Source organism: Sceloporus undulatus, chromosome 9 (assembly GCF_019175285.1).
Source record: "Sceloporus undulatus isolate JIND9_A2432 ecotype Alabama chromosome 9, SceUnd_v1.1, whole genome shotgun sequence".
NCBI lineage: Eukaryota > Metazoa > Chordata > Lepidosauria > Squamata > Phrynosomatidae > Sceloporus > Sceloporus undulatus.
The window spans coordinates 8,651,200-8,723,288 of NC_056530.1; positions in this window are offsets into that span (position 1 = coordinate 8,651,200).

A 72,089-nucleotide genomic window follows, 5' to 3' on the forward strand; every position below is an offset into this window, starting at 1 on the left:
CTTCCTAAACGATGACTTGCAGAAGTGGCATCTGTAATGGAAAAACAAATGCAGATTTCCACAATGTGTATAAGGAGCAGAAACAATTATGCTACATTTTTTTTAGCAGAGAATATATTTGGACTAACGATAGGATAATCTGTCAGTTTCATTTTCATATTTCATGGTTCTTTGTTTCATATTCCTTAAAACCACAAATTGTTTCTGTACCAAATATGCAGTTGATGAGTTTGGCCAATCTTACAAAATGAACTGAACTAAAATTCTCCCCCAAGTTTCCTAGTTAAATGAAATTAAATAGGTACAGCTGTTCCTCACATAGCGAGACCCATATTGTATCTGCCTTTTTATGTAGGTTTTAAAGAATATATAGGTTTTTTAAGGATTCCTATATAGGTTTTAAAGCCTTAGAAAAAAGAGTTGGGAACCATCATTCACCAATACAACTGAATACACAAGGATACCTTTGCCTGCCTATATTCACTGGTCCTAGTTAGATTGCATGTCACTCCAGGAGTTTAGGTGCAACATGTTTATGCTAGTATCTTGCTTTTTTCTTCACACATACTTTTACTGGATCACACTGGGTTTTCTTTGTTCTCTGGTGCCTCTTGCTCATCTCCCTTTTGCCATCTATCCTCCATGAAGCATAAGCGCTTCCTCTGGATGAGATGCTCCAACCCTCCTGATACTGTCTAGTACACTTTCTTTTCTTATCTTATTTCAAGATGAATCTGTGTTGATCCATGAACGAAACTACTTTTATATACCTTATGAAATATAGGTATATATAAGCACTGTGCCCACCCACCTTCAGATGATGTAGATGACCATGGTGGCTACTGAAGAGCTTTAGGCAAACATTTCAACTCTTCCTGAAATGCCTTTTACAAATGACTGTACTGGATTGATGTCATTTGTGCCAGTATTGGACCCCCAGATCAGTAAATGATGGTGATATAGGTGATCCCCAAAACAGGGGTGTTAAATGCACTTAGTAACATTAAGCTGAACTTGAATAACTGTTCCAGACTGCCAAAATAAAGCTGCTTCGGGTCTCTTTGGAGGTATGCTATTTAAATGATGCTTGGGTCCTAAGAGTCCAGAAGCTGCACCAAAGTTGCACTCCAGTGCTTAGGAATGGAGTGTGGCTTTGGCGCAACCTCCGGACTCTTAGGACCCATGCAACATTTAAATAGCATACCTCCAAAGAGACCCGAAGCAGCTTCATTTTGGCAGTCTGTAACAGGCCTATATTTCTATTGATGCAGCCTAGAATTGCATTGGCTTTTTCAGCTGCTGCATCACACTTTTGACTCATTCAAAGATATAGCCATGTTATTCTGTGGAATCAGTATGTAGAGAGATCTTGTATCACCTTTGAGATTACTGAAAGAAAGACGTTGCCAGCATGAGCTTTTGTAGACTTAAGTCTATTTCCTCAGATGCATTTGGTGGAGTGGAAAACAAGGACAGACATATATATGCCATTGGTATGTGAGAATGCCAATGCAAATTCAAAATCCTTTGTGTACGGAAATGAAGTGGCATGTCTAGTTTTAACTATATTTGTTTGTGAACAAAGGCATTGGGAACTAGCCTTTGTGTATGGAAAGGAAGTGGCAAACAAACAGTTTCATTTATATACCGCTTCATACTGAACTAGCAGTGCCTAAGCCAGTGGTTCTCAACCTTCCTAATGCCGCAACCCTTTCATACAGTTCCTCATGTTGTGACCCCCAACCATACAATTATTTTCATTGCTACATGCAAATGTGTGTTTTCCGATGGTCTTCGGCAACCCCTGTGAAAGGGTTGTTCGACCCCTACTGGTCTAAGCGGTTTGCAACTGTAAGCTAATTTCCCTGGGAGCTTGGGAGAGGAGAGGGGAGAGGCTGGAGCATGCAGGGCAGGTGTGTCAGCATTTGTTCTCTGCTAAAACTGCAGGACCTCAAATGCCTGGTTTAGGGGCAGGGGTGGGGCAGATGAATACTTCCTTTAATATAAATGTTATGCCAAGGGCAATTTTGTTTCCTAACAATGGCTCAGATTTCTTAGGAGGCAGAAGGCTGCCAGTCACTTACTGAAAGGCACCTTGGAATGTGATCTGGCTTCTCAAACTTATTGCCACAGGGACGTCATTGTGGGGAATGTGACGCCCTCCAAACATTCTTGGCTTGCCATTCCCATAATCCCTCTTCCTTGGCTATGTTGCCTAAATTGATAGGATTACAGACCGACAATATCTAAAAATGGCGGTCTGCAGGTGCCCATTTTAATTCCAGAGGGATGCCACAGCCACCAGACCATGTAACATCCCTCTGGATTTAAAAGAACCCAGTTTTTCTGGGTTCTTTCAGTGGCGCCAGGGTTAATCTAAATGAATATAAGTCTCCAGGACCAGATGAACTACATCCAAGGATATTAAAAGAGCTGGCAAATGTAATATCAGAGCCATTAGCAATAGTAATCGTTGAGAACTCCAGGAGAACAGGAGAAGTCCCAGCAGACTGGAGGAGGGCAAACGTTGTCCCCATCTTCAAAAAGGGGAAAAGAGAGGATCCAAACAATTATCATCCAGTTAGTCTGCCATCAATCCCAGGAAAGATTCTGGAGCAGATCATTAAGCAGAGAGTCTGTGAACATCTAGAAGGCAATGCCATAATCACAAAGAGTCAACATGGGTTTCAGAGAAAGAAGTCATGCCAGACAAATTTGATCTCTTTCTTTGATAAAATTACCATCTTGGTAGATGAAGGGAATACTGTGGATATAATATATCTTGATTTCAGTAAGGCCTTTGACAAGGTTTCCCATGACATTCTTGCAAACAAGCTTGTAAAAGGTGGGCTAGACAAGGCAACTGTTACATGGATTTGTAACTGGTTGACCGTCCGAACCCAAAGGGTCCTCAACCATGGCTCCTTTTCACCCTGAAGAGAAGTGACCAGTGGGATGTCCAGTGGGGCTCTGTCCTGGGCCCAGGGCTATTCAACATCTTTATCAATGACTTGGAGGACAGAATTGGGGGCATCAAATTTGCGGATGACACCAAATTAGGAGGAATAGCTAGTACTCCAGAGGACAGGGTCAAAATTCAAAATGACCTGAATAGACTAGAAAGATGGGCCAAAGCTAACAAAATGAAATTCAACACAGAGAAATGTAAGGTACTGCACTTAGGGAAGAAAAATGAAATGTACAAATATAAGATTATGAGGGACACTTGGCTGAAAGAGAGACTTCTATGTGTGAAAGGGATGTAGGAGTCCAAGTAGACCACAAGATGAACATGAGTCAACAGTGCGATGTGGCAACTAAAAAGGCAATGCAATTTTACACTGCATCAATAAAAGTATAGTGTTTAGATCAAGAGAAGTAATAGTGCCACTGTACTCTGCTTTGGTCAGGCCCCAAATGGAATATTGTGTCCAGTTCTGGGCACCACAATTCAAAAAGGATGTGGAGAAACTAGATGTTGAGAAACATGAAATGAGCGGAGGTAGTGCTGGGCTTCTTTTTTTACTTGCTGAAGGACAAAAAATCTCAAGGGACTGCAATGTTTTTGACTGGCCATTTCAATGTGTTGAGACATCTTTTTTTTTCATTGAGGATGAGAATATTTGCCCGTACTTTTGAATTCCATGTGAATGGCTGTCAAATATCAGAAGCCCCAGACCATATGGTCCATGGTGCGGCATTGTGGGAATTGTAGTCCAACACCTTCTGAGAACCCACAGCTTAGAAATTACTAAGGTGGAGAACAGTCTTCTGTTTGAGGGCCTCTGCAGCCTAAATACAGTGTAAAGAAAAATAATTCTAAGAAAAAGAGAGCCATACCTTCCAAATATCTGGGTTTGGTATGGACAGTCCTATTTAATCCTCTTCGTCCTCACCTACTTAGCTGCTTTCAAAAGGCACTGTTTTCTCTCTCCGCTCCTCATTCTGGTTTCCTCCTTCAGCTTCAGCTTAATTCAAATGCTACAGAATGAGTCCAAAGTAAAAAAAAGGAGTTTTAAACCAGTTAAATCAGCAGGAGAGAAGTGGGGGACTCTTGACCTTTTAGTAGGTTAATTTGTTGTTGTTGTTTTCTTTACTAAGGTTTTCTTAAACTCCTTATATTAATTCCAGTGTTTCTCTGCTTAAAATTATTTTGCAATTTCTTTCCCATTCATAACTTTTGTCTTCTTGAGCCTTGCCACACCATTTTGCTGATGCTCTTAGCTGCACATGTCCTAGTGAAACGTTGGAGAGTATGGAGACCCAACAGGGGCCTCGAACATGTCTATTGACAGCTCCTGAGCACTGAGCACACCAGCTCATGTGGTCACAACCTTTCCCATTTATAGTGTGGCTTCTATTGAAAAGATAGCCATTTTTTTCCAAGTTTGTACCTTTCAAAATTTGCACATATAAATTCCTACAGTGGACCCTTGTTATCCGCTGGGGTTTGGTTCCAAGATCCCCCGTGGATAACAAAATCCGTGGATGCTCAAGTCCCATTAAATATAATGGCATAGCAAAATGGTTGTCCCTTATAAAAATTGGAAAAATCAAGGTTTGATATTTGAAATTCATACTTTTTTTTGAACATTTTCAAACCGTGGATGCTTGAATCCGTGTATAAAAAAATCCGTGTGTAAGAAGGGCCAACTGTACATCCAATTGTGAAGTTCTCTTTTAGGGGAGATACATTTCCTGTCATTATTATTATTATTATTATTGTTGTTGTTGTTGTTATTATTATTATTATTATTATTATTATTATTATTATTTTAATGAACAACAGCTTCTTCAGAAAGTTTGAGTATCAGTCTCTGGCATCTCCAAATAAAAGAATCAGATCAATTATGGCGATTTCTGTTATCAGGACTGATTTGAAGGAAGATGCAGATTCCTAATGTGAGTCATTGTATCCTTGAAACTGGAGAAGCTGGTTTGCTGTTGTTGCGTATGGTGTTGAAGATGGCAAGGGTTTCCTGGACTTCGCAGCCTAACCAAGCACAACGTGACAAGAAACGTGCACAGTGTCAGAGAGGAAACGTAAAACTGTGGTTCCTCCAACACTTTCAGCATGAGAAGAAAGAGGTCCCGCTCCTGAAGAGTGCTTCCTGACAGAGGCAGTGTTTGTTTTCTTTTCCCCAAGATATTTCCATCTGGGGACAGGCTCTGTCATGAGGTTCGGATCTTGGGAAATCGCATCCTGGTAAGGTGTGGCGCATGCCCTTCCTTGCGCTCCATAATTTCATCTTGGGTGCGGTAGTGGAGTTTGAGAGCTCCTTTTCTTACATGAAACGTGAAAGCAACAGTGCTAATCAACACTTGGATTTATCTCATGAAAAGGCATGCGTTGGGAAAACATACTTGCACCTTGGGAACCTTGGAAGAGGACCAGCATGGTGCCGTGGTTTGAAGGTTGGACTACAGCTTTGGAGACCAGGGTTCAAATCCCCGCTCAGCCACAGAAACCCACTGGGTGACCTTGGGCAAGTCACACTTTCTCAGCCTCAGAGGAAGACAAAACCAACCCCTGTCTGAACAAATCAGAAGTGCACTTAAACCTGCAGGATAAGAGGAAAGCACAGGTTGGAATGTTACTTTAAGGTCAGACAAGATACGTTTCAGTGAAGAAAAAGATACGCACAAACTATGCATGCATTTAAAAAATCTATATCAGTCAAAATTCTTATATTTGAAAAATGTTCCCCAAATTTTCTTTAATCAATGAGAAGAGATGTACATTAGGAACCAAGCATTAAAAACACACACTTTGGGGGGGAGATAATGTACCAAAGTATGCACAGATTTTCATTCAGCAACCAGATAAAATTTGATTTGACACAGAACTGTGATGGAACAAGAACATTGGCTGGAATCAGAAATATTCATTCAAAATCCATTCTCTTTCCTAGTTGCAGCCTCTTCATCATTACTTTGGATTTCTCTTCCCCAATACCCCACTTTGTACCTTTTCTATCTTTATGATATAAAATGGTACAGAACCCTGTTGTTATTGAAACAGCACATTTAACCCAGCTAGCAGTCTGGAGCATGTTGGCAGAGGATTCCCGCGCATCATGCTGTAACAGCCATATGGAACTGAGGCCCATGGCACAGTGCCTACTTACTTAGTGGATTACTGTGTGTATTTATGTGGTGTGTTAATGTACACACACCCTTCCTGAACCTACATTTTTTTCAGGATTATGTAATCTGATCTCATAAAATCCTTCAGCCATGGAGCTCAATTTGAATCTTCAAAAGACTGACAGACCATTCACTAGACTAGACCGATTAGCAGAACATTTTTTAAAAAGGTGGCTTACATAGATTAAACCTCTGAGAATTGGATCACGGTGGTTTTCAAAACTGGCCAAGAAAAATCATACAGATTCCTTTTCTGAGAGCTTCACAGAGTGCAGCCAAGTTGTCACTGTGACAACTTTGCTAACTATGGAGTTTATCACACAGGAGGAATGTCTCTTAATTTCGAATGAAAAGAAAGTGGAGCCAGAACAAATTTCTGTGAATTTGCTACTTCAGCGAATTTACGTGAATTCGAATTGCGTTCAAACTGACTTCCCATTGCCCGAAAATAGCTTGCTATTGCCCGAAATTGTGTGTGATCGCCTCTCATGCAGTAACATGAAACCCCATGATTGCGTTCGGATTGCCATTGGATTATACTTCCAATTTCCCTTGTCTGATAACATCCATAGTTTATTATGGCGATTATCAAATGGGGGGGAAAGTTGGGAGTTTAAGGCATAATTGTGCAATTGCTCTGAAGATTTCCAGATGCATCACGTTCATCCAGGACTTCCCCGTGAATGGTTTGTTGCTGGGGCATTCTTGGATGTTCATGAGATCAGTCCTGGATAAGTGTGATATCATCTGAAAACCTTCAAAGCGGTCATGTGATTATGCCAGGAGTATGCCTGGCTCCCCCCCCCCCCCGTCTGATAATCTCCCATGTTAATGCCTTAAGGCTGATACACATGCTCAAACACAGACACAATAAGAAGCAAAGTTCAGATGCACAAGTATAACCATTAGGGATTACATCTTGTAATTTCCCGTCCTTTCATATCCTAACCCTGAATGTGCAAAACCCCTCTATACTAGAAAGAATAAAACTCTAGTCTATTAGTCTTCCGTTATCAAATTGATGTCTACAGTGCCACTTCTTATGTACTCCATCCATGCACAAGAAGGAGGGTAGCAGAAGGTTTGGGGAAATTCCACAGTTTGCCGAAGTATCAACTTTAGTGGGGGGGGGGGGGATCCTACAGAGGAAATTTTACACCAATAAGTAATGACTAGGGCAGTGATTGTGAACCTTTTAGTGATCAAGTGTCCAAATTGACCGGGCATCACCAGGTGCCAGGCGGGCAGGACTTCTGGGGGTGGGACTTCTGCCTTCCAGGGGCAGGAGTTCCAGGGGAAGCCTTAGGCTAGCAATAGCAAACCCCCCTCTGATGAAACTTGCCAAGAAAACTCCATAATACTTTCTCCTGAGGGTTACCATAAGTCACACTCTTTCAGCCTCAGAGGATGGCAATGGAAATCGCCCTCTGAGGATGCTTGCCCCATGATAGTTTCACCTTAGGGTTGCCAGAAACTGGCACTCGGAAAGTTGGGAGGGTGCTATGGGCCCATAAGTTGGAAACAACTTGGAAGCACACAACAACACCACCAACAAAAAGCATAATAAAGAACAGAAGGCACAGCACAAGAACCACAACAAAGAGAGCCAGCAGTTTGAGTGTGTGACTTTGGAGAACAGGGATCAAATCTCAGCTCAGCCGTGAAACCTACTGGGAGACCTTGCACAAGTCACACACTCTCGGCCTCAGAGGGAGGCAATAGCAAGAATCCCCTGAAGAAATCCTGCAAAGAAAACCCCATGATAGATTCACCTTAAGGTCGCCATAAGTTGGAAATGACTTGGTGGCACACAACAACAACAAGCATAATAAAACACAGAAGGCACAGCACAATAACAAGAATAAAAAGAGCAAGTGGTTTGAGCATGCAACTCAATGTGATTTTAGGCTGCATCAATAGAAGTATAGTATCTAGATCAAGGGAAGCAATAGTGCCACTCTATTCTGCCTTGGTCAGGCCTCACCTGGAATAATTCTGTGTCCAGTTCTGGGCACCACAATTCAGAAAGGACATTGAGAAACTAGAGCGTGTCCAAAGGAGGGCAACTAAAATGGTGAAGGGTCTGGAAACCATGAAGCCCTATGAGGACAGACTTAGGGAGCTGGGGATGTTTAGTCTGGAAAAGAGAAGGTTAAGAGGTGATATGAGAGCCCTGTTTAAATACTTGAAGGGATGTCATATTGAAGAGGGAGCAAGCTTGTTTTCTGCTGTTCCAGAGAATAGGACCCAATGGAGCAATGGATGCAAGCTCCAGGAAAAGAGATTTCACTTCAACATTAGGAGGAACTTCCTGAGAGTAAGGGCTGTTCGACAGTAGAACACACTCCTTCCTCGGAGTGCAGTGGAGTCTCCTTCCTTGGAGGTCTTTAAACAGAGGCTGGATGGCCATCTGTCGAGGGTGCTTTGCTTGAGATTTCCTGCATGGCAGGGGATTGGACTGGATGGCCCTTGTGGTCTCTTCCAACTCTAAGATTCTATGATTCTATGACTGTATGAATCTGGAGAATCTCAGCTCAACCATGAAATCCACTGAGAGACCTTGGGCAAGCCTCAGAGAAAGACAATGGCAAATAAATCTCGCCAAGAAATGCCCATGAATGGCCTCATTACACCTCACAAAATTACATTTCCCAGAATCCCGTAGCATAGCAAGGTGTGGGCCTTCTGGCCGGAAGGGGCAGGACTTCCAGCTGGAAGGGGTAGGGCTTCCACCCAGAAAGGCCACACACCACCCCTCCTTGCCATGGCTTGGTTTTCAGGGGAAGAACTGGGCCATGGCAAGGAGCCAGGCCAGCCATGCACCCTTCTCCCCCACCTCTCCTTTCTGTGGCTGCCACATGGCCTCAGAGATGGTTTCACATGCCAGAGAGGGCACGGGTTCCACAGGTTCACCACTATAGGTCTAGGGAAGGTTCAGGGAGTATACTAATGGCAGAGACAGCTGGCTGGAACAATGGAATTGTGCCTAGAAATGTTTTGTTGTCAGTTCTACTTGCTTGTCTAAGATGTATCTATACTTAAGGCAGAGTGGTTTGTATCACTTCACACAGAAATTTTTGATGACTCCTTTATATTTTCATGATATAAAGAACACCTTCCTTCACATAAAAATGCTAGTTCACCAGGAAGAAAGATTCAAACTCAGCTGGGTTTCGTGTTGCGTTAGTAGCTTTTGTATTTGCTTTTCACAAAGGAAATCCTTCACAAATTTAGACCACACCAAGCCTAAGAAATGGTAGTCGGTTCCTCTGAATTTTGCAATGCAGGTTTTGGCTCAAACTACTCCAAACTGCATATAGAAATTTATATTTTAGATTAAAATGTTTCAAAATGTGCATTTGGGGTTAAATGTGACAGAAAGGATCAACAAATAACTATTTACAAAACTGATGTGGATCAGGGCCTGGATTTGCTGCCTGAAACAAAGGAGAAGAAGGTGTTCTCTTGAATGAATTGAGATTTCCATAACCCATCCATCCACATGATACATTTTTTTGCTCTGCTCACTTTGCTCACTGACAACACTAATATTCATAGTACCTAATCTTCATACAAATGGCTTTCCCATAAATGCATAATGTATTTTGCTTGAATTCCTTTACTACAACAAACCTTCAATGTAGGACAGTCTTGCCACCATAGGAGCAGAGGGATGACAGTTCCTCCGTTGAAATCAAGGGTAAATTATAATTGCCTGTTTGTAGAGTGTGTTTGCTATAGCAATGATTTTCTGAACTCAGTTTGCTGCCAGTCTGTTAGATTCAAAGACACGTGATGTTATCAGACAAAGGAAATTGGAAGTATGATCCAATGGCAATCTGAACGCAGTCATGGGGTTTCATGTTTTTGTGTGATAGACTACCACACGCAATTTCGGGCAATGGGAAGTCAGTCCAAATGCAATCGTGGCATTTAACGTTATTGCATGAGAGGCGATCACATGCAATTTCAGGCAATGGGAATCTATTTTTGGGCAATGGGAAGTCAGTTTGAATGCAGTTCAAATTCATGTAAATTCTCTGAACTAGCGAATTCATGCGAATGTGTTCTGGCCCCACTTTCTTTACATCTGAAATTAAGAGTAATTCCTCCCGTGTGATAAACTCCGCTGTCTCATTTACCCTGCTTTGGTTGAACCCATTTTCTCCTGAATGCCATTCTACAATTTTAGCTGAGCTAGCCCAGAATATTTTGCTGCATGAGGGAAAATAAAGTTGTCCCCTTCAGTATTACGCACAAACGTAGTACCATGTATCTCCCACGATGGTGATGGGGAAGCATTCTTCAGTGCACCTGAAGGCAGCAAATTTGCTCAAGGGTCAGATTCACTGTTTGCCAGCTCTGATGCTCAGACAAAATAAACAACGAAGACTTACCTGATTCCTCATTTCTGGGAGCATTTTATGCATGCAGAAACTCCCCCCCCCTTTATTCTTCTTCTTCTTCTTCCAGCAAGTTTTTATCAAGGTGGCAAACTTTCATCACTGGAAATGAATTAGCCATGGAGACACATTCAGATAACAGTACAATTTCCTTTGATCAAATTGTGAAAAGGGGAAATAAGCCCAGCATCAAAGCTATGTACAGAAATGTATCCATTTTGGCGTCATGGTATATTTTGATAATCAAGGAAGCTCTCTCCTTCTCCTCCTCACCTAATCATCAGCCGTTCTGAGCTATCAGGGCAACACACATTCAGAACCAAGTCGTGCATTTACAATGTGGCTCTCACTTCTCACACAGCTCCCCCTGGAGTTTAGAAGCATTTTAAAAGGGGGTTTAATAAATCAGTTGAAAGATTTAAAGAACATTACAGAGGACAATATCGCACAGGAGGAATGTCTCCCCATTTTGAAAGAAAAGAAAGTTGGGCCAATTTGGAAATGGACATTATTACACGAATGGTTGTCAAACACACAGAAGAACACAGCGCCCATCCCAAAGCCAAAGTAGGGCAAACGCAAAAGAAGTTATCATATGAGTACGTACCCTTCCTAGTCTAGAGTTCGAATTAGCATCCCTGCACATGTGCAGTGAGGGCAGAATTGGATTGTGACCTTTTTACACTTCCAGCAGGGCTTGCCTGCGGTTCCCATGGTTTTGCCTTGTTTCATGTTATTTAGGCAATGCACTTTATTTGTGCATTCATTACCCTTCATTTCATGTTATTTAGGCAATTTGTCAATTCAAAACCAGTCGAGAGCAACCTTGTGCTTGGTTTGAGCATTGGACTATGGCTCTAGAAGGCAGGGATGGGATCCCATTAGGGGACCTGGTGCAAGTCACAGCCTTTCAGCCTCCTCAGAAAATGGCAATGGCAAACCCTATCTGAATAAACCTGCCGAGAAAACCCCAAAAGCGGGGCGGTGGTCTCCAGATGGTTGTGTGTGTGTGTGTGTGTGTGTGTGCGAGAGAGAGAGAGAGAGAGAGAGAGAGAGAGAGAGAGTGTGTCTGTGCTTTTAAACCCCAGTTATGGGGGGAATGGGGGGAGAGAAGGAGCCCCTCCATTTGGGAGAGCTTAGCTGCAGTGACTGAGGTTGGGGAGCCTGGGTCCCCTCTGGTTCTAACCTGGCCCATTGGGAGTCCCATTGAAGGCAATGGCACTGCCTCCACTGCCTCCTCACCGTGAGTCAGCGGAGGAGGAGAGGGAAAGGGGAGGGGAAGCTGGGCAGGAACCAGAGCTGGCGACTAAGGCTACATCCACACTGGAGAAATAACCCAGTGTGGCACCACTTTAACCTTTTGTGGCTCAAGGCTATGGAATTCTGGAAGTTGGAGTGGGTTGTGGGCCCAGAGCGATGCCTCTGAGGGGAGCAAAACAGACCCCCATTCCCCAGGCTGCCCCACTCCATCATTCCCCAAAGGAGGAGGAATGGGGGAAGAAGAAGAACTCTTTGGGGCTAATAAAAAGGGGAGTTCTCTCTTTTTGAAGCCCCCCGGCCCTAGAAGAATGAAGGCAAAAAGGTCCCTGAGGGGCACAAGGGGCCAGGAGCAGGGCAAGCCCCAAGCCCACCATTTTGGGCCTCATGGAGAGCCACTCTTTCCTGTCAAAAAAACAGCTGCTTTTCCTCCCGGCTGAAGCCAGGAAGACCTAGGAGCCCCGGAAGCCAAAGCAAAATGGAGGATTATGAGAATTGATACCGGGGGGGGGGGGGAATACCAAGGCCACAGCAGACATACATATCACACCAAAGAACACCGCACTGAATGTGGAGTAGCCTGGGAATATGATTTGTGAATTCCCTAGTTCACTGAATTTACTTAAGTGTGGATTGCTGTGAATTGCGTTCGGAGTGCGTTCGGAATGCCAGCAAATGCGTCTGCTATCCTTTCGTGCAATAATGTGATTACCTATGATTCCATTCGGGATGCCACTGGATTATACTTCCAATTTCCATCGTGTGATAATGGCTAGAGAATGGAAGACTAGGCAAGTTTTCCCCCTTCCTAGTGTTTTTCTGCACACAGTGAGATGGTTTATATTTTCCCTCATGAGTTAATGTATGCATTTCCCCAACAACAGACTAAAACGGTACCGTCTTAGAAGGGCTTTCCCTGTGGCATTTCCAGAAGCAACCAAAGACATACTGCTGCCAGAGGTTAAATAAATAAATAAATAAAAGAGGCCCCTTCCCATTCCATATAGAAAAGCTGGCTGGATTAGGAAGGGAAAGAAAGTTTGCCACTGTTCCTTTCCTAGCAAAATAATGGCTTTTCTGACTCTCATGAAAGGTCACTAGGAAGAACTGTGCAATGGCAAATTCTTCATTCTACAAAATTTCTCAGAAAACGATTCTATACAGAAATGCATCTCTAGACTGGACTAGTAGAGGACTCCTCCACCAATGTCCATGAGAAAACATCTAGCACTCTTCCAGAAGGCAGGAGGCTCTGCTGGTGGCAGGACAAGCCAAGGGACACACCGCTCCAAGCCCTTTGCTTCTGTTTCCCAAGAATCTGCCTCCTAAACCAACCCCAAGGGTCTAGTTATGGGGGAAGGGGCAAAATGGGGCCAAAATGAGGAGGATTATAGCCCCATTACATTTTCTTCAGCTGTCAAATTTCTAGGATTGCAGTACATTTTATTTTAATATTTTGAAATACAATTTAAGCATTCAAAGAAAGGGGGAGGACAACGTTGCCCAGGGAATATGAACATTGCAAATCTAAGGGTCCTAGCTGTGAATAATTTTCAGTATCCCAGTCTGCAATCATAGCAGTTTGGGGACTGGAGAAAAAAACCATTGAAGGGGGCAGAATTTATATTTGAGGGGCAATGCCTTCATTTTGCCCCCCTCCCCGTAGTTACACCCTGAGTCAACTATCTCAGTCTGCCTAATAAGTACAGTAGGCCCTCAATATCCACAGTGGATCCATCCGGACCCCCCCCCCCCCCATGGATACCAAAATCCATAGAAGCTCAAGTCCCATTGCCCTTAGTGGTGGTGCGGCCATACAGCCACACACCACTATTAGGGGCAATGGGACAAAAGTCCCTCACCCCCTCCACCCCTCCCTGCCACCTCCTTGCCTGCTTCCTCCAATGCTCCTGCCCCAGCTTGACTTTGGAGCAGAGTCTGCCACCCAGTTGGCCAGTGCCAGGGCCGGGGCTGGTACCAGGGCCGAGGCTAGCAATCAGGACACAACTTCTGGGCTCCAAAACCTAAGCCCCAGCTCCCTCTGGTCAATGGGGTTCCAAGGGAGTCATAAGCAAGGAAGGAGGGGGAGGGAGGGAAGGAAGGAAGGAAGGAAGGTGGGAAGGTGGGAAGGTGGGAAGGAGGGGGGACTTTTGTCCCCAATGGTGGTACAGTTGTCATTAGGAACAATATGGGCTTGCCATATGCAGATGCTCAAATCCACGGATGGCAAATCCATGTATAAGGAGGGCCCACTGTAATGACCTGAGAACCAGTGTAAAGCCAAACAGGTGTGAGCAGTCTATGGGCCGATGGAAGTTGATGCATCTTTATTATTTTTGTTACAATGCTGAGGCCCCCCAACTTGGGTTAAGATGGCATCTCACATGAGCAGACAAATATTTATTATTAAGGGTGCCTCTGAATTTAGGAGATTTTCAGACTGAGTAAAAAAATCCAGGAGTAAAAGGCTTATTCCCAGCAAAGTCGTGCGATCGTGATGAAGATTTTCAGACACATTGCGCTTCTCCAGGACTTATCTCATGAAGATCCAAGAATGCCCCAGCAACAAGCCATTCACGGGGAAGTCCCAGGAATGGTTTGTTGCTGGAGCATTCCTGGATTTTCATGGATTAAGTCCTGGATAAGCACGATGTCATCTGAAAATCTTCAGTGTGATTGAGAAATTATCCTGGGAGCATGCCTTTTTCTTCCCCCTTTCGCCCCTTTCTGATAATCTCCATTGATGAGAACAAAAATTCAGCCCCAATTCTTCACTAAGGTTTCCTTCTTTCAGCAGTCACATTTAGGATAGGGAGCATAAGGAGGAGATATGTTGCTGCTGCTGCTTCCCCCTATTATTATTATTATTGTTGTTGTTGTTGTTGTTGTTGTTGTAGTTTATTTATATAGCACTCTACGTTGTACAGGGCACTTTATATAGTCATCAAACAAGATGCAGATAAAAACCTGCCTACATTGTACAATCTAAAATCAGGAAAACAACAAAATTATAAAATAATGACTTAACATTAAAATAACTCTAAAACAGTAGGCTTTAAAAACAATACACACGACTACATACTTATTCAGTGGTCAAAATCAAGCTGTAAACTGAAAAGCTTCCCTAAACAAAGTCGTCTTTAGTTTGGACTTAAACGTAACTAAGGAACTGATAGCCTGCAAATGTTTGGGAAGAAGGCTCCAGAATGGAGGAGTGGCAGGAGAGAAGGGGAGAATCTGAGCTGGGGAAGAGGAAACGCTTGGCTGGGTCAGGAGCCCTGAACCTCTGGAACGTAAAGCATGAGCATCATAGTAGGAGGAAACAAGAGCTGATAAATGGGGGCGGGAGGGGGAAACCATACAGGGCTTTAAAGGTTAAAAGAAGGAGGAATTAAAAGCAATAGGCAACCAATGAAGATGGAGTCATAACGGTGAGTTGAAAAAATAATCCTGGCAGCAGAATGTTGGACAGAAATCAAGGGACCAAGATGGGAGAGAGGGAGCCCTAGTTGGCTTATACATGGGTCAACGTAAGTACTGTACTTTAACTTGTAAAAAGGGAACCATCCCTTGGTGAAAGGCAAAAATGTAATCTGTCCTGAAAGCACTGCTCTCTCCTCCATCCAGCCTTTAGTGGGAGCACAAACTTATTTCTGCTGGAATTTTTAAGTTCTTTGGCATCATTTTCCTTTGCTCCATCATATAGGTACTTTGTCACATGCCGCTAAATTTTACCCTTGACTTATACATTGGTTGTATCAAAATCCATCACTTTAGTCCAGCCAGTGTAGGGATTTTAAGATAGGTGTAATAGGATCAAGTTTAGAACTCCCTGTAACCAATCTAGCTGCCATATTTTGGACCAGTTGCAGCTTCCGAACGAGACATGAGGCTTGTCCCATGTAGAGCGCATTGCAGAAATCGAGATGAGAGGTTACCAGTGAACGTACAACCATTTCTAGGTTTTCCCGTTCCAGGAAGGGTTGTAGCTGGCATATCAGCCAAAGCTGATAACAGGCACTCCTGGCTGTCACACCCACCTGGGATGACAGCTGAAGCATCGAGTCCAGGAGTACCCCTAAGCTAGGGGAAGTGTGACTCCATCCAGAACTGCAGAGCTTATCACCATTCCCAGATTGGGATTGCCTTTAGCGAGTACCTCCGTTTTATTTGAAGTCAGTTTAAGTATATTTTCCCTCATCCAATCCATTACAGTCAGTCATTCAGAAGGGAGATGCCATCTTTGGTCACTGAAGCAGTCCGAGACATGGAGAAGCAAATTTGGGTGTCATCAGCGTACTACCCCACCCCATGTCTCCGGATGATCTCACCCAGTGGCTTCATGTAAATGTTGAATAGCATTGGAGACAGTATCGCACCTTGAGGGGCGCCCGATTTGAGCTCCCTTTTGTCTCCCCGGTTGCCTTGGGAGCAGCAACCAAGCAGCTGTCTGAGCAGCGACTGAGAAACCTCTCACCCATGCAGACCTTGTGGCAGAGGCTGCCATGAGTGAAAGGCTTCTCAGTCACTATTCAGCCACATGCTCAGTTGCTGCTCCCTTTGCACCTGATCACTATGGGTTGAGCAGTGCCAACCTTGTAGCAAAGGCTTGGTGTGGGTGAGAAGCTTCCTGCTCACTGCTTGACTGGCTGTTGCTGCTCCCAAGGTGACTGGGTGCAAAAGGAGCAGCTTCTCCCCAGCAAGGAAGAACTCTCAGGAGTTTATCAGACAAGGGAAATTGGAAGTATAATCCAATGGCAATCCGAACGCAATCATAGGGTTTCACGTTATTGCATGAGAGGTGATCACACGCAATTTCGGGCAATGGAAAGTCAGTTCAAATGTAATTTGAATTCATGTGAATGCGTTCTGGCCTCACTTTCTTTTTATTTGAAATTAAGAGAAATTCTTCCTGTGTGATAAACTCTTCAGTCTGAAAGAGCCAAGAGAGGTGAAGGAGCAGTGCAGCTCCAGTCTACCAGACAAACTCACAAGACAGAGTTCCAAATGTGAAAAATTCCTTTCTGATGCCACTTCACCCCCGCTGCCATGTGCTCTAACTCCTCATCCCCACCATAGTCCTGAAGGCTGCTGGCTCCCCCTTTTTCCTTGCACACCAATACTTTGACTGAAGTTCCCCCTCTGCCCTGCTTTCCCTCACTGTCCCCTGAATCTTTCTACTGCTCTGAAGCAGGCAGGACCATCCACTTTGGGGATTACTGTCCTAAATCCTCAGGGAGAGCTGCTGATTCTGCTGCCACAATCCCTTGTGCTGGCAAGAAATGCCATTAAACTACTTTAAGGGTGTGTGTGAACTGTGCTATTGCCATTGTTCATGGTGAGCCCCTGTTGAGAAAACTGCTAAGAGAAGAACCCCTCCCTGTGGAGAAATTCATTGAAAGGTTGTTATCCCTTTCCCCGCAATTTCTTTGCCCACAAAATGTGTGTCTAATTTCAAGAGACCATTTGTTCTCCAGTTCAGATTTATTGTACAGTGTTGCTGCATTGCCTATCCTCTGGCAAAAGAGTTACATGCTGATACAGTCTGCCTTCTGTGCAAAAGAGCCCATTCCTTTCCTCCTCCACTTGATTCCCATTTTCCAAGCATTTCCAAATGTCTCTTGGTGATTCACATTTAGATTGGAGCAGGGAGGGGAACATGTTCTCGGGAAACAGTTCACCAACCCCCCCCCCCCCAAAGCAACCCCCCCCAGTCCTGGAATGTGCTGCAAAGTTCTTTTCCTCCCCTCTATCCTCCGCTCCACTCCTTGGCTTGGATCCTGCCCAACATTTCTCGGCAAGCTGGGCTGAGTGGCTGCCTTCCCAGTAGCACACACTGGATAGTTGTTTGCATGAGCCTCCCTTGGAGCAGGAGCAGGAATTGAGAGTTTAAAAAAATAGCCAAAAAAACAACCCTCGAATCTGCATGGCTAGCATGCGCTGGACAGGCCATCTGCTTGCGCTCAGTGTCCAAGTCGAATTTGCTGGATGGCTTTGAAGGTCACCAAGCAGAAATTCAGAAATCATATGTATTTTCACACAAATACCACCTAGATGAGAGGAGTAGGAGTAAGCCAGAAGTACGCACCACTCCCATATGGTTATTAAGCATGTACATTAACACACACTTTATGTATTATGCATATATACACACATATTCAGTACATGAACTCCATCTGAGGAACATCCAATATATACAACACCCGCCACAAGAAAGAACACAGTAAAAATGCTCTCCATATTATATATAAGCAAAAGCTGGCAGACAGAGGCACCCATATAGGATAAATATTCTGGCATCTTAGCTCTAGGGACCAATCCAAAGATAATCACAAAGAGGGCTGTGTGTGTGTGTGTTGTTCTGACAAAAGTGTCAAGGCGGACATAGATCAGCTGCAGTTGTGCATCTTTGCTCAGAATCAGCCCATGTGCAGGATCATGCTCATTTCTGCATGTTCAGAATGTCTTTATGCATTCAGAATCAAAGAAGCATGCCTACTCTCCACAGTTTCCTTTGCAGTGAATAGGAATTGGTAAGAAATTTTCTGTTGTTATCTGGAGGCAAACCTCACAAATGTGCATCTCCTGAACTATACATGCATTTTTTTAACTATACAAGAACTTTGTATAAATTTGAAATATACATTTGAAACTTTGAAATATACATTGATATTTGCACTTTACCAAAATTTTGCAATGAATTTATAAATCAGCTGTAAGGAGAACATTAAGAGAAAGACTACCACAGAAAAAGTCGATTCCATTGAACACTATATAGTTATGTTGGTATGCTACTATTTTAACTATAATAACTCCTTCTTACAACATTCTGGGATTTGTTGTTTGATTTTGTTTGAGACTCTGTGCAAACTATATACACTGTGTACAAACAGCTTAACTAATTGAGCAGCAGTAGGAAGGGATGAAATAACCCTGCTTTGAGAACATGTCAGTTACCACCCAAATCACAGTCTTTTTATGGCTTTCTGGTAGATCTACAATAAAGTCCATGCTGTTTTCCACCGAGGACCTTGATGGAGTGGCCAAAGGCTATAGAAGTCCTCAGGGCTTCCCCCCAGACCTTTTAGAGGCAGCACACACAGGGCAGCTTTTGCTATGGGCCTCCGCATCGTGCCTCAACTTGGACCAACAAGAGCATCATCTGATTAAATGTAGGGTTTTTACATAACCAAAGTGTTCTGCAGTCTTTGAATCATGACACTGGTTCAACACTTGCACATTTGTGAGGTTTGTAACCACTGCGCCACCGGGGCTCCTTCAGTGGCCAGTCAATGAGCAGGTTGTGGAATTTGAGCCAGTCCAATTCCAAGACAAATGCATGTGCTACAAACTGTAAAATTCTCCACATCTCCTCACTTTGAGCCAGTTTGGCTCAGTGCAAAACCGTACCAGTGGCCAAATCAGTGGCCAAATGGAAAAATAGAAATAAGTCCAAATATACCAAATAAATCCAAATAAGTTCAAGGTCCAAATCAAAAGAGAAAAAGCAGTGTATATCTGTGCCCCCAAAAAGGTAAGAATAATAACATAGTTATTCAATTAGATTTCTTTCTTCCTTTTTTTATCTCTATAAAGAACCAACCAAATATAATCTGTTTATCCAAAAACTTCTAAGAGTCCGAATAAATCGAAAATTAATTATTCCTAAAGTTCCAACAAAAAATCTGGCAGAATTAACTGAATGCCTCAAAATGTCCAGATATTCATAATAAACCCACAGCCCAAAACAAACAAACAAACAAACAAACAAACAAATAATCTGCTGTTCCATTGTCCCATCAATTCCAGTTCTTATCTATTTTGTATTCCTTAATTCATCTCGTTTTACATGGTCCTTATATAACACTCTCTTATTCTTTCTTGTTCTGGAAAAATTTTCACTTTCTACTTTCTACTCCAAACCTCAAAACTCTGCCATGAATTTCACTTTCATGCAGTCCCACAACTTCATTACTTAACAAAAAGAATTGAAACTTTCTCACCCTTCCATGGAGTTTTATATGTAGAGGGTCTTTCTTTTCCATACAACAATTTCCTGCTTACTTCGGCAGTATTTCCTTTTATTCCCTTTCAAAAGCAGAAATGGCAGAGCTGCACAGTCTCACCTCCGAAGGTGGCTGGGGTTTGGCCTTTATTTCCTGATGCCATCCATTCCATTCTCCTCTTGGAGATTCGGTGCTAATCACTGGATCTGAGACCCCTTTATCAGGGGTCAATTTCCAAACCAATCTCTACTTTTTATGTTGGTTTGAACACTGTGTTTGGTGTCACTTGCCATCCATTTCTGTGGTTTGCAACTGTCACTGTCATTTCACCGGAACTCCCCTTTGTATAACTTTTCTGTGTATTGTTCTCAATGTCTTCTTATTTCTTAGTGGTCTTGAGTGGCAGATCCTGGAATGACTAGGATGCCCCCCCAAATTCCTCCAAATGATCATCCTGCTACACGAAGACCTGCAAGGTCAAGTCAGATATGGCAACACTCTCTCGGAGCCCTTTCTAATAACTAAGTGTGAAACAAGATTGTGTTCTCGCTCCAACTCTATTTACAGTCTTCTTCAGCATGATGCTCCAAAGGGCTATGGTAGACCTCAAAGAAGAAGACGGCATTTATATACGCTACCGTACCGATGGTACCCTGTTTAACTTAAGCCGTCTGAGGGCTCGCACGAAGACTCTAAACTATCTAGTCCGTGAGCTGCTTTTTGCTGGCGATGCTGCCCTCGTTGCCCATACGGAAGCAGCTCTGCAGCGCCTAACATCCTGCTTTGCTACAGCTGCAGAGCTCTTTGGGCTGGAAGTCAATCTGAAGAAAACGGAAGTTCTCTACCATCCTCACCTCAGGAAGAACACTACCATCCCCACATCACTGTAGGCACATCTGTGCTTAAGTCCGTTCAATAGTTCACCTACCTGGGAAGCATCATCTCCTCAGATGCCAAGGTTGATAGAGATCAATCACAGACTAGCAAAGGCATATAGTGCATTCGCAAGGCTTCAGAAAAGAGTCTGGAGTAACAAACACCTGAGGCAAAGCACAAAAATTGGTGTGTATAGAGCCATTGTACTGTCTATTCTCCTTTATGGGTCTGAAACATGGGTCACCTATCGCCAACACCTATGACTCCTGGAACGCTTTCATCAGCACTGTTTACACACTGGACTGACTATGTGACGAATGTTGCTGTCCTTGAGCAAGCAGGGATCACCAGCATTGAGGCCATGCTATTGAGGATGCAGTTGCGCTGAGCAGGACACGTTTCTAGGATGAAGGACCATCGCCTCCCAAAAATAGTATTCTATGGTGAACTCACCACGGGTCAAGAGCGTAAGAGGGGCGCCCCAAAGAAGAGATACAAGGTCTCCCTGAAACAACACCTCAGGCTCGGCCAAATTGATCACCAGCAACGGTCCGCCCTGGCCTCGCATCAGGAGGCATGGAGACGCACTATCCACAATGCTGCAGCCTTTTTCAAAAGCTCACGCCAAACGAGTCTTGAAGAGAAATGACAACGCAGAAAGAACCACAACCCGGAAACATCACCCAAGGAGACTTTCTGCTGTGCTTTCTGCAACCGGACTTATTTATCTCAGATCGGACTTTTTAGTCATCAACGCGCTTATAGAAAGCATGGGACGAGTCCTTCCTGAATCTTTGTTCATGAAGTAAAGCCAGAGAGAGAGAGAGAGGGTCTTGAACTATGTTCTTTTTATTGTCATATAGTATCCTGGACCTTGTTTTGAAATTCCCTTTGATTTCTCGGACTTTGTGGAAAAGGCTCTCATTCTTCCTTTTTTGTTGTTGTCTTCTATTTCTCTGCATTGGCCATTGTAGCAGTTGTCTTTATCTTTTGCACTAGTCATTGTCCAGTTTCATTCATGGCTTTGATTTTGTCCCTATCTCCCTTTTGTTTTGCTTCTCATCTTTCTATTACTGCTTTAAGTGTTTTATCTGTCATCCATTGTTTCTTCTCTCTTTTTTTGACCATATGTTTTGTCACTCTTATAGGAACAAAAATGTTTCCTATATTGTGTCTTGTTGCATAAAAGTTGTGCCATCTGCTCTCTACTCATTGTCCCCCTGTTTCAGCTCCCTGAGTGTCTCTGTATACCAAGAAGTTAATAATGGGTTGGAAAGCTATGTTTGGGAGCAACTGTGTCAATATCCCTGGTTAGATTTTGATTCCGCTTACTTTCCAGCACTCCAACAGAACTGTTGGTGATACCAGCTATAAAATCCTCTATGGCATCTTGAAATCTCAAGGGATGCATTAGCCTTTGAGGGTGGACCATTTTAATAGGTCTTCCATCCCTTCATTTTAGCTGTGATACCAGCCCTGGCCAGAAAATAATCTCCCCATGACAACAAGGAGGCACTAGGTACCTCTGCCCACGGATCCATATGGTGTTTTGAGCTGGAAGCCACATCAAAGGTGTGACTAGTAGGTCCTGAAACCAATTGGGATAGTCCCACATTTGTCATGGGTACCATAAGCCCATGAGCTACACCTGACAAACTGCTCTTCAATGGTATGTTGAAGTCCCCCAGAAACAAAGTTTTGGGTGACTCTAACAATAGTCCTGATACCAGTTTCATGAGTTTGGCTAAGAAGTCTGAAAGGCAGTGGGGTTCACTAAGAGAATTTTCAGCCTATCTCTGGTTTTCAGATTCATATATACACTTCCAATGTGGCTCAGCTCCCTAGTAAGTACTCTGGTCAGGTTAAGATGGTTTTTATATTCCACAGATACTCCTCCACCACTGCCATTGCCCACTATCTCTCATCTGCTCACTAACACTGTACATGGTTGGAAGAGCATGAACCCATGTTGGACCACTATCTTCCCCTAGCTAAGTTTCTGTGAAGCATGACAGAACAGCCGCCTCATCCTTGAAGAGATCACAGATAATGTGTGATTTATTTTTAACTTACCTGGCATTACATAACACCAAGGCAAGGTTTTGTGGGTGGCCTGCCTCACTCTCCAAATTCCCAAGACTGGCAGGGTGACTGGAAAGTGAGATAGATCTCTCCCTCTCCTTCTTAGAATCATAGAGTTGGAAGAGACCACTAGGGCCATCCAGTCCAACCCCATTCTGCCATGCAGGAACTCTCAACCAAAGCATCCCCATTGACAGATGTCCATCTAGCCTCTGTTTGAAGACCGCAATGGAAGGAGACCCCACTACACTGCGAGGGAGTGTGTTCCACTGTCGAATAGCCCTTACTGTCAGGATGTTCCTCCTAATGTTGAGCTGGAATCTCTTTTCCTGGAGCTTGCATCCATTGCTCTGGGTCCTAGTCTCTGGAGCAGCCGAAAAAAAGCTTGCTCCCTCCTCAATATGACATCCCTTCAAGTATTTAAACAGGGCTATCATATCACCTCTTAACCTTCTTTTCTCCAGGTTAAACATACCCAGCTCCCTGAGTTGTTCCTCATAGGGCTTTATGGTTTCCAGAACCTTCACCATTTTAGTCGCCCTCCTTTGGACACATGGCTCCAGCTTCTCAACATCCTTTTTGAATTGTGATTCCCAGAACTGGACATAGTATTATTCCAGGTGGGGCCTGGCCAAAGCAGAATAGAGTGGCACTATTACTTCCCTTGATCTAGACACTATACTTTTACTGATGCAGCCTAAAACTGCATTGGCTATTTTAGCTGCCGCATCGCACTGTTGACTCATGTTCAACTTGTGTTCTACTTGGACTCCTAGATCCTTTTCACATGTAGTTTCATTCAGCCAGGCATCCAATATCTGTGTATTTCATTTTTTCCTCCCTAAGTGCAGTACCTTCTATGAGAGCATGTGCCCCTGCTATGACAGTATACCTCCCTCTGCCCTGTATTGCCTCCCCAATATCCCTATTGATTTTATTGCAAAACCAGACAATGACAAGGCAATACAACTCATAATAAATGGGTGTGGTTTCCAATCAGTGGGCTGGTTAGCTGGTTAGTCCGGCACAGCCATACTTGTACTAGGGGGATGCCTCCCCAGACTTTCCCCTGCCACTCTCACTACCAGCTGGCCATCAGTCCCATAACAGTTCTTATCCACTCAAATGACTGTCCCAAATGGGCAATCCAAGGTAAGCCCAATAGCTGGAGACTTGAGCCTAGTCCTGCAGTGAGTAGCCGTTTCTCCTTTAACTTGCAAGCAACAGCTCTCCAAGAGTGGTGACAAAAGCAGAGGTGGAATTACTGCCTCTTTTTATTATCTTGGTTCCCTCCAGCTACACAGGCAACCCCTTTTATCCCCTGTCAAGGCAGAAGGCCAGGTGGAGGCTATCTGAGATAGCTTCATACCTGGAGGCTTGGTTCTGGTCTTGCAAGTGAGCAGTTGTTTCTCCCAGAACAAGCAGGTAGCATCTCTGCAAGATGAGGAAATTCCTGCTTATGCTTGGTATGATGGTATTAAAATAATGATTATAGTAAAAAAAATACCTTTTGCCAGATTTATTTATTTATTGCATTGCTATACCCTTTCTTACCTTATTTAAGGTTTGTGAACCGTTTAAAATTATAGTGTGGTTCTAGACTCAGTCCAAAGTGCTAACTTTAACTTCTAAAGCCGTTCCCAATATTACAGAGACACAATATTGCAGGTGTGCCTCTTCTCGTATATTCTTCCTTGCATCCTGAAATGATCAGCTGAAAGGCTGCCCTAAGTGTGAGAGAACTGTGGCAGCCCAGAATTCTTGTGAGGACTCTCTTCTCGCAAGACTTGGCACAGGACCTCTATGGGACTACCTCCTATATCTCAGGTAGTTGCAACTGACCTTTTTTCTGTTTTGAAAATGTGGCAACCCTAATGGGAAATGTAACATTATAATTTCTGTAGTTCATTATGATTTTTTTTAAAACGAATCAGATACTACCTCACTGCAGAAACCGACATTATTTGTTCCTGATTGCTATCCCATCTCAGCATTTCTAACTATGGGCTACTCTGGGCACAAAAACACCCTACTGTGCTTTGAAGAAAGGTCTGATGAAAACTGGTATGTTTCCATTCTCTTTAAATTAAGAGATTGCAGAAAGCCTGATGTGAAGCCAAGGCTGGCGAGATAAAGTTGCTCGATCAGTTGCAGGTGGGCCTGCAGCCTTCACTCCATACCCAAGTTGGAGTGCAACTTGTCAGAAGGCAATTCAGCCTCTGCCATCAGCTGTGGTTCATCTGATCCCCCAGATTGCCATAGATTTAGCCAGCACCTCCACTGTGGCATATGATGCACATTATCTGCACAAGAAAATCTCTGCTGGGCCATTTGCATTAAGTGAGCATTCCAAAGAAGCAATCTTATTTGACAATCTGCATTAGCTCTGTACAAGCCGTTGTTCATGCAGGATTTGCATGTGACTTGGTCCTGCTCTCACAGCTGTGTGTTACTTAGCAACCTAAACAGCAAACTTTTTTTGAACTGGAATTTAAGAAAAGGAATGGCTGGGTTCTTTATAATGTGATCACATCCAAGATATTCAAGGCCACAACAGGGAATGTCTGGGAGGCAGCAAAGATTCCTCGGGAGACCATAAAAATTAAAAAGAATCACAAAACAAAAGTTCATTTGGTGGTTGAAGTGTGACCAGCTTCCCTTGGAAGTGAGTCTGCTTTCTTGATTTAGAATGTGCAAATTGGAACTACAGTAAAATGTTGCAGCATGTGGAAACCATGTTCGCTGCTCTTCTCAGGCAGCTTTGCCCTCTTTCGGGATATTTCATTCCATTCAGCCTCCCACCCAATTTTCCACAATGCATGCTCAGTCTTCACAGGGGGGTGGGAATATTCACCCAGGTTTCCTTTCCTGCTTTTGTCCATGTTTCTACTAAAAAAAAAAGTGCTCCGAGCAGTTAATAGTTGCTCGTTGGGAAATAAATATCAGTTTTTTTAAAAAAAGAGCAGTTAACAGTTGCTATGAGTCAATACTATAGGCCTGTTACAGACTGCCAAAATAAAGCTGCTTCAGGTCTCTTTGGAGGTATGCTGTTTAAATGATGCATGCACCCTAAGAATCCAGAAGCTGCACCAAAGCTTCACTCCAGTGCTTAGGGATGGAGTGTGGCTTTGGCGCGACCTCCGGACTCTTAGGAGTCATTTAAATGCGTCATTTAAATAGCATACCTCCAAAGAGACCCGAAGCAGCTTTATTTTGGCAGTCTGTAACAGGCATAGTATAGTAAATTTTGAAGTGCAGACATTCACCATGATAGTCCCTAAAGCTAAACACTCAAACAGAATCCCAAAACAGATGTCTGTGTGGATCCATGTCAACCAACCCGTTCTAGTAGTTTTTCATTTCCTCCAAGAGCAGATCTTTTGTAAAAAGTTAATAATATGTAGCCACCCAAAACATTTTGTATTGCAGCTGACACTTGCACTTTGCATTGCAACTTACAGAGCTCATAAGAAAGTAAGGTCCAAAACACATTGCAGAAATAATCCAGTTTGAGACCATTTTAACTGCCCTGGCTCAATGCAAGGGAATTCTGAGAATGGTAGTTTTGTGAAACATTTATTAGCCTTCTCTGTCAGAGAGCTCTGGTGCCACAACAAACTACAGTTCCCAGGATTCCCTAGCCTGAGACAGGACAATTAAAGTGGTCTTAAACTGGTTATTTCTGCAGTTCTAAGTTTGATTCTAGGGCCCAAGACAGACGGTCAGGAAGTGCCGTCCTCAGGCCAAAATTAGGGTTCGGGAGCGCACAGCAATCCCACGCTCCTGAACCCTGATATGGAGCAGAGCTGCCATCATGGCAGCTTCCGGTCCTCATGGAGGTTGCCATGATGATGCAAGTTCAGCGCTGCATCTGCACATTGGGGGTGCTTGCATTCGACATGACACAGTGTGCCAATGGTGCACTAATGGCGGTGCCCATGCATGCCCCAAAGAACCCACTTTTAGCGGGGGTTTTTTGGAGCAGAGGGAGCCTGTGCAGTTTGGTTGCTGCGGGCTCCCTCCAGAGGAAAAATGGGAGGCCCCAAACCACCTCTTTGGGGTGGTCTGTCAAGCCCCTAAGATTACTAGGAAATTCCATTTACTCATAAGCAATTCTGAGAATTGCAGCTACTTTGAGAAGGAACAAATGAGCCTTGGGAGCATGGCAGATGACTTCGTTGATCTTGATAATCAAAATGTCCTTGTTCTGTGACCATGGCTCCATTACACCACTGGTTGGAAAGATCTGAAGCAGACAGAAGAAAGGGATCCTGTGGATGGCATTCAAATTCACCATGAGCATGGGATATTCTGTCAAGTTATGGAGCTGTTTTACCATTTCTTCCCTCCTCTTATCTTTAGTGGTTTTCATGCTGCCTCCCTCATCACCTCTGCTATGGTTTGCATCAATATAGTGAAAGGCTCACTGTGGAGGATATCACACAACTGAAATTGGAAGTATAATCCAGTGTCATCCTGAACGCAAACATGCGTATTCACATTATTGCACGAAACGTTACCACACGCGATCGCTGGCAGTCCAAACACACTCCGAACGCAATCATGCATCATAGAATCATAGAGTTGGAAGAGACCACAAGGGCCATCCAGTCCAACCCCTGCCATGCAGGAAATCCAAATCAAAGCATTCCCGACAGATGGCCATCTAACCTCTGCTTAAAGACCTCCAAGGAAAGAGACTCCACTACACTCTGAGGGAGTTTGTTCCACTGTCGGACAGCCCTTACTGTCAGGAAGTTCCTCCTAATGTTGAGCTGGAATCTCTGTTCCCGGAGCTTGCATCCATTGTTCCGGGTCCTGTTCTCTGGAGCAGCAGAAAACAAGCTTGCCCCCTCCTCAGTATGACATCCCTGCAAGTATTTAAACAGGACTATCATATCACCCCTTAACCTTCTCTTCTCCAGGCTAAACATCCCCTGGAGAAACTATCTTTAACTATCTGAAGAGATTTATAGAAGATAGAGCCAGTTTATTTTTTGCTGCTCCAGAGACTAGGACACAACCCAATGGATCCAAATTATGAGAAAAGGTTCCACTTAAAGATTGGGAAAAACTTCTTTTCTTAACAGTGGGCTAGACTGCTTTGGAAAGCTGGACTTTCCTTCTTTGGAGGTCCTCAAACAGAGTTTGGATGGACATCTCTCAGGGGTGCTTTGATTCTGTATCCCTGCATATCGGGGCTGGAACAGATGGCCTTTCTGGCCCCTTCCAATTCTAACATTTTATTATTCTATCTGTAATGCAGTCTTCCTTTTATCCTACTGCCTTCCACCAAGCATTTTCCTGTGAGTAATATCATCCTATGGTGAATGGTAGCCTCAGTTTAGACATTTTTGGCTTCTAGTGAGATGCTGATATATATTATAGAACAGTTGCATCTCTTTTTCTTTTCTTTTTTGTCTAGAATAATCTGAACTAAAAAAAATACCACCAGCAGCCCCTTTTGGTCTTTAAATGAGTAGACAGTAGACTAGACAGTTGCACAGTAAATAAATCCAGCATGCACCAAGTGGAGTAGATACTCCAGCAGTGCTTAATGGGGGAAAGGGCCATGGGCCTGAGAGTATGGGTGGGATAAACATGCCCCTCTTTTCATCTTTCAGACAACAATGCTAGATGAACATTGAAGGATATAGTGTAACAATCTCACAGACATGAATGGAAACAGTGGTTTTAACTGCCTGCACAAAAGCCCGAAATAGCTCTGTGTGTGTTTTGCTGGTTCTACAAAAGTGAAGTGTTCCAAGAGATTGTCTTGGCCTGACTATTCCTAGTTTTGCTTGAGTGAGAGCAAAAGTCAATCAATATAAAGCTGCTTTATTGACTTTCAAAGGGTCTAGGAGGATTATCGGGATTATCAGCAGAGCATTCCCCTTGGTTGCTACAAGGTCTGCCCATTACTCAGGCCAGCTACTTGGAGAGGTTCATTGATGGGAATCCTGCCCTTTGTATACTACAAGCATTTACATGGCATCTTGGCTACTGGATGCCAGAGCCATCTGTTTGGCTGGATTGAGGTCTCCTTCCCCTCCCTCTCAGAGCCTTGGCAGCTTGCTCTGCAGCCAAAGTGCCAGATAGAATGAAGCAGGCTGCGCCATGCTCTCTCCCTATTTCCACCTTAATAAGAATTTTTTTAAAAGGACTGAATGAAAATGTATATTCAAATATATGTTTTAACATATAATGTCGCAGGATACACTGATGAATACATTTTATCAAAATTCTTTGATCATGGGCTGCGATTCCATGAGGGGGGACTTCTGGCAAGCGATGGGTTGCATCACACACCAGTTTTTGCCAACAGTCTCAAGAATTTGGTGACGAGGACTTTAAACTGAGTTTCGTGGAAGAGGGAGACAATGGTGGGATACAGACCACCCAAAAAAGGCGGTCTTCTTGTGGCGCCTTTGTGACCCCGCAAGGTGCCAATGGCACACTTGCGGCGTCAGAAAGGCGCCGGGACGTGCGGACGCTATGCGTCTGTTGTGTCAAAATGGCAGCGCCTGTGTGTACAGGGCGCTGCCATTTTTATGCCCCCGTCATGTGCTAGGGGTGAGGCCAGTATGGATGCTACATCCTCAGCCAACCCCTAGCACATAACGGGGGCGGCACAAAGGCCCATTTAAATCTAGGCCAATATTAAGGAAGGCAAAAGGTCTGGAGAAAATAGTCAAACTGACATAGAGGAAACAAGACAAATAGTGCAAGGACCCAACAGTGAGAGGCAAAAAAACTTGCACAGGCAGCAAGAAAAGAGGACCCATGGTCTGCAATGTCTCTACACTAATGCACAGAGCATGGGAAATAAGCAAGATGAACTCGAACTCCTAGTACAACAAAGCAAATATGATATAATAGGCATCACTGAAACCTGGTGGGATGAGTCTCATGATTGGAATGTGGAAATAGAGGGGTATAACCTTATTAAGAGAAATAGGCCAAATAAGAAAGGAGGAGGAATAGCACTATATGTCAGAGATATTTACACCAGTGAAGAGATCCAGGACATCAATCATGGAAGCCAGGTGGGGAGCATCTGGATAAAAATTAAATGTGAGGGAAACAACAAGGATGTTATTGTGGGAGTCTACTACAGACCCCCAAGTCAGACTGAGGAATTGGATCATGCCTTTCTAGAACAGATGACCACACACTCAGAAAGGAGAGATGTAGTAGTGATGGGTGACTTCAACTATATTTGCTGCAAGCCAAATCCTCAAGGTCTAGCAAATTCCTCACTTGCCTCGAAGACCATTTCATTGTCCAAAAGGTGGAAGAGGAAACAAGGGGGTCAGCTATTTTAGATCTGATCCTAACCAACAAGGATAACTTGGTTAATGAGGTGCAAGCGGTGGGAGCCTTAGGTGGAAGTGACCATGTTCTCCTGGAGTTTGTTATACAGTTCTTTTTGCTCCGCAAGGAAAACTGTCCTCTGCGGCTTCCTTGCAGAGCAAACCAGGGCGCTGGCAGACCGGCTCTTTTTGGGTGGTCTATACCGGGCCTTTATTTTGTTATTTGTATCTCATTATCTTTAAGCCGTGTAAAGTGCAAGGATGGAACAAGTTCCCACTGCTTGAGCAAGTTGGCAAGGAAAACTGACTGTAAACCCTGGTATGAGCTGGCCCTCCATTAGAGCTCAGAGTTTTGTAGCAAGACGCCCGTTGTGAGTCACTGGGTGGGACGCTTTCCGTCATGATTCCATCGCCTTTGCTCCATGCTACTTGTGCTACAGAGGGCATCAAAGCCCATTTCGTATGTGTGTGTTTTCAACCACAAGGGATCAAAGCTAAGAAATATCCTGGACTCTTGATACCCACCCTGGTATCGTGTGGATGGATGATGAGAGATCTGGGCAGTTCTGTCCTGCTTTATGATAATAGCAAAAAGACTTCAGTCAGGGAGTGGTTCCCATCACTTAGCCAGACGATGTTGTTTATACATCACTGGGGATGAGATGTGGGTCTAGCAATAGAGATCCCTATCCAGGCCACCTAGCATGCCTCAAACAACCCTTTCTTTCCAAGAGACCCAGAATACTAACAGCTGGAGGAGGCCACTGTCTGCCCATGACAAGGAAGATGGGGTCTCCTTCTTTGGGAGTTTTTAAATGGAGGCTGGATGGCCATCTCTTGGGAGTGCTTCAGTTGTGTATTCCTGCACGAAAGGGGGTTGGACTGGATGGCCCTTGTGGTCTCTTCAAACTCTGTGATTCTAACTACCATGTGAAGCTGTTGCCCCCCTCTGCCTAATGGTAGGACTGGCCTTATTATTCTGGAGCCCTCAGGTGCTCCTATTCCAGATTCATGAGAGGGAAAAACAGCCAACTCTTTAGATTGGTATGCAGAGCATGGCAGTGTTAGCATCGCCATAGGGCATGAGTGGGCATGTGAATGGTAGATGGTCCCTATAAAAATGGTGTGGATTAAGAGAGAATATTTAACACAATGACCTTCTTTGGCAGAAAGGATGGATTGCTTTTTAAGTTCTTTCAGTCAGTAAGGAGAGAAAAAGAGTAATAAGAACAAGAGTAAGAGAAGGAAGAGAAAGTTGCAGAGAATACAAATAAATTCTTAGGAGCCAGGACACAGCTACCAATCCCTGATCATAGAGCATACTGGCTGGGGCTGTTGGCATTTCATAAAATCATAGAGTTGGAAGAGACCATAAGGGCCATCCAGTCCAACCCCATTCTGCCATGCAGGAAATCTAAATCAAAGCATTCCCCTTGACAGATGTCCAGCCTTTGTTTAAAGACCTCCGAGGAAGGAGACTCCACCAAAATCTCTGAGGGGCCGGCAAAGAGGGGGAGGCCTCCAGCGCTGGCAGCCCTCGCCGGCTCTTTCCCGGTCTGGCCCCCAGAGGGTGGAAGCTCCACCCCCGGCACGCGGCCCCCCCCCCCCCGGGGGGGGGAAGCCCCCCCCCCCCGCCTCCCCCCCCCCCCCCCCCCCCAGTCGTCTGAGGGACAGCAACCCGGCCCCCGGCTCAAAAAGGTTGCCTACCCCTGACCTAGAGATCCCTAGAGAGGTGTCCTCTCAGGTAAAAACATGATGTGTTTTTTTATTTGCGGTTTTTCCATATTCACGGGGGTCTTGTTCCCCTAACCCTAGCGAATATGGAGGGACAACTGTCTTATTGCTACCCCCTTTGATTTAGAACTTCCAAATGCTTTCTCGTAATTCTTTGCCCAGTTCAGTTTCAGTTCATTTGCAACCCTAGCATGTCGCCATGATGCCGCAAAGGGCCCATCTGTACAGGGCCATGATATGGAAAACTACACATTCAACACACGATATGTCTACTTTGACCCCATAGAGAAAGAAGACCGAAAGATTTGGTTTGCTTAGCCTAGTAGAGGGCTTGTGAGAAATAAAGTGGAGAAATCTATAAATACTAAAGCATGAAATTTCCTTTTTTTAAAAAGGAAGAAAAATTAAGTCTTTGTCTTGTATGGTTAACGTTTCTATTATTCTGACAGAGGTAAGCAAAATCACTACAAGGCAACCCAAAATACTTGAAGCCAGTGTTCCCTAAGCTAGTGCTCTCCCAATGGGTTAGGCTACAAATCACCCCCAGTGAGCATGACTGTCACTCGAGATTGGAGTTGTAGTCCAGAATAACTGTTAGATGTGCCAACTTGTAGAAGAAAATTACTCCACACTTTGTGTTTTAAAAAATTCATGGGCCATTTCAATAACAGTAAATGTTTTAAGGAGTTTGTTCAATAGGCCTTTAACATATCCCCTCTCTCTCTTTCTCTTTGTCTGTCTATCTGACTCTCTCTCTCCCCCTCTTTCACACACACACACGGCAAGTCAAGTTCCACACACACACCTGTCTTTTGACTACCTTAAAACATCAAATACCACTCTTGAAACGTCGTGGAATCAGCTACTGTTGTTTTTTAAACTATAAGTTGGTTGCCCAATGGCTCATTTTTCACTTTTTCTATTGTAACCTGTAGTCTGAGGGACTGACCTTACTATGAGTAGAAATAATAAATTGTTGCCATCATTATCATCATCCTCCTTTTGAATCTGAAGACAATTCCCTCTGAAAGTCTCTTCAAAGATATCCCCTTTGATCTCAACCACTAACAGTCCTCAGTTAGAGCACTGGTTTTACACGTCAAAGGTCCCAGCTTTGATCCCTGGCATTTGGAAGAAGGGCTGGGGAGATGACCAGTCTGAAACATTGCCTTAGAGTCCAATAATGGCCCACCTTATTCACCTATTGACAGGAATGAGACGGGCCGCTGGTCTAATGCAGCATAAGACAGTCCCTTCTGTTGTATTCCCAGTTATCAGCTGCTGATGTGGGAAATACATGACCCAGTTTCATGGCTCATTAGCAAGTCAAGTTCCTCATGAGAAGCCGGTTTGGGGATTCTTGATCTTAACCTTGATTAATTTCAAAGGATTACACAATTCCCCTGCATTTCCTTACGCACTGGTGCCACCTCCATCTATCCTTGCCAGGCATTATGAAATCCAATGCAGGAAGATATTAATGGCAATGATGCCCAGTGGTATTTGGATTGGCAGCATAGAGCTGCATGCCTCAGGGAGAGTGGAAGGGTTGCATGGTGTTACAGGATGATTCTTCCTTAGCTAGCACTCATGGGTCCCATAACCAATGGACCCACATTCACACTGGGAAAAGGGAAAAGGAACCTGCTAACATTCTGGCAGCAGTCAGATCAGATCATTGTTTCATTCTGGCAAATGCAGGTGAATTTCCTTGTAATGGGCAAGGTTGTGGGAAGGACAGAAAAGCTGTTCACTTAGCAAGGGGGTTCTTAAAAGGCCACTTGTGACAGTGGAAAGAACTCCTCCATGCAGAAATACAAGGGAAAGGGAGCTATGCTAAGGCCGGGTGAGGCGGGGAGAAAAGGAGGGAGAGAAACCTGGCACAGCTGCAACAGTATTGCCTTAGTGTTGCCTTAAGTTGCAAATGTCTTGAAGGCACATAACAAGAACAATGCAGAAGCCTGATATTCCATACCTTCCTTTTTCCATTGATCCATAGAATAAATGTCAGGCTAACCAGGCTTGTCTTATTATCTTTTACAGTATTCGTTTTTATTTCCACCCAGACTAGGACAGCCACCTATGCATCATTGACAACAACAAAAAACACAAGAGGGTACATATCTACACAAAAATTACACGTGATAATTTATATTTATAGGTGAAGATTTAGAAAAACAAAGTAATTTAAATAAAAATGCAATGCCTCTCACTAAAGTGGGAAATATGTTAACCAGATGACAGTCTGCTGTCCAGGACCTGATGGGCGACTTCAAGCCATCGGTGTTCTTGGTATGGTACTTTATCTTTAAACCAAACATGGGCCACATAGCCCTTCTCATGGAAGGGACCTTGGTTGATGTTAAACTGGCATTGGTGAACTCTGGCCCTGGCCCCAGAGGGAGAGGAGAGCAAACCCAGCTCCACTAGGCCCAGCCCAGGGGCAGAAGGAAGGCCCTTCCTCCATTTGAACTGCCAAGGCCCTGGCTTTGGAAGGAGGAAAGAACTGCTCGACCTGACCCTCTTCCCACTACCATTGCCATGTCTTTTTAGATTGTAAGCCCGAGGGCAGGGAGATGTCTAATTAACAATTGGTAAGCAGCTCTGGGTACAAATACAACAACAGTAATACCAACCACAACAACTCCATGAATGAGAGTCCTTTAATAGCTCTGCAGACTCAGGAGCATGAGTTCCTTTGCTGGGTTTATCCATCTGTAATGCTGTTTTCCTCTTTTTCTACCACTTCCCAGTTTACTGAGCATAATTTTTTTTAATGAGTCATGTAATTTCAGGATATGTCCAAAGTACATTAGTTTCAATTTAGTTATTTTGGTTTGTTCAGGCTTGATTTACCCTCAAACACATTTGTTTGTCTCTTTGGCAATCCTTTTCCCATCTTGTCTAGTTCTTTCATCGCTGCCCTTCCCATTCCTAGTCTTCTTCTGGTTTCTTGATTTCAGTCTCCCTTTTCAGATCAATTGATTTTCTTCCCATTAGATTTCTTCACTGACCAGCTTTCATGACCAGACATGGAAGCTGGAAATACTATAGCATGGATGATCCTGACTTTGACATTCAGCAGTATATCTTTACACTTCAGGATCTTGCCTAGCTCTTTCATAGCTGTCTACTGGAATGGGACTGAAATAAACTGATCTGATCTTCAAAGCTGCCCTTCCAGGTTCTATTGTTTTTCTAATGTCCTGACTATGGTTTCCAATGGGAGTAACGACTGAGGCATGCTATAGAAATTATTTAATTACAGTCAGCCCTCTTTATCCATGGATCCATGGCTTGAAAATATATCCCAGTATCCCAAACCCAATGCTGTTCAACATTTACATGAAACTGCTGGGAGAGATCATCTGGAGACATGGGGCGCGGTGTTATCAGTATGCTGATGACACCCAAATATATTTCTCTATGTCTCTGACTGCTGCAGTGACTAAGAATGGCATCTCTCCTCTGAATGGCTGTCTTAATATGGTAATGGACTGGATGAGAGAAAACAAACTCAAATTGAATCCAGTTAAGATGGAGGTACTAGTAATAGGAACTCCCAATCTGGGAATGGAGTTATGTCAGCCAGTTCTGGATGGGGTCATACTTCCCCTGAAAGACTCTGTCCACAGTTTGTGAGTTCTCCAGGGTTCATCACTTCATCTGATGGCTCAGTGGACGCAACAGTCAGGAGCACTTGCTATCAGCTTCGGCTGATGTGCCAACTGCGCCCTTTCCTGGAGCAGGGAGACCTTGAAACAGTAGCACATGTGCTGGTAACCTCTTGGCTCGACTTTTGTAATGTGCTCTACCTTTGTGTCAAGTTTGGAAACTTCAACTGGTACAGAATATGGCAGCCAGGCTGGTTACTGTCACATCTAGATTTGCCCACATTACACCAGTTTTAAAATCCCTTCACTGGCTGCCTGTTAGTTTCCGGACAAGATGCAAAGTGTTGGTTTTAATCTTTAAAGCCCTACATGGCCTGGGTCCTGACTTCTTGCGGGAACACCTTCTCCCATTTCATCCTCCCTGCACTCTTCGTTCTGTTGGAAGAATCTGCTTCAACCAAAGAGGACTAGACTTTCGGCAGTGACCCAGCGCACCTTTTTCAGCAGTTGCTCCTAGACTCTGGAATGACCTCTGGATGTGATCCGTCAGATCATCACCTTGGAAGCCTTTAAGAAGGCTATTAAGATGGATATCTTCCAGCAGCAGGCTTTTCCAGACTAGGTCCACCTCTATTTTCCTGCCTCCCCCCCTCCACTTCTCTCCTCTTTTCTCCATCCCTTTTTCCATCCTATCTGGTCCCCGCTATATATTTCTTTTTTACAAATCTTCTACTGATTCTAACTGTGATTTTATACTACTGTTTTAATATCTGTCTGGTTTAATCTCTTTTTAGTGTTACTATGGCCTGTTACAGACTGCCAAAATAAAGCTGCTTTGGGTCTCTTTGGAGGTATGCTATTTAAATGATGCATGGGTCCTAAGAATCTGGAAGCTGCACCAAAAGCTGCACTCTGGTGCTTAGGAATGGAGTGTGGCTTTGGCGCGACCTCTGGACTCTTAGGACCTATGCATCATTTAAATAGCATACCTCCAAAGAGACCTGAAGCAGCTTTATTTTGGCAGTCTGTAACAGGCCCAAGTTTCTATACTGGGGGGGGTAGGGATAGGGGTTTTAGAATTTTAACTGTATCTTGTTTTATTGTTGTAATCCGCTTGGATTCCAAGTGATTAAGCAGAATAAATAAATAAATAAATAAATAAATAAAATTATATTATATTATATTATATTATATTATATAAGGGACATGATTTTACCATTTTTTTTAATGTTATAAGCTGCCCTGAGTCCCAGCCCTGGGAGAAGGGTGGGATATAAATAAATATAATAATAATAATAATAATAATAATAAGCCACTGTATTGAATGAAACTTGAGCACCGACAGATTTTGGTATCCACAGGGGTGAGGACTAGAACCAAACCGCATTGGATACCAAGGACCCACTGTATTTAAAGGGTTATTCACACTGTGAAAAATCCAGGATGAATCCAGGTTGAATGTCCATGGTTCACATGTATACCAAATGTACCTGTTTTAGGTTTTATTTGGGGGGGGGGGGGGGCTGCTAAAAAAAACCCCACTTAATCCAGGATAATCAATATCGGGTTTTTTCCCAAGTTTTTAAAAGAGACCCACATCGTCAGTAGTGAATAACCAATGTGCATAGACCCAAATAGACCTGGAATAAAACACTGCATGCCTTGAACATGTTCGAAATGCATTTACATCATCGAGTCCATCTTTATGCTTTATGCTTGCATGTGTGAGCAACTGAACATACAGAGATGCACATCCATGCGGTTCCATAGTGCGAATAACAAACCTGGAATGTGTGGATGAGATTATTTGCACTAAAAAGAAAGAAGATGTCTGAATGACATCTAAATGTCTTCGTTGTCCTGTGACAGTCCTCCAAATAGAGGACTGTTGTCTGCAACTGTTGCCTGGGGCAGGGACGTAGCTAGGATTTTAGGAAGGGGGGGGGCCGACCCCCCATGCCCCCCCCCCCCGGCTACATCCCTGCCTGGGGCATTCCTTGCAAAAAGAGGACCCTGGTTTTCTGTGTCCACTTTGCTTGGGTAAGAGCTTAACATTTTAAAAGTGGGAGCCATTTCTTTGGTCACTGGGAGGAGGAGGAGACAGAGCAATCAAATGGAGTTTGTCTCTATCTTTCAGGGGAAAACATGGGGAAGAAAAGAAAAAGAGAAAAGAATCGGTCCAATGAGGGTGAACTATAAAATATGGGAGAAGTGGAGTAAAAATCTGGGTATAAAAAATAGGAAGTGGTTACCAATTGAATATTTAAACAAAAGTAACAATGAAGATCTTGGAAAGATAATTTAAAAATTAAATAATAAGGGATTTAAAATAATTGGAGATTTGTATGATTTAACAGGGACACAAATTCAGGAAGAAAAATTAATTATTTTAATAGGTAACAATATTGGATTCAAATAAAAGGGATAATAAAATTACTAGATGAAACACAATTAAATATAGATGGCCAAAATGAATTATTAGAAGAAATAATTAAAAAAGATTAGAAGGGGGTAAAGGACTAATAGGAAAAATTTATAAGAATATGTTAATAACCCAATTTAGAATGACAGAGGGATTGACAATGAACTGGGGAAAAGATTTATTGATTGATATAGATAAAATTAAAATTTGGCTAAAGAAATTGTTAAAATTAAAAACACAAATGTAAAAGAACAACAAATGAAAATGATTGGAAAATGGTATAGGACACCACACCAATTAGCATTTATGAATGACAAATTTCAACCCAAATGTTGGCATGGATGTGGAGTTAAAGGGATATATATATTCATATGTGGTGGGAATGCCCATTTGTACAAGAATTTTGGACTGAGGTTAAGCAACAGATAAATACAATTATAGGGACAGAAATACAATTAAGTAAAGGAAATTGCTTGACTCTCAATTTAGGGGAATTAGGATTGAATAATAATCAAAAATATGTAACAAAACAATTTCTAAAAGCTGCACATGCAGTGATTGCTTACGGATGGAAAAACAAATCAAAATGGAACAAGGCTTACTTGTTTAAATATATAAAAGAATATATACTATTTGACTTCCTTAGGGAAAGAAGATTAAAATAGATAGGGAAAGCAATAAAGAACCATGGGAAGACAAATGGGAAATAGTAATTAAGAACATGAAAGGTAAAATGGGGTATGAAGAAGTTAATAATATAATCAATAATATTTTCCATATCTCCGAAACCGATTGTTAATTTGATTGGATTGTCAATTTCTCTATGCTGTTTTCTTATTTGGGTGGGGGGTGAGGGGAGAAAATTATAATATGAATCATGATTGTATAATATGTATTATACATGGTGTAATAAAAAAATTTAAAAATTAAAAATAAAATAAAATAAAATAAAGGAGGAGGAGGAGGAGGAGGAGATAGAAGACTCAGTCTACAGAACTGCTGGCAGAGGCGGACACCTTACAACGCACGGATTTTTCTTTTCACATTCATTTTTATGTCTTATAGTCAAGGAGGGATTGGAGTACAGAGGAGAATGTCACCTGGCCACAGTGTTGGAGGACATCTTCTTCCATTTTACACTTTTCTGTTCACTGCTCCCTTAAGGGGCTTGTGGGGACTTGCCTTTGGAACTAGCTAGTAGCCAGGAGCTCTGTACATAACTATAGCCCCAGTTGGTTGAACTCGCTAACAGAGTTTGGGGCGGCCTGTATCCATCCCTTTCCCCGCCGGATCGGGGCTTCAGCTGCCACAGCGGCAGCCTCTGAGGCCCCAATCCACCGCTTTCCAGGCCGCAGGGAAGCAGCATGAAGCCCCAAGGACACCCGACGTGTAGAGGCTGCACCAGCAACGCAAATCATGGAAGGAGCTCCAAAATGGAGCACCTTCTGGGGCCGCCAAAAGAGCGCCCCAGGCGCCCTTGCGCGATGCGAGGACGTCACTTCCGCGCCGCCCCATTTGGAGGCGGCACGGTGGTGACGTCCCCATGGCGGCGCCCGTGTGCATAGGGCGCTGCCATTTTGTATGGACTCAGTCTGTACTAGGGTTGGACCGCCCCTTTCTAACCCTAATATGCCCCTTCCTAACTCTAACACACACTATAGACGCATCTGTAACACGCCAGAGTTTGGGGACAAAGGCCAGGCCCACAGGGGTTCTTTACACTGGCGTTTAACAGGGGAAGCCCACAGTCTTGTTCAGCACTTCCTTACGACTTCTCAGTATGGACACAGAAGGACCTGCTGCAGTCACCTGCAACCCTTGTGGGATGTTTGTCTTCTTGATTGAGATTGCCTGCATGGCAGAATGGGGTTGTACTGGATGGCCTTTGCTGTCTCTTCCAACCCTAGGATTCTAAACGTATGGCTACACTACCTCAGGCTTTTCTATTTAACTTGCAACAGAATTTAATCTGACTGGCTACAAAGGAAAGAAGGTGGGCTCCTTGCGTTATTAAAAACATTAATAAACTAATAAAAAGATTTCTTTGTCTCTCATCCTTATGTACGCTGCAAAGATTTCACTGTTCTGCTGTTGCCTTCCTTTTTCTTTGCATGAGGGAACAACAATGCCAAAGCATTTAGCATGGCTGAAGGCAAAGTACTGGCCTTGCAGGCTATCTCTCTTTTTTTAGGGTCAAAATAAATCTCCCAAAGACAGATATGAGAGAGAGAGAGAGAGAGATTTGTTCTAACTTTTCCACAGTTTTCTATTTTGTAGCATATTCCTTCCTTTCACCTCCTGAGATCCTGAATGACAAAATAACTGGCAAACAGAGTGAATGCACGAAGGGTAATTCTTCTTGACAGAATGGCTATGGAAATCACAATCCTTCCTTCTCTCCTTCGCTGGGCATTTTGTTTTCACACCCCTATTTTTTGACCAAAATATCACTTTGTCACTCTTCCCTTTTTACTATTGCAACCTGCCAAAATCTTGTTTCTGCCTGTTGTGCCCAAAGCTGCCAACTCCTTAACTATTACTAGCCATTACTGTTGTGCTTTTTAACTCACTTTGGTTGAATCTACACAAGGGCTGTATCCCAGTTCCACTGCATAGTATCTGTGCCACACATAACTACTCTGGGGGTGGGAATTCCCACAAGGCCTATGCATATTCGCATATTTGCTTAACCAAATAGCTATGGTTTTTCCTGCATTCTGATTGCTTACCTGCACTTCTATAAGGTGAAGCTGGTAGGAGAGGAATGTTGTGTATCCGAATAGGGCTGGATCAAGGTAAGAATGGATGATTTAGCCTCTGTAGAGCCAGGCTCAACCACAGTGCAGCAAAAGGGCTGGGTGAGTCCTCGGCAACCCAGGCTGTTAGGGATTCATTGAGTCTTCAGTACTTCTGAAGCAGTGTGTTATTAAGTGGACTACAACAGTTTCCTTTCTTCACAGCCACATTCATCTTGCTACTAACAGACTGGAAGGAAAACTTTAGAACCCTAAACAACCTGAAACACACTAAGGATACCCAGCTCCCTAAGTTGCTCCTCGCAGGGCACGGTTTCCAGGCCTTTTAGCGCTTTGGTTGCCCACTTCTGGACATACTCCAGCTTGTCAATATCCTTTCTGAATTGTGGTGCCCAGAACTGGACACAGTATTCCAGGTGAAATCTGACCAAACAGAAAAAAGTAGCACTATTGCTTCTCATGACTTAAACCCTACACTCCTATTGACACAGCCTAGGATCATATTGGATTTTAGACTGCTGACTTAGGTTTAGCTTGCAGTCTACTAAGATGCCTATTAGATTTCTATTGCATGTACTGTTGTCAACCCAAGTGGTCACCCACACTATATTCCACTTTTTCTGCCTAAGCAGGTTGCATTCTATTGAGTGGCAAATGCCCTGATTCAGTCTTTGCCATTTCCAGGTAGAGCTGGAAAAGAACTCCCAACTGAAATCCTAGAAAGCTTCTGCCAGGCAGTGAATGTTTTCCAACCTTGGGTCCCCAGATGTTGGACTGTTAGTTTCTCATATAAACCAATGAATATTACAGACCTGCTGTAACCTGTTGTACTGAGTTCAAAGAAATCTTCTTCTGGGTTCTTTCTGTGGCGCCATTGTGACGCCACAGTGCGCCAATGGTACACTCGCGACATCACAATGGGGGCCTGACGTGCAGACACTAAGCGTCTGTCGCATCAGAATGGCGGCACCCATGTGTACAGGGCGCCGCCATTTTGATGCCCTCGTCATGTGCTAGAGGCGAGGCACGTATGGGCAGTGCACCCTCAGCCAGCCCTTGGCACGTGATGAGGGCGCACTATAGGCCCGTCTGTCCAGGGTCTAAGTTTGGGATGGTCTAACAAAATAAATGCTATGTGGAAAATACATTTTGGAAGAGTCTGGGGGAAACCCTAATTTATTTTTCATTAACACAGAATGTGGCACATCATCTGAAAAAGTTTGATAAGCTGAGTTTTTTTAAAAAATTACCTTTTTTGCTGTAACTATATAAATGAAATCAAGTTACTGTCACTGTATCACAAGTAAATGACTGGATAATTCACCAAATTAGGAAGGGGTGCCTTGGATAGTCTGACCTAAAAGAGGAATAACTATGTAGTATACATTCAATTCACTTGGGAGGGCTGGGGCACTCCAGTTAGTTTTCATTCACAAACAGATGAGTGTCTGGCAGCTGATTTAAAAAGGCATGGTTTTTTGTGGGTTTTTCGGGCTCTGTGGCCATGTTCTAGAAGAGTTTCTTCCTGACATTTCACCAGCATCTGTTTCTCTGAAGATGCCAGCCACAGATGCTGGCAAAACGTCAGGAAGAAACTCTTCTAGAACATGGCCACAGAGCCAAAAACAACCCCCACAAAAAGCTATGGATGAAAGCCTTCGACTTCACATTAAAAAGGTATGCTCTCCCAGGGACAACTGAAATTGAGACACAATGTGAGGAACACTTGATAACCCAAAGGGACAAGTACTCTTCCTCCAGAGCAGCTGAATCTGAAGTATTTATTAACAACTGCATAATGATTTTCCTGATCAATGTTGGGCTCTGCAGTTAGTATTAATAATAAGGAATAAAAATAAGGAATAACTTCAAAAACAATGGAGATGCACATATCAATGAAAGCTCACATCTATATTTGTCTTTCTTTCCTCCATCCATCACACTGTGTCCACTTTGTACTTAGTTCAGTCAGGTTAGTTGGTTTGCTTGTTTGTTGGCAGATCAAGATATGACTCTTGTTTTTTCAAAGTGCACATGTTTAATGTGCATGCATAGTTTGAATAAATTCCACCACTAACGAAAAGTATGTTTAAGTAGTGTTTTCTGTACATTGAGGATGTGTGAGATTTCCTGCATACCTACAGCCAGCCATCAATGTAAAGACTGCAGAGCACAAATTGTCTCTGCCCTGTAGATGGTCCAGAAAGTGTAGACTGAGGCAAATCTCACTTTGGACTGAAACTGGATTCCTGACACATCTCTAAAAACAATTATACCCTGCTATAGAGCCAGTGTGATATATATTGATTTGAATGTTAGACTAGGACTCTAGCAGACCAGAGTTTGAATCTCCCTTTGGCCATGGAAACCCACTGGGTGAGACTGAGCAGGTCACACACTCTCAGCCTGAAAGGAAGGCAAGGACAAAGTCTGCCAAGAAAACCCTCTGATAGCTTCACCTGAGAGTTGCCATGAATTGAAAATGATTTGAAAGCACACAAAAATGTCAGACCTACTATAACGTATACATCTGGGATAGGGTTGGATGGTGTCCAGGTGTTGTTGGACTGCAAGTCCCATGAGGTCTAGACTACATAGCCGATGGCTAGCAATGATGGAGCTGAAGTCCATCAACGTCTGGAGGGTCACACACTCTCTATCCTGCCCAAGAACATCGAGTCTTTTGCTTACATTCCCCAGCAATTGGGAAGAGAAGGAAGCTCCATTGGGCAGGTGCTTTGGATCATATCCTCCTAGGCAGCAATCTTCCTGAGTAGACGATCCTTCCTTTTATTTTAATTGCACTGTTTGTCTAGGGATAGAAAATGCTTCTGGAGGAACGCCCTGCCCTTCGTCTTCAGCCTTCTGACCAGGGCTGCCCTGTCCAAATCCTTGGCAAGCAATCTGGGAACACTGGAGGGCTAGCCATAAGCCAGGGAATGTGCCCATTCCTCCCAGCTGCCAGAGTTCAAGGGTGTGAGTCCTAGCTGCCTATTGAATTACTTTAAGGAGGGTGTGTTACTTTAGATATAATAACCAAGGCTGGGCATTTCCATCACATCACCCCTTCCACCCTCAAAATCCCCAGCGGTCTTATAAAAAGTACATGGACAACATTACATATGAGGAGCAGCCCTCCAGAGAGTGGGAGGAGGGCAGTTTGATGCGCGGGCAGCCCGGCAGAAAGGGTGGGTTGGACACTGAGACCTAAAAAGGGGTAAGCAAAGCTGGCAAGGAGTTTCTGAAGAATGTACTCAGTGTGGCAATTAAAGCTGTATGCTGCTAGCCATGTTGGCTCATGGTTATAGTAAAAAACAAACAGCTTTCCAAGGCCTAGTGTGGGCAAAAAGCAATATTTCCAAGACAATGGGTCTAGTTTTTAGATGATGCACATGTTTCCTAGAACTTTTGCCTCTCAAAAAGAAGTGTTTTCTTCAATGTCTATGAGAGAAGGATGAGGAGTTTCTCTTTTAAGACGGCCTTTCCCAGCTACAGTTTTTATATACACCTGTTTATACACCTGATTAATTAATTAGGGACACTTTAAAGACAATTAATTGATTTTATTTTTAAATCAACTTATTTTACCAATCAGAAGTAATTGTTAAGAAAAGGGAAATATTACAACTCTTCAAGCAAGAACAGTGCAGCTGGGTGAAACGTATGCCATTCCTAAACAAGGCACCAACATTTCATTCCCATCCATGCCCAGTGCCATCTGCAGTTTGAGCGATTACCTGACGAAGGGCAGTGCTCTCTTATAAAGCATCTCCTATTGAAAAAGATGTCCCATCCAAAGCCATTTAAAAAAAAATAAAGGACCCCCAAGAAGAGAGAGCAGCAAGGGCATTGAAATCACCCATCAACAGTTATTTATTAATTTATGCAAGTATTTATATCCTGCCTTAGACACAAAGATTCAGGGCAGCCTACAACAAAATGAATTTCAAAAGCTCCAACAAACACCTGGACAGTAGATGAAGAACAGGTGCCCAGCTCCCATTGCGACAGCCTTCCCAGCAATGTACTGAATCTCTGCTCAAACCATAGAGATGATTGTCCAAATCTGCATCTACAAATAAAAATAAAAACCAGCACATGCAATATTTATGTGCTCTTTTAGCCACTTTTGGGGTAGCTTCCTTTTGAACATTGCCTTTTTATTTTCTTTTTTTCTTTTGTCAATGCATAATTGGCCATTGGATCTGAAATCCATTTGGGGATATTTTTGTGTGTTATGTGGCACCTGTGTGCCAAAGGCCACAACAAACAACACTTTGATGTTCATCATCTCTTAGAGTCTCTCTCCCTCACCTTTGTGCACTTATTCCACTCCAAACTCTTTCTTCCTTGTGGGTTGTCTCATCCTAGAGTCCATCATATTAAGCTTGATTGATTGGTGAACTGGCTCAACTTATGCTGCTATTTACATTTATTCACTTATTTATTATTTACTATATTTATTCAGATGCCCAGGAATAGCCATTCTTTGGGCAACATACAGATAAAATTGAAACAAGATAAAAATCACAAAATTGACATCTGCATTGGGAAAGCAATGCTCAACCAATTATCTGGCTTTACTTCGTGAACGAATATTCAGGAAGGACTCATGATCCCATGCTTTCTACAAGCGCATTGATGACTAAAAAGGCCAATCCAAGATAAACAAGTCCGGTTTTTGCTGGTCAATGACCGAATAAACCTTTACATACATACAAGTCCGGTTGCAGAAAGCACAGCAGAAAGTCTCCTTGGGTGATGTTTCCGGGTTGTGGCTCTTTCTGTGTTGCCGTTTCTCTTTGAGGCTCGTTCGAAAAAGGCTGCAGCATCGTGGATAGTGCATCTCCATGCCTCCCGATGCGAGGCCAGGGCGGACCATTGTTGGTGATTGATTTGGCCAAGCCTGAGATGTCCTTGTATCTCTTCTTTGGGGCGCCCCTCTTACGCTCTTGACCCGTGGCGAGTTCACAGTAGAATACTATTTTGGGGAGGCGATGGTCCTTCATCCTAGAAACGTGTCCTGCCCATCACAGTTGCGTCCTCAATAGCATGGCCTCAATGCTGGTGATCCCTTCTTGCTCAAGGACAGCAACATTTGTATCAAGCTAAATACTATACCAGGCAGCAATTATAAACCTTTAAAATGCAACTGAATAAAACAAGCCCCTTACAAGATAGCAGAATAGGAATTAGGCAGCAATTTTAAAAGCCTGTGAAAAGTGTTCTGACATGCACTAAAAAGACATTAAAGCAGGTTACATCAGTCTGGAGCAGGTAACATCTACTCAACACTGAGTCCAATTGTGATGAAATGAAGGACAATCCCTGGCAAATGGACATAAGATTGCAGTCTAAATCTTTAACCGTTTTTACATGAAACAAACAACACTTATAAAGAAAAGGCCATGGCCATTGTAGCAGAGGCATTATTTCTAAAACTTTACACAGTCTAGATCCAGCATTTTGCGAGGATCATCTGAGCATTCATTGATTAATATCCAACTGTACATATCAAAGGCCTGTTACAGACTGCCAAAATAAAGCTGCTTCGGGTCTCTTTGGAGGTATGCTATTTAAACGATGCATGGGTCCTAAGAGTCCAGAAGTTGCGCCAAAGCCACACTCCATTCCTAAGCGCTGGAGTGCAGCTTCGGTGCAGCTTCCGGATTCTTCGGATGCATGCATCATTTAAACAGCATACCTCCAAAGAGAACCGAAGCAGCTTTATTTTGGCAGTCTGTAACAGGCCAAAGTTTTCCTACCACCCTACAGCTGATTTTTGGGGAACAGAGATAGTGATATGAGGAAAGAGGATCACCAGCTGTGGAGTAAACCATGGTAGTATACCAATAGATCCCAGCTGCTAGCATTAAATGGAAAGGTTGCATGGCCCTCTTTCCTTCACTGTCCTTACTTAAAACACATGAGGGCCAGGATTTTAAAAAGGAGCTTTCACCCTTGCTATGCCTGAGGCTACAAAGCAAACCCCAATCTCCTTGACCCACTTAGTCTTTGATCATCAACTCTGAGCTGCTAGTAATGATAGACTGTCACAATATCACCGCAAGCAGAAGCAGGAAGAGAAGTGTTCCCTGACTTTGCTGAGGCAGGTAGATTAGTATCAGGGCTGGATCCACAATTACATTAAGTACATTGAAGGGCATCTGCCAATCCATGGCAGCAGCTACAGTTTAGGTATCCAGCAGCTCTCCAGATTGGAGCCTGATTTACTTCCTGTACTCAAAATACGTTGCTAGATCAATTCGTCACATCCTGCACAAAAAACAGGGGGGATAGTCCACTTGCACATTAAGGCTTGTGCAGGCAAATTTCAAAGAGGAGGAAGTGCTCTAATCTGTCTCTTGTTGAACATTTAGTCCCATATTATTTTGTTTTGCCGAAGTGGCACTGGCAAACCAGTTTCCCCAGGTTTTCGTAATATTACAGCAGGTATCAGCAAAAGCCCAAAGCAAAATCCTCAGAAGTGCAATCTGTGAAGATGGATTGAAGAATGGTGCTCTAGCACTGTTGGATGGTATGCGCGATACCTCTGGGGATACCCATGTTCACCACAACTGCATTGCCATTGCTCTTTTAATTCCTAAAACAGTGCAGATGAACAATGTTGTTATGACTGTATGTCTGCGTACATAGTAAGAATATGCCTACCTTTATGCAACATCCCCCCCAACCACAATGTCATGTATCTGTGCAGAATTTGTTCAGAAAAGTGCAAATTCTAGGCAAAAGCTGGGCAACGGGAGGATTCGACTCTTTTTTTCTTCTCAACTGAGCTTCCCAAGTGTCAGGAAATCCCCAGTTTTTTGTTTTAAACAGTCTTTATTGAATTATATCATAAAATTTACAATAAAAATTTATTATCATCAAGGTCAAAATTTGTCTTCCTTCCATTGTATTGTTCTTGACCCTTTTCGTGGCTTCCTTCTGTTCCTGTATTCGTGAAGGATAGACATTGTAACATAAATGTCCCTCGATAACTGTTTTGTATTTAACTTCATTGTAACACATAAAATGAATGTAATAAAACATTATATCATACTTTATCTTATTGGTCAAAAGAGTATATTAAAGTATCGTTCACTGTTTTTGGAGGTTCCAAGTTTTATTTCTTCTCACTGATGTTCCTTCATGCTCTAATCCAATCCTAAATCTTCCTTCTCATCTCCTTTATTTATTCAACAGCTCAAGCGGGAGGACCGAGTTCACTTTTAAAATATGTAAAATGGGTATGCATATTTTCAGATAAATATTTTTAAATGCCTTAGATCAATCTTCTATAGGATTTGAGCCTAAATCCCATTCCCCCCCAATAATGCATACTCCCTTCTCAATCCTTTTTTTCCCCCCTTTTTGGTCATGTTTTGATTTTTAAGAGAGAATGATAATTTATCTGTCTCTCTATATTATTCATTCACCTTTTGTATCTGCTCTTCTATTGTGGGAACTTCTTCTGGTTTCCCATTTTTGGCTCTCAGGATTCTGGCTGCTGCAACAAAATATAATACTATTCACCAATGTTTTTTTTTCCTCTTCTGCTTTTAATACTGAGGTCATATTCAGTAAATAAAGTTTTGGATCCATTGGCAATTTTATTTTTAACATATCCTGAATAATACAGTGAATCTACAGTGCGCCCTTTTTTTATGCAGGGGATCCATTCCACCACCACCCCACGTAAAAAAAGCGCATATGCTCAAGCCCCATTGAAAGTAATGGGGCTTGTGTATGCAGTGCGGCGCAGCGGCATGCACGTGCCACGGGCGCACACCCCATTCGTCTACATGGAATGTGCCATCCCTTGCACCCTGCGCACTCCCTCGTGGCTTTCAGTGTATGCTGAAAGCTGCATATAGTACATTCGTGTATGACGCGGGTGCACTGTATTTCCAAAAATTTTGAATCTTGGAGCATCTCCATCGCATGCGGAACAGGGACCCGTTTTCGTTTTACATCTCCGGCATTTAGTTTATACATTTCCTTTCATGTCCACGGAGTGTAGTGCCACCTATTCATTGTTTTCCAATGATTTCCCTTCAGATCCTGTGCCACTGTAAATTCATTTGCCTTTATCCCGGCATTTTGCCAGTCTTCTAAAGATACTTCGCAGCCTATATCCGAAGCCCGTTTTATCATGTATTCTTTTATGATTTCTTGTTCTAAATCCCTGCTTAATAACAAATTATAGAATTTGGAAATGTTTGTTTTTCTCTGGTGGCCAGAATAATTTATCTAAATCGTTTTGTTTTGCTTCTGTGTCTAATGTTTTGTATCCTCTGTAGATCTTTGTTTAACTTGGCAATAACTGAACCATTGTATATTATAGCCCTCGTTGTTTAAGTTTTCTCTTGATTTTAAATCCGTATTCCCCACATGGTCAGATTTAAGCAGATTTTCATATGTTAGCCGTTTTGGGTTTTCTACGCATCTTCCAAAAAGGCAATGTCCAGCTACTGATCCAAGTAGTCCTTCATTTTCTCCTGTAGATCTACTGAATTGTTGTTCTCTTTATACATACTACCATAATAATCTTTAAATGCCTTTCTAATTTTCTCTTGATTTGTAATAATTTTGCTTTCTAGTATAATTTTACTAACTGAGCTTCTTTCTTTCTTTCTTTTCCAATTTTTTCACAAGCCATTGGCCCGTTTTATTACCATTTTCAAAAAATGTTTGTTTTGTTATTTTTAAATCTCTCACTATTTCCTCACTAATTTCAACCTGGGTTTGTCTTTGTAGGAGCTTAACTTCATTCACTAACTTTGAGTTTAAAGGGTTTTCTTTCCATTTTCCTTCTTTGTCCTTAAGTTTTTCTAATAACTTTTTTCTTTCTCTTTTTTTCTTTTTAATCTCGTTAGCTCTTTTCATTAACAAGCCTCTAACAATTAATTTGCTTGCATCCCAGATTGTCTTTATATTGACATCCGAGTGCAGTTCTCTTTAAAAGAATAGTTAATTTCTGCCTTCATTTTACATACAAAGCTTTCATTTTTGCATATGTCATTCTGCAATCTCCATGTGAATTTACCTTTATGGTCTAAGGATGTTGTTAATTCAATTAAACTGTGGTCCGATAAGGTCCTTGGGTCAGTTTCCATTTTATTAACCTTTGTTGCAAGTACGTTTGATACTAAAAATAGATCTATCCTGAACCATGGTTTGTGTGCTTCTGGGAAAAAAGTAAAGCCTGGTTCATAACAGTATTTATGAGTCCATAAATCTATCAAGTCATGCTCACAGATCGTTTCTGCACAGCTCTTTGGTAACTTAGCCTGGTCCTTTTTCACTTTCTTCCCTGATTTCCTATCTCTTTTTGGGGAGATCACTCCATTGAAATCTCCTGTTATCACTAAGTTTTCCTTATCATATGCCATTAATTCTTCATTTAGTTTATTGAAAAAAAAGTCCTTTTTTCTCCAATGGGCCATAGATATTAACTAAAACTATAACAGATTTACCTGTGGCAATTTCCAAAGTCAAATACCTTCCATCAGAGTCTTTTTTAACCTCTTTTACTGAAAAAAATTTATTCACAAAGACTGCTATTCCCATTTTTGCCATTGAAGCTCCAGGAAGGGGCGCAGCTGACGCATCAGCCGAAGATGGAAACAAGTGCTCCTGACCATGGCATCCACCTGAGAAGTTAGATGGAGAGATGAGTCCAAGAGCACCTCCAGGCTGCAAACAGAGTCCTTCAGGGGAAGTGTGACCCCGTCCAGAACTGGCTGGCATAACTCCATCCCTGGATTGGGAGTCCCTATTGCTAGTACCTCCGTTGTAGCCGGATTCAACTTGAGTTTGTTTTCCCTCATCTAGTCCGTTACCAAATTAAGGCAGGCATTCAGAGGAGAGATGTCTTCCTTAGTCACTGCCTCAGTCTGAGACATAGAGAAATACATTTGGTGTCATCAGCGTACTGATAACACCGCGCCCCATGTTTCTGGATGATTTCTCTCAGCAGCTTCATGTAAATGTTGAATAGCATTGGAGACAGAATCGCGCCTTGAGGGACGCCCAACCTGAGCTCCCTTTTGGCCAAACAACTGTCCCCAAGTGACAACATCTGGAACCTACTTGAGAGATAGGACCGGAACCACTGCAAAGCAGAGCCTCCGATTCCCAATTCTCTTAGGAGTTCCAGAAGGATACCATGGTGAATGGTATCAAATGCTGCTGAGAGGTCCAAGAGCACCATCAGAGTCACACCTCCCCTGTCAATGCCCAGACGGAGATCATCGGCTAAGGCGACCAAGACCGTCTCACCTCCATAGCCTGCCCTAAAACCGGTTTGTAATGGATCTAGAAAATCTGTTTCTTCCAAGACTTCTTGGAGTTGAATGGCGACTGCTCTCTCAAATACCTTGCCTAAGAATGGTAACAATTAAACAGGGCTATAGTTGTTTCTGTCCAGGGGGTCAAGGGAAGGCTTCTTTAAGAGTGGTTTAACCACTGCCTCCTTGAGACAGGGAGTGAGGTAGCCTTCCCTAAAGGGTGTATAGATTATATTCTTCAATAAGAACCTGATGGTATCACCACCACCCCTTTCATGGCCAGCCAAGACAGACAAGGATCGAGAGAGCAAGTCGTCTTTTTCACTCAACCAAGAAGCTTGTCTACATCCTCAGTACTGACGAACTCAAATTGATCCAGAATAACAGTATAGGCGGAGGCACTGGATAACTCTCCTAACGACTCACTTTTAAAGCCGGCATCCAAGTTGGCTCTTATCTAAGAGATTTTGTCTGTGAAGTGCTTATGAAAAGCGTCACAGCAGACTTTTGTAGGTTCTAACCAAAGGTTCAGGCTGGGGGATAATTGAGTTAAATCCCTAACCACCCTGAATAGCGCTGCCAAACGAGACTTCGCAGACGCAATAGATGCAGAATAGAAAGGCTTATTTCCATTTGTTCTGAAAAAAACAAAAATGTGCAGACAGTTCCTGGTTCCTGTCATACAAGCAATTAATTGCTATAATTATTTCCATCCCATCTTAGCTTCTAGCCTCCCCCAAGCATGGAACACATGCTCCTGGCCTGCCTATCATCTTGGCTTTCATCCTCTCTCCAGTGTGTGTAACTCACTGATTATGACTTGGCGCATGTGTCTGAGAATGAGAGAGAGTCTGGACACTTGAGGGAGCAGCCATGCGTAAGGCTGACACGTCCAACTACAGCAGAGCAGCTGCGCTGGGCAAAGCTATCATCCAAGAGTGGCGAACTGGAGAATTATTCTCAAAGCAGAGAGACCACAGCTCTCAGGCTGACAGCAACGGCCATGGGCTTTGAAAGAGGAGAAAGAACTGCCACGTTGGGCTCAGAGGTAGAGTATGACAAGGCTGGTGGCAGTGCCTTTGGTGAGCCAGCAAGAGCCACTCATTACTGTCACCACGCATTCCATATATCTGTGAAGTCTGGACAGCTGCTTTTAAAAGTATTAGTTACAGTTCCAAGGTTCAAACGGTACTTGCTTACCATTACCTTTGTGAAAAAAACAAAATCAAAAACTATAGATAGGCTATACTTTTATTAGGAGTAATTAAAATTTGATAAATGTGTGCAAGTTTCCATATTCTCCAAGAGCCTTTATCAGGCTAGCTGTGGCATGGGCAAAGCAAGGCTCCTAAGGCTGTTTTAGTGGCCCTCAACCCTTCCAAACCCATTGTGTGGCCCTTATTCTGGCCCCCAAGGCAAAGTCTTTTGGTCACTTCTCCTTTCATCTTTTGGGGGGGGGTCATTTTTGAGAGTAAATACCTCCCAGTCGGTGCCATTCCCCCAAACCCACTGTACTTGCCCACCTTTGATTTAGGGAGAATTAAAAATGGGAAAGAGAAGCAGGAAAATCAAAACATTTAGACAAACATTCAGGTTTCTGTCCTTGAAATAAAACACAGTAGTTCCTGAAAGCAGCAGAGAGCAAAAGTTACATAGGGCCCAAAGAGACAGGCCAAAATAAAGATGCTTTGAGCCACTTTGGAGGTATGCTGTTTAAATAATGCATACATCCTAAGGACTGAAGCACAGCTATGGCGCAGCTTCCGGCCTCTTAAGATGCATGTGTCATTTAAACAGCATACCTCCAAAGTGACGCAAAGTAGCTTTATTTTGGCCTGTCTGTATGGGTCCATAATCTCTGAATTAGTCTCTGGGCTTGATACTAGTCCTGTTTCCTTGGATTTGTGGTTAACAGATGGGTATGCAGAATGCTCAGCCAAAGAGCTCTGGGGCCTTCCCAGACTTCCAGATCCAGAATTCCATAGGACATTGGTATAGGAGGCTTCTACCATGGGACTACAGCAGGATAGTAGCATTATTGTGAGATACTTAATGGCACAACATTTTCATCCTGTTACTGGTGTGCATTTCATCCGTTTCAGAAATGCACCTTGTCATTGACTGGGAAAGCCCACCAATGATTCCATATAGCACTGGTATTCAGGCAGCCCCTTTGGAGATGATTGCACAAAGCTTCCCTCCTGATATAGCTGTGGCTTTTTAACAACTCAAAACAGCAACAATTCTTTTCACATTACCACACAATTGCAAATTTCATAACAGGCTGACAATACTTCTTATTGCACTACCATTCCATTTACTCGTCAGCTTCTAAGTTTAATTAAGTAAGTAGTCTTGTCTACACTGGGGTTGAGGTGTGCTAAGTGAAACCTGTTTAAATCCCCTTTCTCTTGCCAAAAGACAAATGATTGCCTCTGTACAGGTAAGTAGTCTTGCCTTAATGGGGGAGCAGTTGTGCGTGTGCAGAGAAACCTGTTTAAATCCCCTTCTCTCTGCATTACCTAAAATAACCTATTGCCCATAACAGGTTAACTGCTTAATTGACACCATTCATGGGATTTTCCCATTAGAATCATAGAATCATAGAGTTGGAAGAGACCACAGGGGCCATCCAGTCCAACCCAAATCAAAGCATCCCCGACAGATGGCCATCCAGCCTCTGCTTAAAGACCTCCAAGGAGGGAGGTTCGACTACACTCCGAGAGAGTTTGTTCCACTGTCGAACAGCCCTTACTGTCATTCATTAAAAGCAGCAGCAGCAGAAGCACTGATTGACTCCCAGATATTGACTAGCCATGAGTTGTGCATTACAACTGCAGTCCCACTTCTTTACCACTATTTAAGAACAGTGTGATTATTTCCTATGGCACATGGCATGAGGGGTGGGATTCACCTCCTCTTCCCCTCTCTCCCCTCCCTCCTCGCTGTTTCCAAGCAGTGCATCATGTGCTCTTCCTGATCATGTAGTCTAAGGCTGTGGAGGTTCTGCTCAATCACTGACGTGCTTGCAGACAGAGGTAGCAGCCATTAGCTCTATAGACCTGCTGGCCCAATATTTCAAGCTCGGTCTCTGAAGGCCATTGGTGTGCATTGTACACAGTCATATTTGAACAGGAGCTTTGCTAAGAGGCAAGGCCAATAGCCATTTTGTGTGGGAGTTTTGACCTCTGTTTCAGTGCCTACTGAATTACTGAATGTGGATAAGTGGGGAGCTGCTGCAGACACCCGCAACAAATGTGGTATGCTTTTCTTCTTGCCTAAGTTGGTTGTCCTGTTGAAAGACAAGCTGAAGCTCATTTATCCACTCTTCTGCATATATAAGATATTTTAAAACAGTGGAGCCAACTGGCCTGGATGATGAGCACACAAGGGATGTCTCTGAGGCAGTGGTATCACTGGGGGGGTGTGGTGGTGTAGCCCACACTGGATGACACCCCAGAAGGGAAGTGACACTGGTCAGCCTCTTTGCACCATGCCCCATGTGTGTCCCTTTCCCTGTGTGTGCCACTCTGTCCCGTGCTTCATCCCCTGTGCTCTTCCCCCACACTCCATCCCTCATGTGCCTTCCTCACACACGCTCTGTCCTCCATGTGCCATGAGAGGGAGTACACATGGTTCCCAAAGCCCCATTCCATAAACCCCACTGGAAGCCCTACTCCCCACACTGGGAGATATCCAGGGCAGGGACACAACTGCTCTGAGGAAGAGGTCAGTTCCCATACAAAGAGGTAGACATTAGGAAGAATGCAACACATAGAAATAGAAAGACCCGTGATCATTCTGTGAGTTTGGCACTACAGAATCTATTTGACGATGGCCGGTTACACACCGGCACTTGGGACATCCGCAGGACGTCCCATTTTTAAAAGGCGTCTCTTCTCGCGCCCTGGGTCTAATACCGACTCTGTCCGTACATATGGCGCCGGGTATTCCACACGGCCGGCGCCCCCACTTTATGTCGAATGCGCCCCTGGCGCCTCACGACGTCACAGAGGCGCTGCAGAAAGAAGCTCCATTTTGGAGCTTCTTTTTTGCTCCGCAAGGGAGCCGCGCGGTGTGGCTGCGACGGCTCCCTTACGGAGCAAACGGCAGCGGCGGCGGCAAACCGCCTCAAAGCGGTGGTCTATAACCCGCCCTTGTTTCCCTGACCAGAGATGTTAAGGAACAGCAAGAAGAGCAGTCACAAAGATGTGCATGAGACCCTGGTTAAAGCACATGGAATGGCTTCTGCCAGTCCTTGGATGAAGAGTTTGGTTATGGTAGTGGGCTCACTACTCACTAGTGGTTTGCACGCCTGGCAAAGTATCTTGTAAGATGTGCTGTCTTCCTGGGGCAAAAATCTATGATGTAACAGAGAGGCTGATGAGATTCAAGGATGTTTACACCTGTGCAGAGATCCAGGACTTAAAACCTGGAAGCTTAAAAGGGAGAGCAACAACAAGATGTTATTGTGGGAGTCTACTATGGACCACCAAGCCAGACTGAAGAACAGATGACCACACACTCAGAAAGGAAATTCCTCACTTGCCTGGAAAACAATTTCATTGCCCAAAAGCTGGAAGAGGCAGCAAGGGGATTAGCTTTTTTAGATCTGATCCTAACCAACAAGGATGACCTCTTAATGGGGAACAAGTGGTGGGATCATTGGGTGGGAGTGATCATGTTTTCAGGAGTTTGTTATACAGCAGAAAGAGGAAAACAAGATGGCCGGTGTTTTGATGCCAGTGTGTACTGGCCCTTCTTTAACCTAAGTGTATTCATGTCTCCAGGGCCAGGTGAACTATATCCAAGAGTATTAAAGAACTGGCAGAAGTAATCTCAGAGCCACTGGCAATATTCTTTGAGAATTCCTGGAGAATAGGACAAGTTCCAACAGACTGGAGGAGGGCAAATGTTGTCCCCATTTTCCACAAGGGGGAAAAATAGAAAACCTGTTACTCAAAAGTTGCGAGAGAAGCCCAGGTTGCATACAGGCTGCATACTGTCCAGCAATGGCTGAATTTAATAATATCTACCTTAAGAAAGTTACATCCCAGATATATCCCAGCACTGAAGCGAATGCAGTAATCTCCAAGGTCGACTCAAAGGTAGCTGACAAAAAACACTTGAACAATAAAAATGAAATGCACAGATATAGCATAGATGACACCTGGCTTGACAGCAGTGCATGTGACAGGTGTCTAGAAGTCTAAGTGGGCCACAAGCTGAATTATATCAGTTATAGCTAGACACACATAATCTAGAAAGAAGTATAAATATATTTCAGTCCAGCCCTACTGTTAGAATCCTGAAGTATTCCACCAGATGTATTCTAACTGTGGATGATGGGGGGATGGGTTGCGCTTCGCATAGCTTGTAGAGATGGTGATATGTAGTGCTAGGCTGGACCAGGGGTGAGTTATCTAGTGTCCTTGAGAGGCTGGCCTGCAGAGACTTGGAATGCAGTTTCGTTTCTCAGGGGATACGGATGGAGGATGGGAACTAGTGCTGGGAAGGAGGGGTCCTGCTGCTTTGCTGGGGGTGGAGTACTTTGGCTCCCTTAGGGGGACTTATGCATTGCTTTTGCTGGGAGGGGTCAGTCTCAGCTTAGAAGCTGGGTGATGAGACATGTCTGATCTTGGAGTCTTCAATAAAGTTCAGTTGTTTCAATAAACAAGCTGACTGGTTGATTGTCCAGGATTCTAGTCCCACACTCTGACACCTACTATAATACAGAGTGAGGCAGTTGCCTAGAATGGCCAGTGGTGGGTGGATGGAATGAAGAACAAAGCTCAGTGGTCAGCGTCACGTTGGGAGTTTATCACATGGGAGGAATTTCTCTTAATTTCGAATGAAAAGAAAGTGGGGCCAGAATGCATTCACGTGAATTTGCTAGTTCAGCAAATTTACATGAATTCGAACTGCATTTGAACTGACTTCCCCTTGCCCGAAATTGCATGTGGTAGTCTATCACGCAATAACATGAAACCCCATGATTGCGTTCAGATTGCCATTGGATTATACTTCCAATTTCCCTTGTCTGATAAACTCCGTTGAGCCTTCGAGTGTAGTAGTGAACAAGCTGCCTTTGGGTGCAGTGGAAGAAGGTGTCCCATTAGCAGTGTGGAACAGAGATTCAGCTGCCTGTGTGCATGATCTTCTACAGAGAATCAGAGGTTCCTATATACTTTCTGTAGGATTCTAAGAGTTTTGGTCAAAAAAGAGACACCAACTTATTGCTCACCAGAAACAGGAAAATGTCTTCAGAAGGCTTTCAACTTTGAAGTTCTGCATTAGCTGAAGAGGTACCCCCTTCCCCAGCGTTTCCTAGGGGTTCACCCAGACACCTTTCTGGTCCACCACCTACCCACATTTCCGAACATGTTTCATTGCTTCTGCTCTGAGTTTGTTTGCTGACAAACGACCTCCGCCTGTTAGTACTGGACAGCCATCATTTCTCTTTATCAGGTGTAATAGTCTCCAATTGAGTTTCTGAACTTGTTGAAAATAATGATTGGATTACTTTATCTTGAGGAGTCATAAGGCCAATCCATTGGCATTTGATCAAGTCAAAAAAGCATTGGATCCAGAAAGCTGTCAGCAAGGGATAAGATCCCAGATAGTGCCCATAAATTAGGTGTGCTTGTTATGTCTAAGTAACTGTAATTCAGATAGACTGGTAAGACCCTATTACTTCGGACTGGCTGACTGAAGGGAGGTGAGGAATCTGAAATATGGATGATGAGAAATTATCTTGCAAGCAGCATGTTCACTTTATTGAGAACTGGAGTCAGATGGTCATAAATCTTTCAAAGAGCATTTCAGGTACTTTTACGACTGCCGCCTGCAATTTATTGTATGTTTTCAGGAAAAGGGGATAATTTAAAATGACACTGTCAGGGGCACTTTATTGCTTGTATTTATTTTTTAATCTCCTTTGTTTGGAAAGTGCTCCTTGGCAGCAGATAACATACCCCTGAGTTGCTGAACTGGACAAATTCTGAAGTTTTATTTCTTCCTGGCATTTTTGTGGCAGGTCCAGAGATAGCATGGCTCAGGAATTAGCATCTCAAATTCCCTACAGTATGAAGAAGGGGGGGGGGTGTCCATTTTCTAGGGATGAATTGCCTTTTGGTTTCATTATTCCATTTGTTTCCACCAGAACAACCTTAGTTAATTTTGTTACACAGCTGTATGAATTATGGCTCATTCATTCTTCAGATGTAATTTATTTCATAAGAACCGTTTTGGCTTATTTTGACGATGCTGATGCAGATCAGGGCTGTCATATTATTTATCCACGATGCCAGGGATCAAGACTAAGGAACTCTTTCAGTCCAATGACTCAATCCAGTTTCAGAGCAACAGGCAGGGCTGGTGGCAAAGGTAGAAGGACAGAAGCAAAATATCATCATATTCCACATTTAAACCCCCTTTTATTAACTATGGACCTAAACAGACTGGCACTTTGTAGCGGCCTGGTGCCAAAAGTAGGGCTAGATAGGGCTGGGTGGCCACATGTGCCCAGCCCTACTTTTGCGGCCCATGCACCATAATGGCGCATGCCCATCCACACAGGGCATGCCATGATGACGCATGGGCATCAGAGCACCCAAACGGCACTGGCCAGAAGGGCGCATGAGCTTTCAGCAACCTCTTTTTGCTCCTGAGAGGGAACGGATCATTGCCACGCCATGTGGTTGCTGCGGCAAAGATCTGGGGCAAATATAGGGAACCTAGAAAGGCGAGATTCAGCCCCAAGATCTAAGGTTCACCTTGTTTGACTCTGACATCGTATTGTTCGGGAAACACTAAGCCTTTGACTTACAACTGACAAATTTCTTTTAAGAGCAAGGTCTCCAGCTCTTACCATAACTCACTGGTAGACAGGAATGGCCTTACAGTTGGACATAGTGAACTGCTCAGGCAACGGAGGCTACGGAGCAGCAGCAAGTGGAGGACTGGCACCTGAGCCGTCTCAACGAGGGTGATGCCCTTCAGGACAGTGATCTGTTGTTAATGCTGAAGTAAGGCTTGACAGCTAGTTTTGTCCTCTTTTATATGTGAAATTATGAAATAAGGAGAGGCCCTTTCTACTTTGCATCAGAGATAAAAATGTCTGGTCTGGTCCTAATGGTAAAGCACAGTGGTTTTCCTGCCCCAGATGTCTCCTGGTGTGTGTGAAAGAGCTTCCAGGGATTGGGGTTTCCAGGTGCTGAGCTTCTGGGACAGCGCATGCTTCCTCTCCCCATGCCAGCCCATCCTTTTCTTGATAAGGAAAAGAACAGGAGAGCATGTGGGGGACGGGGCACGTACAAGGAAGGCACACAGGGGGCAGAGGGTGGAGGATGGAGTTGTGCATGCAGGGGACTGAGCAGCACATGGGGATGGAGCAGCATGCACACATGGGGGATAGAGTGTGGAGGATGGTGCAGGGGGACTGACTGGATGTAACCCCCTTCTGGGATGTCACCTGGTGTGGGCTGCACCACTGCACTCCCCTAGTGATGCAACTGGTAAATCGCATGCTTTGAATGCAGAAGATTCTGGTCTCAAGCCATGGTATCACAAGTTTAGAAGGTTCAAGGGGCAGAGATACTAATGAATTACTACCAGTCAGGAGAATATGTTCAAAGCTAGATGAAAAACTAATCTGAGCAAGTAAGGCAACTCACTGCACTTACATTCCCTATAATATGTAAGCATAGGTCATATGCAGCTCAGTGTATCTGTAACTTTAACATAAACAATAGACAAATGAATCCATTCTCTTAGAATAATAGAGTTCAAAGAGACCACAAGGGTCATCTAGTCCAACCCCCTGCCATGCAGGAACTCACAATCAAAGTATATATGACAGATGCTCATCTAGCCTCTGTTTACAGATCTCCAAAGAAGGGAGCCTGTGATCTTGGCAGAACTGAGGGGAAGCCTTCCCAAAAAGACTTTACTGTTCAAGCAGGTTGATATGGGGAGATGCATTCCTTCAAATAATCTAATAATAGTGCTTTATAAGTTCTTTGAATTGCGCCTGGAAATCAACCAGTAGCCAGAAAAGCTGTTTCAACAACAAAGTTATATGCTCACTAGAACTGGCTCCAGTCAGCATACTGACCCCCACTTTTTGAACCCGCTGAAGTTTCCAGTCAGTTTCCAAAGGCAGCCCCATTTAGAGTGTGTTACAGTAGTTCAAACAGGGTGTAATCTAGGCATGGATTACTGTAGCCAGATCTGGCATCTCAAGGAATGGAAACTGCTGGCACACTAGTTTTAGATGTGGAAATGCGCTACTGGCCACCACTGAAACCTAGGCACCGAGGCTCAGAGTTGAGTCCAGGAGAAGACCCAAGTCACAAGCCTGAGATTTCAGGGGGAGCGTTCCCATCCAGCCCAGGGAACATCTGAGGGGTCTTTGTTTTCTTCTTGTGAGCCAGAATGTAAAATGACCACTTGAGACACGTCAGCTGGATGGCACTGGGCAGACACTGTGGGAACAGAGAAGCATAATTTCTCCGCTAGCACCATCACTCATGAGCTCTAGCCCATGTTCAGTCAGAATCACTCTGAGTCTTCTGCTATCGTCGCTCTCGCTTCTGTCCCACTTGTTTCATGGCCCCTGGCTCCCCGTGATCCAGGGGCTCCTTTGGCTCCACTTCATGGGAGGGCATTTAGTGGCACTTTTTTTTCACTGCCCTGGCCATTTCTCTATTCCAGAAATCAGTCCAAGCTTGGACAGGATCACCTGCCAAGGCAAAGCCCATCTGCTGCTCAGGGGTTCAGGCAGAGGCAAAAAAAGGAAAATAATAGTTTAAAATGGTGTTCAATGGCTCTCCTCACACATGAATGAGGAGCAGAGGGGAGGTTGCAATCCACTGGGGTAAAGGCTATGCGAATGGAAGAAAATGGCGCTGGCGATGCAGAAAGAGAACAAAGAGGGTGACACCCCCAGGCCAGCCCCTTGAGCGCTGCTCCTCCCATCTCCAGGTTCCCGAATCAGACATCCTTGTCATTCCCATTCGAATACCACAAATTGGACCTCGGGAGCAAAATTAATCCACGTTAAAACCTACAGTTGTTTTAAACTGGTTTATAGGCATATAATCCGGATTATACAATAAAACCCGAATCAGATTCGAAACTGAATGGGAACGATTCCGGGGCAATGCGGATCGGATCCGGGGTTAAATGGGAACGATGTCCCCTTGATTCGCATCCTAATCGGCGTTTTAGGCCAGTGGGAACGCCACCTGTATCAGGAATGGGAGTTTATTCTTGTCCTCGACTTCCAATGGAAAAATACCCTAGGCAAATCCTATCCCCCACCTCAAAATTATTTTTCATTCACTTCTGTGCAGTTTACATGGCTTCTGGATTTTGCTATTTTTTAAGGGCTTCTACCTAGCAATGCCTGATTTCTTTTCATGCCTTGCATACATTGCCATTGGGAAACTGGAGCTCACAGTGGGCTCCGCAATTAGTGGTAGCAAAGGAAATATAAGGCAGAAACAAGTATTACTAATATGCTGACACATTAAACAATGAGTCACGCTTCCATAAGGAGCCCGACTCAAGTTATAACCCTAAATAAACAAGCTGTGAGAAACAGTTTACAAACTCTAAATGTGTTACTTATTTAGCTGCCATGGAGAAGCTGCGATGTGAACCCTGAGTTGTATTTAAACATCTAAAGCAAATATGCAGCATTGTGTTTTGCTAGATCTCAAGTTGGAGGCCCATTAGAGTCTGCCTCAGTGCTATACAAAAACAGCTAAAAATGATTTCCCCCAAAACTTACAGAACAAATAAATAAATAAGTCAAATAGCAGAAAAACTATATCCTGTCCAACCTGCTGTCTCCCAGATATGTTTGACTACGACTGGCATCAGTCCGAGGACCCATTCTCACTGGGGGAATAACCCGCTTGAGGTTCAGGGTCTACCACGGGGGAAATCCTAATCCCAAAAGGCCCCTCATCCCCATTATGGAAAGGGAGCCTGTTTGGAATCGGGGGGGGGGGGGTTTGTTGGCATGCTTGTCGTTCCCATTGAGGAAGACAAGCAGCCACCCCTTTCCTTCTCCCTCTCCCCCTTCCTGCCTTACCAGCTATCCAGGGGGGCAGAGGCTGCAGAGGGACCTGATGGGTCTCCCTTTCCACTGCCACCCTTGCATCGCTGCCTCCTCCTCCTCCGCCTTCCCTCCTTTCCTCCACCACCCTCCCTGCCCATCTGGGTGATGGTAGCTGGGGCCCGGCGGCGGCAGCCCTCTCCTCCAGTCCTCCAGTGGGCCTCCTCCATCTTCATACTGCTCCCTGATGCCCGGCCTCCTTCTCATTCTCTGCCCCAGCAGACCTACAGTCTGGGGCGAAAGGAGAGAGGCAGCAGGCCTGGATGATGCAGGATGCAGGATGGAGAATGGAGGACACGCACACATGCATGCGTGCATTCCTCCACACTCCCGGCCTGCCTTTGGGCCCCCGTAAAGCTCCCCACAAAGGAGGGCAGAGAGGCAGGCCGGGGGTATGGAGGCATGCACGCACACATGCGCATTCTCCGTTCTCCGTCCTGCATCCTCCAGGCCTGCTCTCTCTCTCCTTCCGCCCTGGCCTCCTTCTACTGTAGGCCTGCCAGGGCAGAGACCGAGAAGGAATCTGGGCAGCAGGGACCGGCATGGGGTTGGAGGAAAAGGAGGAGGAACGGAGGAGAGAGCTGCTGCCACCGCCACCAAACCCCAATGGGAACTAGGGTCATATACCTCAAATCCTGCTGTGATTTCTTTCGTAGTGGGAATGAGGCCTTGGTCAGCAGAACTAATTGTCCAGTATATCTGGACATCACCAGATTAGGGGAGGCCATAATCTGCAGCTATTTACTCAGAGGTAAGTCCCACTATGTTCCATGGGGCCTGCTGCCTAGGTAAAGTGTGTTAATTGGATGGCAACCTCCATAGTTTCAAACTATGTCCCAGCTCACTCCAATAGACTATTTTCAATATACCTTTGCATAAAATGACATATGCTAGCACTCATGCACAAGCCCAAATGTGGCAGGCAAATGCTATCAGTGAAAGAAATAAAGTTTGTCCATCAGACCATAGTTGGGAAAACTGTCATCAGGTGACCTGTTTGTCAGTTTACTATCTAGGTGCTATTTGTGAATGAGGAATGCCAAGGGCCCTGCTGTCCTCCTTTATTAGGATTCTCCTTTTTCAATACTGATTTGAATTGGACTGCTTTTCCAACAAAACAAAAAACTTCAAACAGAGGACACTCTTTTAACAACCCTTCATATAGAGGACTATCGTACTAGCAGCAATAAAACCACTGTCTATAAACTATGCTTAGTTGATTTGATCCTCATTCTCTGTGTTATTAAAACGTATGTACTTTACTACAGTTTACAGTGTAGTTACTTTCAAGCAGATTAGCCAGTTAATTAGTTACAACTTGTCAGCAAGCCAAGCTTTCTGCCTACTGGGTGGCAATCCATGATGCTGATGTTACAGTAACATTGTAAAGCCGAATGGCATAAAGAGTATCTACCTACTTGCATAATTTGGCATATAAACCTTGCAATTGCAGCTGATGCCCATCTAACTTTCATCTTTGCAATGTCACTTTGGCTTGTAACACGCATCACACAGTAACCTGACACGTATTTGCTACTGAACATGTATAGCGTATAATACAACTTGACCATTGTTGTTGTCGTTGTTGCTGCTGCTGTGTGCTATCACATCATTGCTGACTTAATGGCGCTGCAAGAAGAACCCGCTTTTTGCAGGTTCTTTTTGGTCCGCAGGGAAGTCCCGCAGTCCAGAGCCTGCGGATTCCCCACGGAACAAAGTTGGGCCTTGCAGACTTCATCGCGCCTCCCCATATGGACAGGCGCACACAATGATGACGTCCAGGGTGCGTGTTAGGGTTGCTGGGTGTGTAAACGCTCAGCCCCCGTATAGCCCTAGTTCGGGCTGAGGCCGGAATAAAGTGCCCATCTGTCCAGGCCCAGAGTTAACACTAAGAAAGAGACCTCACCAACTAAAATAAGTAACACAAGTGCCATAAACAACAACTGCTTCGTTTACATTTTTTTCAAGTAACATTTTGTTTGAACATCTAATCAATAAAGTTCGGTTCTTATTTTAATAAAAGCTTGGCAGCATTTTGAATTTCATGCACGTTATCAATACCAAGCCTTTTGAAACGGGGTTTTTAAAAGGGTCTGGTTTAATTTGGGGACAGCAGTGGGGAAGAAGGCCCAGGGTGCTGTCATCCAGGAAAAAAAGTATTGTAGTTACCTAAGAGGTGTGCATCACAGCTTCCAAGTCAACAACAGCCCTGCACAGGTCTTGGCTTTCTTGAACATCTGAGTAACATGGTTTTTCTATATACAGATAAAATCAAAGAGAAGGGGCACACATTCCTCAGAAGGGCATGCTTTACTATTGGAGATATCACTAAAAAGGCTCTGCTCCTTATGGATATCAACCTATCATTAAAATAAGATTTTAGAGCATAGCATTATTAACAAAAAAAAATTTGAAAGAAGAAATTTATTTTCTTTTTCTTTTTCTTTATTTTATTGACAATAAACAATACAAATGAGTAATACAACCAGATAATAAAAGAAGAATATATAAAAGAAGTAAATAGACAAAACTAAAACAAAACAAAACAAAACAAAACAAAAAACAGCAGCACATTTTTCTATTCAAATATGACTGCACCATATCCTTTAAACTGCATTTTATATTGAAAAATACAAAACGCAAAGTATATATTGATGTGATGATGGGAAATACTACAATATCTTGCTATTGTGGATGAAGTAAAAACATTGGTTTTTAATATTAAAACAATTGTTTGTTCAATTATTCCAAAGTGAGCCACTGCCACAGTCGCCAGCAGTCCAAAGGACCAGACCGCGGCTGCTTTGGGGGCTTGTGTTATTTGAACACCACTCCCCCACAGTGGCCAGAAGCCACTTTATTTGGCCCATGTGTTTCGGGCCAAAGTGTTAGGATTTATTGATTTATTTATTCTAAGCAGGAACAATGTGGTTATCTCCCACCATCCTTAAGCTCCTCTCTTCCCTCTGACATGAACTACACTCTGACAGTATCTTAGGCTGGGAAGGTGGGTTTTTCCACCACCGAGATCTTATTCTGAACTACCTCAGTCTTCATGCAAAATATTTTGGATGAGTTTCTCCTGAACTGACAGTTAAGATCCATCAGCTTTACAAAAGACCTGTCCTTGGTTAACATAAGAATAGCTAGAAAAGGTATGTTATATGGATTAACACAGCTGCATGCATTTGTGGATGGGCCTATGGTGATTGTCACAATGAATGCCTGAACTTCCACTTATTGCTGCAAAGAACTTCTATAGCACTGCTCACTATAATTGGAGGGCCCTGGAAGGTAGCAGACTAAGCCAGGGCATCTACAGACAACGGGAAAAAATGATTTGGAGGAATATATGATCCAGAATATCTTTTCCCCCCAGTGGACACTTGATTAAAATTGGAGAAGCAGTCTACATTTTCAATCTGCATTTACTGAATGCCCTGATTAATCCCACTGATTCATGGATAGGGGTATTTAGGCATAATTATCACAAAAGGAGGGAGATTGTCTAGGTGTATTTCCATAAATGATATTAATTAAAGTATGCAAATTTCCTGTCACTTGATCACTCCAGAGTTTTTATCTAGGGACTCTGACTGCTTGCACATAAAGCTGGAAAGTGCCATTTTAGCAAGTAAGAAACATTTATTTCCTGCAAAATGATAAACTTTTTTTATTACGTGTTTAAATGATGCAGCTTTTATTCATTGATAATGCTGTTGTATGGAAATTAAAAATGTTACTGAGAGAATGCAACTACACTCCTTCCTCCATTTTCACGGACTTCAAGTCTGTGGCCTTGGTCCTGGGAAATCTATGGCGCCTTACAGACGGGCCGTCGTTGCGCCAGGAATACGCGCGAGGGGCGGCGCGTCCCGATACGCCTTGCCCCTCGTGCGTATTCCGTACGGCAAGATGGCGGCGTCCTATACAGACGGGTGCGGCCATCTTGACGTAACAGACACGCAGTGTCCGGATGTCTAAACCCGGAAGAGCCGTCGCGAGTGCGTGCTTTGGCACTTGTGGCGGCTGTTCCGGGTTGCCGGAAGGAGTGCGATTTCTGCACTCCTTTTTGCAGCGCCAAGGAGTCGCACAGTTTGGCTGCTGTGCCTCCTCCGCACTGCAACCGGCAGCGGCCCAATACTGCCCCTTTTGGGCGGTCTGTAACGGGCCTAAGTATCCTATCAACCATGAGCTCTCTATCCAGCTTGGGAGGGAGTGAAAAAGACCCATCCTTAAGATGAAGAGCCCTTCCTCCATGGCTTCTGGCTCCATCCGGCCTGGGAGCAAGTGAAAAGACGGGCCCAATGCCATCAGGCTATTCCTTAAGAAGAAGAGCCCTCCCTGCAGTCCATCTGCCTCAGAGGGAGAGAAGAACCACTAGGCCTCATCCCCTTTCCCGCCACCATTCCCTTCTCCTTTTCTGTCATGTCTTTTTAGATTGTAAACCTGAGGGCAGGGAACCGTCTAATTAAAAATAATAATTGTAAGCCGCTCTGAGAGCCTTTAGGGCTGAAGAGCGGGGTATAAATACCATAATAAATATATAAATTAATGATGTTGCAGTGTTTTAGGCACTGAATTCGGATGCCAGTGGACCAGGGTTCAAATCCCCACTCAGTCATGGAAGCCCACTGGGTGACCTTGCGCAAATGAAGGCAATGGCAAACTTCCTCTGAATAAATCTTGCCAAGAAAACCCCATAATAGGGTTGCCATGAATCAGTTGGGTGTTGGAGCAGGAAACAATGGCTTGAATCTTTGAAACCCCACTAGGTCAGTAGTTCTCAAACTGTGCGGCCGGAGCTCAAGTGGGGGGCAGAGACTTGGAGGTCCTGATCCCTCGTCCTCCTTTTCCGCTTCCCAAATCTTTTCTGTCCTGAAGGGTAAGAGAAAGGTAAAGAGGGCATTTGGAGCTTGAGGGAGGAGGAGAAGAAGAGAGCGATTTCCTTATAAAATGTGAATATACATGAATGTGTGAACAAAAATATGAACACTAAACAAACAAACATTTTTATTCTTATACTACGTCAAGGGGGAGGGTATGAGATCCACATGAAAATGTAAAGGGGTTCACCAGGGTAAAAAGTGTGAGACCCATTGCACTAGGTGACCTGGACAAGCCACAGTCTCTTACCCTCTGAGAAAGGAAATGGCAAATTCTTTCTGAAAAATCTTGGCAAGAAAACTCTAGGATAGAGTTGACATCAGTCAGGGTTGACTTTAAGATACATAACAAAAATTTACATGTATACCTATAAATGAAAAAGCAATTGAACAGAAGTTCCATGCATCTTGCCAGACTGGGAGACTGTGACATGGGCCAATATCCTATTGGTTCTGCCAGCATACCTACACCAACAGCAGGGCTGAAGGCAAAAGCCGCTATCGCCGCCAGTGAAGAAAAGAAGAAACAGATGGCAGCAACAGTGACAGGAGGAGAAGGCTGCCAGCTCCAAGCTGCCAATTCCTAGAATCCCTGGCTTTGGGTGAGTGGGGGGGGGGGGACACATCAGAGCCAAGGTGCTGAGAAGGGGGCCTTGGACATCTGCCTGTGCCACAAGCCAAGCAATTATCCAGGCTCTTAGGATTGCCCCTGGAAACCACCACACCACACCTCAACGCCAGGCATCTGAGGAACTTGCAGCTTGGACTATGCAGTTTTCTTTTGCTATGCTGCTGCTGCTGCCGCCACCACTTTCCTCTCCCTGTGTGAGACTGCAAAAAGTTAGACCGCTAACCTAAGAGGCCACTTACACCAGAGAGTACTTACTGCCTGAACAGGATGCCAGCCAAGATGTGCCTTGTGCCTGCTGCTGAGTCAGCTCTTCAGGTGCTAATACTCTGGGATGCTCCCATCACTATGTGCTAAAATTATCAGACAACATTGCACAACATCACCATAATCCTGTCTTTATTGCCCGAATAAAGAGAAATTCTATGGCCACTTTTTATTCACGGGAATACACACACAACGTGTTATGAATCCTGTGCAAATAATCTACAAGGCACCAAGGTGTACTTGTGACAGTGGTGTACTGTGGTCTGTGTCACACAGTGCAGTGTGGCGGAAGAGGGGGAGGTAGTGGTCTGCCCCTCCCTCCCTCCCTCTGCCACACTTGCCTGCTCCCTGCTTCCTGCCCGCCACCTGCCCAGATGACTGCGGGAAGAAGAGGGGCCTTCCAAACAGCTACGCCAGACCCAAAACAGAAGGCACTGTCCCACAGCACGACTACTGCTATGGGGTGATGCTGCAGCCTCCAGACAGCCTGTTTAGTGCTTGCCATGGCTTCTGGGCAAGTGAGAAAGGGAGGTGACACCCTTTCATGCTTGCCTTGGAGTTGCGCTAACCATCCCACTAGGTGTACTCTCCCTTCTGGGGTGTCACTACTGGGGTCTGCTCCCCCTCGCAACCCCTAGTGACACCCCTGACTGGTGATGCTAATCCATTCTGAGATATTTTGTATCTTTAACAGTGTTTGTGTATGTGTATGTTTTTGCACATTGACACAAAAATACTGTGTTCAGATTAGATTTGCTCACAAGTAAGCACTATAGCATTGTGGCCTCAAAGTCTGATATAGTTTTTAAAGTTTGTACCATTTGTTGTTGAGAGATTACCCCATCCAATTTCTTTGACTTTGGACCAAAATAGATGGCCACGAAGGGGAGGCTTGAAGCCACCCGCACTGAAGGTGCCTCCGGACTGTGGCAAACACACACCACTATCCTGAAGGCATCCTCTGCTGCTGGCCCAAATAGGAGTGGGAAAGATCTGCTCCATTTGGGGCCAGTTTTGGAATGCCTTATGCATCCCTGGTGCAACCTCCAGTGGCTTCTGGGTGCTCCGGTGGGTGCATCGTCAAAACACCACACCCCTGTAGCGGCTTGAAGCTGCACCCCATCTGATCAGCTGTTTTTCCCCAGGGTGGCTTTTGGGCATCTTGGGGGCATGTGTTCTCAAAATGCCATGCCTCCAAGCCACCCAGAAGCTGGCTTTTCCAGCTGGTCTGTTGGGGCCCTTTCTGTTCTTATTGCTTTTGCTTTTCCAACTGGAGCCCTTGCATCCTGTCATTTTCTTGACCTCTCCCTGCCTGATTTCAAATACAGACATTTCCAAGTGGTTTCCCCTGCCCCCCCCCCCCCACTTCGACTCTATCCCGGATGTGGTGTTTTGTGTTTGCTTTTCTGGCAAGAGATGCTTTTAGGATGTTAGCATGATCTTGTTGCCTGAGATGTTTGCTGTGGGCTCCAGTTCTGTTGAGGCTTTCTAGCCAGCATCAACCAGGCGACCAGCCTCTTGAGCGCATAAAACACTCATCACCTCCCTGAACAAACAGTATAAAGCCAACACTGTGGGCAAACTCCCTCCAATAATTACTACAGCACACGCCTTGGGTCTTAAGTACATGGTAAGAAATAGATCTGCACGAGAGATCTCCTTATGACTCAATTGGGAATCGTTGTTATCAATGGCTCCTGCTTTTCCAGTCAATGATGATTTACTCTGATCTGCTCTATTGGTTTTATTGAGTGAAGGTGGTGATACCTGGAGAGGGAGGGAAGGAAGGAAGGAAGAAGGGAGAGAAATGTGACTTGAACAAGTGCACAGGGATGATGCCAAGCATGTGCACAAGGCTGCATTCCCTCCCCTGCCCCCTTTTAAAAATTGCACCAGAATTATTTGTCATGTTTTATGCACCCATCTGCTTGCTGTAGTCTCTCAATAAATCAGGCTTGCCCGCTTGCTTGTGCAGTGTGTTCTTGCGCACGTGTCTGCTTTCCATGTAGATTACTTATGATGAGAGTCTAATTAGACCCAGGGAAGCCTGCCTACTGAGCAAGCCTGGGGAGAACTTAATTAAAGTCAATGGAGAAAATTATAGGTGAATGAAAAATTAGGGCAGCAAGAAGAAAGAGAAAGAAAAAGAGGGAAAGAGAAGGAGAAAAGCACTAAGCTATTTACTGGAAAGAAGGCTGAATTTGGAGTGTTCCATGCCAAAGCCTGCCTAAATCAAGAGGTGTGTGTGTGTGTGTGTGTGTGTGTGTGTGTAAGAAAGAGAGAAATTGTCCTGGAAGTTACTTCTGGAAGCATATGCACCAGCTGACTTTGTTTACTCAAAGCTCCATCCAGCTAGACACTTTTAGAACCATGACTTAATGGTCCTGAAGAAAGTGTGTGTTTTTAAGACAGTCATGTGCAGTTAAAATGAGTAAGATTTCTGTTCTTTCCTCCTTAGCATTCCATAATTTACATCTGCTTCAAAAGCTTCCTGAAATGGTGGAGCACAAACCAAATCAAACAAAAACTGGTTTGAGAACCAGTTTGCTTCTGCTGCTCTTACACTAAGGGCTCATTCCCTCTTACGTTTAAACCAGTGTCTGATTCACCTTCACTCTGTGTTAGGAAATCGATTCCAAAAGGTCCATCATTCCCACTGTGAAAGTGGATCTTTTCATTAGCCCTAAGTAGTCACTTCTTTTTTGGCACGATTGTCATCCCCACTTATTTGTGCCACTTCAAAATGCATGACAAGCATCTGTGCGTCATCCGTGATGTAAGCAGCAGCCTGGTCAGCCCAACTTGGGAACTATATATATCATAGAATCGTAGAGTTGGAAGAGCCCTCCTCCAACCACCATCTTGAGGGGGAGAGAGGCCTGGCCTAAAGAAAAAGAGCCCTCCTCCAACCACCATCTTGAGAGGGAGAGAGGCCTGGCCTGAAGAAAAAGAGCCCTCCTCCAACCACCATCTTGAGAGAGGCCTGGCCTAAAGAAAAAGAGCCCTCCTCCAACCACCATCTTGAGAGGGAGAGAGGCCTGGCCTGAAGAAAAAGAGCCCTCCTCCAACCACCATCTTGAGGGGGAGAGAGGCCTGGCCTAAAGAAAAAGAGCCCTCCTCCAACCACCATCTTGAGGGGGAGAGAGGCCTTGCAATTTTTTGTATTGTGTTGCAATTTTATTGTACACCGCTATGATCATTGCGGAATAGTGGTCTATAAATAAAAATTATTATTATTATTATTATTATTATTATTATTATTATTATTATTATTATTATTATTATTATGGGCCATCCAGTCCAATCCCATACTGCCATGCAGTAACTCAATCAAAGCATCCCCAACACATGGCCATCCAGCCTCTGTTTAAAGACCTCTAAGGAAGGAGACTCCACCATATACACACACACACACACACATATACATACGCACACACACATACACACACACATACACACACACACATTTTCTAAACACAATGCAAATGTTGAATATTTCCCCCCTTAATTTCAACACAATGGATAAATGAAAGGAATAATTTAAATGTAGATTCAGTCAAGGGTTTGTTGCTAGTAATGTACAATTTTAAGCATTTATTTTGCTCAGAATTCTGTAAGTATATTGTAAGCCAATAAGGCATTTTAAGGGATATACTGTAAGAAAAGAAGGCTTGGACACAGAAGAAGGAGTGAAAATAGGAGTAAAGAATAGCATCAATCTAAGATAAGCTGACAACACCATTATACTAGTGGAAAACCTCACAGACCTCAAACAACTACTAAGGAAGATCAAAGAAGAAAGTGCAAAGACAGGCTTATTGTTGAACCATAAAGAAAACAAAAATAATGACCACATATAACTTACACAAATTCAAATTAGACAATGAGGAAACAGAAATAGTAAAAGAGTTCTCAGATCTGGGATCAAATATTGATAGGAACAGGAACTGCAGCCGGGAAATAAGAAGGAGATTAAGAATGGGGAGGGCAGCTATGAAAGGACTAGAAAGGATCCTAAAACACAAAGATATACAATTCAGCACAAAAGTTAGAATCATACAAGCCATTGTATTCCCAATTACCATGGATGTGAGAGCTGGACTGGAAGAAAATCAATTCATTCCAGATGTGATGCTGGAGAAGAGCACCGAGGACTCTGTGGACAGCCAAAAAGACAAACAAATGGGTCCTAGAGCAGATCAAGCCAGAACTCTCCCTGGAAACCAAGATGGCAAAACTTAAGCTGGCATCCTTTGGACACATCATGAGAAGGTATGAATT